This window comes from Camelus bactrianus, chromosome 9 (genome assembly GCF_048773025.1).
Source record: "Camelus bactrianus isolate YW-2024 breed Bactrian camel chromosome 9, ASM4877302v1, whole genome shotgun sequence".
Taxonomy (NCBI): domain Eukaryota; kingdom Metazoa; phylum Chordata; class Mammalia; order Artiodactyla; family Camelidae; genus Camelus; species Camelus bactrianus.
Window position 1 is genome coordinate 71,183,639 of NC_133547.1, and position 72,089 is coordinate 71,255,727.

At 43.8% G+C, this 72,089-nt stretch overlaps 1 long non-coding RNA gene across 1 annotated transcript; it reads left to right on the plus strand.

Moving 5' to 3' along the window:
• Window positions 1–5,161: 5,161 nt before the first annotated feature.
• LOC141578764 (uncharacterized) lies at window positions 5,162–42,365 on the plus strand. The gene is made up of 3 exons (XR_012509423.1): window positions 5,162–8,290; window positions 9,463–9,561; window positions 41,900–42,365. It is a non-coding gene; the product is annotated as an uncharacterized LOC141578764 (long non-coding RNA).
• Window positions 42,366–72,089: the final 29,724 nt, after the last annotated feature.

A 72,089-nucleotide genomic window follows, 5' to 3' on the forward strand; every position in this document is an offset into this window, starting at 1 on the left:
CAGGTCCTTAGAGTGGGAAGGGATGTCCAGCCTGTCCTACTTGTTTCAGAGGAGGTAACTGAGGCATGGGGAGGACACACGGGAAAACTGGGCCATGCTGCCTGAGCCCCAGTGCCCTGGCACCAGCTCTAGTGCTGGTCCAGGCTTCCAGCCTTGCCTGTATTATGCAAACTATGGTTTCTTCTTCAGTCTGTATCCTGGTGATGCAAGGAATGAGCAAGGGGGTCTAGATGTGGAACATGTCCTGCATCTCAGAATCCATGTCACCTCTTGTGCTGACACCAAAACCATGGTCATAATCACCATGCTAACCCTCTGCTGTGGGTTTTCTCAATGACCCCAAACTTCCATCGTTTGTGACTCCCTTTATAACTCTGGCCATATTTGACGGTCACTGAAACTTATCCACTTAGTGCTCCCCCCCCCCTTTAAATGGCCCTACTTTTATTAAAACTTAAATCCATTATTTGTAGTGAATTTTATATCACTACTGTAAATGGAAAACCAATAACCATACAAATTACTTCAATCAAAAAGCGTTTCTTCTACCTCGGTATTGCTGCCTAGAATAGACTTAGCACCTTAAGTCATCTCTCTGTTAGAACGCAAAGAAAACACGTGCTGGGTGCTAAAAACGCACTAGCATCAAATGGAGACTTCCTTGATGTAATTAAGGAGGGTCTAAAGGGAGTTTAAAAGGACACAATGTATTAACTGTGCAAATCAATGCTATTTAATATCTTGTCTGAGCATCGTCTAAAGTCATTTTGGGTATGATCTGTGGTCCCTGTATGTCTCCAAACACTTCATTATTTCAGTTCCTTCTCGAAAGCAGACAGGGGTGTGTCTCGTGCTTTCTTCAACAGAGACCCCGGGAAAGGGGGGACCGGGAGAAACGGAAGGAGAGGGCAAAGGACAGGACCCGTCCAAGGCGGGTGCCTCTCCCTCACCGGTGGGCTGAGGGGTCCTGGGGCTTCGCAAGTGCCTAGGAGGGGGTGGAGAGGCCGGCCAAAACCCGCTGATTGAAAGAAGGCAAAGGAAACCATCCCCGGGGTGCGTGGTGCGGGGTGCGCGCCTCCGTGTGGGTCAGTTTCCTCCGCGCCCGCCTCTTATCTCCCGCGGGCGGAAAGACGCGGCTGATGGGAAGGGCCGATTACACCCCAGACCCGGCCTGCTTCTCATCGCTGGCAAACCACTTCCTCGGGCTCCCTTGAGCTCGGCACATCTGGCGACCTGGTGGGCTTTCTCTCAGGACCGGGGAAAACACGAACACAGCCGCGCGGGTGTGAACGCTGTCTAAATACAGGCGAGGTGCGCCAAGATGGGGTGGAGGGGGAGCCTGGGATCCGATGTTCTAAGTGGCTCCGTGCGCCGGAGTAAGCGTGTCTCCTCCCCGGGGCCTCGGTTTCCTGACCTGCAAACCTGTGCAGGGGAGGCAAGGCTAGCTGAGGTCTAAGAGCACTTCTTGTCCTTTAAATTAAAACAAAAAAATGATACGGACACAGCTCTCAGATAAACATACGCGAGGAGTGGACCAAGAAATACCGGTGACTTTTATTGCCCACTGAAGCCCCATCTCTGCAGCGCCAAATTCCTAGAGAGTAAGAAAAATGCAACCCAGTGACAGAATCTCAGTTATCAGCCAGAGGGAGAGAGTCATGCAGACTTAAGGGCCGTATTTTTTTGATCCAAATTAATGAGCTTAATCTGAACCTAGACCTCAGAGTTCAGATCCGAGAGGCCTTCTTCCTTTTGTACCATGTGGTATTTTTTTTTTAAACTGAGTAAACATTTTAACAAGGAGATTTCCCATGAAAATGCCAGTATCTAACATCTCTAGAAAAATCACTGGATCTGGCGACAACCAGCAGGAGTCGAGCCTGCTTGTTGCAGCTGTGGTCTGCTCATCCTGGTCCCACTACGTGAAGTTGTTCTCTCGTGTCGCCTGCTCAGCCTAGATGTTTGAGTTTGAGACTTTACAAGGAGAGTTTCTGGATGTTCAAGGCAGAAAGGAGATGCCCCTGTTGGAAGTGTTAGAATAACACTTCCCTGGTGACTGATAAGGGCACAGCCCTGAGTGTGCTCCGCCTTAACCGGGTAGGCCTGCCCGCTCCGCCCAGCCCCTCCCCCTGGATGGCTGTGAACAAGGCCCCGGACTCCAGGCTGAGTCCTTTGGAAGACTGGCTGCCCCGCGCCTCACAAGCAAGTATAGGCCTGCCCGGGGCTGGGACCCAGATGCTTCCCAGAAATGTCCCAGCCTCCCATTTGATCTGGGTTTCCTGCTCAACCTCGTAGCACCTACTTGCCAACTCATGGCTTTCATGTCTTCTGCCCTGGGCCTTTTTCCAACGTGTGAAATTGCTTTCTCTTTTTTTCTGCGAGTGGGTCTTCATGCTTGGTGAAAGGGTTTTGAGAATTGAGGCTTTGGCAAAAATGACTTTCTGGGTTGAGGGCTTTGAAAAAATGACTCTTTTCAAAGGCTTTCCCTTCCCTGACTTTCAAGGCCCCTCCTACCTCGCCTTTCTTAACTCGCCAGCCCTGTCCCTAGCTTCCTGTGCCCCACTGGGGGTCCGAGGTGGCCAGAGGGGGACAGCAAGGGGCAGTAGGCAGAGGAGGCTCCTGGATGAGGGAATACTTGGGCTAAACCGTCACGCAAGGGAAAGAGAAGAGCCTGGGGCAGACCACCTAGGTGAGAAAGTGCCAGTGTATTCTGGGGACCGTTTGGTGGCAGGAATGTAAGGCAGCGTGGGTGTCTGTGTTAGGGGTTCTGACTCAAGGATGGTGGGGAAGAAAGAACAGGTAGGGCCCAGGGTGCCAAGGGCCGTGGGTGCTGAGCTACATGCTGTCCAGGGGCCAGTGGCACCGTTGGAGGCTTAAAGCCCCAGAGCGATGTGGTCAGATCTGGGTTTTGGAAACAGCAATGGACTGACTGGAAGAGAGACAAGGAAAGCAGAGAGAAAACAGCAAATATCCATACGGGAGACAGTGGCTGAACTGAATGGTGGCCTGATGGCGGGTGGTGGGCAAGGACACTTGCTTGATTGGAGAGACACTTCTCTGGGTCATGCATGGAGGAGGAGAAAGAGGGAAGAAACGGAGGTGATGCCAACATGCCTGACCTGGGCTCCTGGACATCGTGGCTCCGGTAAGATGAAGGAGGGGGAGCAGCCTGGGGGAAAACCTCATGAGTCTGGTTTTACACTTAGATAAGTAGTTTCTGTAGAAAACAGAGATGCAGTTTTGGATTTGTTGTACCAATTTGCACTCTCCAGACTTTTTGTGGGTGTGCATGTGTGAGTTTTGAACTCATGAATGATTCAGGCTGTAATGGCATACAGAGCACTTTAGTATCAAGGAAAAGTCATTTTCCTTCTGCCCTTGCTGCTGGAGAGCAATACTTCAGCCTTCCAGGGCTGGTGGAGATGTCATCTCTTCCAGGCAGAACTCCTCCCGTGGCCTGATTTCACAGCAACCATCCCATGGACCTAGAGTTCACTGCCCCGTCTCTCTCTCGATGATAAGCATATGGATTTAATCTTTAAATCCGCCATCTGGCACAGTGCTTAATATATAGAAATTGTCACTAAAAGTTGAAGAACGAATAAATGATATTTTTTCATATCCTTTTTACAGCTTTAGATTTAAGGCACAGAGAAACTCAGGTGCTTGTCCCAGATCACACAGTGATCTTAGACTAGGTCCCTAGGGACTTTTCTCCAGCTTTGCCTTTCCCAGGGGACTTCACATTCGTGTTTTACAGAACATGTACTGGCCCCATGTGGTTATTTAGAAGTGAGAGCCCCCATGGAAACTGGGAGGTTTCACAACTAAGTCTGAATTTGGGTTTGTTTTTTTTTTTTTTTTTTTGATGAGTCAGAAGATCTGGAGATATTGGACAGGTTGGTCTTCCCAATTTGCCATACTCCCCACTATTCCCCAAGAGTCCCCAACATTAGGGGGGGAAGAGCGTTGCTATGTAGTATGTGTTTGCACTGTTGTTTTTTCCTGCATAGAGGAACATTATTGTTACATTGTCATGGCTTTACCAAATGTGGATGCAAAATGAAGCTGGAGCCGGCCTTGTGTTTGGAGAGGATGAGAGATGACATATTTTTGGGTGGAAATAATGACTATGCCTATGTGTTATCCTTACCATGCAAATGACCCCCTGCTTCCCTCACTGTCACTGTGACTCCTGTGCCCAAGGCACAGTGGAGAGGAGCATGGCTTTCTGGGTAACCTTGGGCAAGTTCCTTAAACTCTCTCTGCCTTTGTTTCCTCATCTGCAAAATGGGGTGATGATGATAATCATACCTCCTGTAGGTGGTTGTGAGGATCGAACGAGGGAAGAAGTGTAAAGACCTCGGAAGATCACCTAATCCCTAGTAAGTGCACAGAGGAAAAGAGATATTTTTGTCACTATGGTGAGCGGCAGCATATTGATATTTACTTACTAGTTAATTTACTTGGTCAGCATTTATCAGTAGATGCCTTTGAGAAATGCCAGCCTATACGTTTTAAAAGTTTCTTGGTCTAGGTCTATAACTCAGTGGTTCTCAATCATGATGTGCATGGACTCATCTGGAGAATTCTGGCCAAATGTTGATTGCGGGGCCCCACCCAGGACCAAATAGCAGACACTCTGGAGGCAGAATCCATGCTCCCCACAAGGATGGCAACTAAGTCAAGTTATGGTCAGGAGGCAGCACTGTCCTCCAGTCAGGGCTAGATTGTATAGGACCCTGACGGTGGGGACATCCTTAAATTTTGCACCCTGCTGCCTCATTTGCTTCATCTGGCCCCTGCCCTGCCTCAAACCACTAGAACAGAAACTCCAAGGGATTTTTTTGATCTCTTTTTCCCTCCTGCTTTATTCCTAGCACCTGGGAAAGTGAACACATGGTATGCCCTCCATAAATACTGATTGAACGATTGGATGAATGAATGGGGCTGTCTTCCTGAAATTCAAGCCACCACCACCTCTTTGTTGGAGACAGTTCCATCTGCTCTACACAAACCAGGGGAGGGGGCGCATAGTTCAGATAGTCAGTGCTCTAGAGGGAACCTTGGAGGTCAGCTGGGACACTATTTCTCAAACCAAAGGCATTTGGTCTCACCATCAAGATGTTTGCCTTACCTGTATCCCTCTTGAACTATTATTTCTTTGCATCAATCCATTTGTCCGATAAAGAAGACTTAAAAAAAATCAGTTCTGTCAAGGGAAAGCTGCTATTACTTGCCATAAATAGCTAACTGTAAAATAAGAACAAAAGAAAGAAATCACATTATTACATTTAGTTGGAAGCTGTTGCCCGTGGACAGATGGGAGCCTGAGTTCCCCTCTCTTCTTATTGTGAAGGGAGGTCTAGGAACATAAGAGATGTGTTAAAGCCTTATTAGCTTTGGACTGGAGACTTTGTCTTAGAGGGAATCAGAAAGCTTGAAAAAGAGTTCAATTGTGATACCTTCCTCCCCGTGTGCATCAGTATGATTTAATGCCATATTCATGCTTATCACGTGGTCCCTTCCATATGGTACCCAAGTGTCACTGTACCCAATCCCACTGGGGAAATCCTTAGCTAGTCCAACCCTCTCATCTTACAAGACAAGCTCAAAGAAGGTAAGGGTTTACCCAATGTCACATTCACTTATTCATTTATGCATTTACTTGACATCTACCTGTGAAACAGCCCCTCTGTGCCTGGTATTGTGAACCAGACAGGCCAAGTTCCAGTCACCGTGGAGCTACCATCCTAAGGGTGAAGGAGGGACAACATTCCAGGTCCCTTGATTCCTGGTCTAGTGTTCCTCCCCTGCCCCTTCCCTTCCAGTAGAAGGTGCTTTCATCATCCCCGTCCACACCCTGCCTGCATGGATGACTTGAGCCCTCAATGTCGTATTCAACATCTTTTTATTTTAATAAAGCAGCTACATTTTCACTCCATCCCGGACTCCCCGTCCCTGCAACACACACTTCAAGGACGCTGCTAATTTCGGCGTCTGGCTTCCAGACCCAGACGTCAAAACAACTACCTTTCATCTCAGGTTTGTAACGCAGAAAACCTTCAATATTGGGAACAGATAGCTTCGAAGGTGGGTTCATATCTCTCAGCAAGATTGCTGTAACTTAACTCTCCTGCACCCGATCAAGGCTTTCCCTCTGCCTCGTAGGTATTTTAATACAAATGTTCCTTTCATTTGACTGATTGAAGGTCTCCAACCTGCAATAAATGAAACATCTGATCCCCTTGAATCCAAATCACTTTTTCTTTGATTTTCTTTTACTTCTATTTCTTCGTCCTTTGTTCTACAGCTCGAGTCAAATTTCCCTTTAGAAATTGAAAGAATGTGTGTGGGGTTTTCCTGCCCTTTTTTTTTTTCTTAAAAAAAAAAAAAACAGGCTATAGTGAAACTGCTGGCTCGTGGACTGGAATATTAAGCTGGAATTCAGTGGCTGCCTGTCTCCAGCTACATGCTTTGTGTATCATGGTCCCCCTGCCCAGTGTGGGGCAATAGCCATGCATGTGAGCCTCTGTGTACACGTCACCAACACTGACTTCCTGAGTCACCCCTAGGCTTCGGAGAAAATATGACTAAAGATATTTACCCCTGCTCAAAGAGCTAAGTTCTCCCTGCAAGGAAATCTACATGTTGGCATCTGTCTCTAGAGGGGAGCATTTACTTGCCTTTATAACGACTTAGTTCATCCACATGGTGATGGGTTCTCAGATTCAGGTAATGGGCCAGTGGAAGCCTTTCGTCTCTGGAGGGACCTGCTTGCCCACTTCAGTCATTCCCAAAGGCAAGCGGTGGCCTCCAGGAAGCTGGCAGAGCCTTCTGTGTGTTCACGTCCCTGACTGAGCGCTGGGTCCGTGCTTAGCCAGCATGTTTATCTGCTTGGTAGTCTTGGCCTTCCCTCTGAAGACGCTTGAGCCGTGTGTCCTGCAGGTAATAGTGCTGATTATTATGCTAGTAAAACTGTCTCTCTCCCCAAATTGGTAGAAAGGTTTATCCCTTAGAGGTGAATGGGTAGGTACCTATCAGGAGGCAATCACAGAACCATTCTGTTGTGCTCATTAACCTTTGACTCGCTGCTGTCCGGGGCCAGCCAGCCTTCCTGAACCTGTGTAGTCTTCCTGGCTTCAAGGAACTCTCTCTGCTGATGATCTGTGTTCAATCCCTGGCTCTTGTTTACCTACCGTAGTTGGTAGCCAGCCTTCGAGATGGCCCACGGGAGTCTCACCTCCTGGTCTTCACACCCTTGTGTGGTTCCCTCCTGAATGGTACCAGGGTTGGTCAGTGTAGCCGAAAGAAAATGGCAGAGTGATGGTATGTCTGTGCTGGGAATGGGTTATAAAGAACCATGGCTTCCATCATGGGTGCCTGCTCTCTCTCCTTCTTTCTCTCTCTCTCTGTTTCTCCCCCTTTCCACCCTCCCTTGCTTGGATCTCTTGCTCTGGATGAAACAAACTGCCCTGTTGTGAGCACCCCTGGGGAGAGTCCCACAGGACAAGGAGCTGAAGCCTCTGACCAACGGCTGAGAAACTGAGGTCTGCTGTGCCTTCCGGGGACAGCAGCCTCAGCTGACCAGTTGCCTTCAGCCTTGTGAAAGACTCAGTGCCACTCAGCTAATTTGCTTGTGGGTTCCCAACTCTCAGAAACTCTGCGAGATAATGCATTTGTTGTTTTAAGCTTGGGAGTAAGTTGCCCTGCAGTGACAGATAATAAATACACCATGTAAACTAGTCAGTCCTGAGGCCCTCTGGCATGTTCGTGGTCCATTTACTTAATCTGTGGGGCAGAGATTTCCCTTATCCTCCATTAATATGTATTGTCAGGTCTCCCTCCGTAAGAGAGAGCTGTAGTTTTTATTTATTTATTTATTTATTTATTTATTTATTTATTTATTTATTTATTTATTTATTTATTTATATTTTTAATTGAAGTACAGTCAGTTACAATGTGTCAATTTCTGGTGTACAGCATAATGTCCCAGTTATGTGTGTACATACATCTGTTCATGTTTATATTCAAGACCCGTAGCTTTTAAATGGTTATGTGGCTGCCTAGGATAATACATTGTCCAGCTTCCCTTGCAGCTAGGTGTGACCCTCTGTCTGTATTCCAGTTTGTGGGCATATGTGGAAGTGGTATGCGCAACTTCTGGAGAATGTCCTTGCTAGAGGCGCTTTCTTACATCTTTCTTTCATTATATTTTCCTCCTTTCTGCAGGCCGGGACTGTACATAAAGGCTGCTGCTCTGGAAGCCATCCTGAATGATGCAGTAAAGGTGCAGAGCAACAAGGGAGGAGGCACAAGGGTCTCTGACACTGAAGAGGGCCAAACCAAACCCTCGCCATTCTGTAGATTTTATATGGAAAAGAAATAACCTCCCACCCCCTTGTCATTGTGAGAATTAAACAAGTGGATAGATATACAGTAATTAGAACACTAGGCAGCGCCAGGCACATAGAAAGTGCTCTGCACGGGTTAGACTTCAGAACTCCCACCAAGGCCTTGCATTGACTCTGTAGGCCCCAGAAGAAGATTTCTTCTCTCCTGCTAGTTTAGATGCCTTTTCCGAGGCATTCTCTCCTCTTAGAGACCTACATGCTCTCCTATGGAGTCTCCTCTCTGTGTAATAGGTCTCAGGAGGCCCACCCCATCCACCCATCCTTTCCAACTGCTCCCTTGGCACCCATGGGTTCAGATCCCTGGGCCCCTTGGGGCAGGGTCTGGGGTTAAATTTCTGGATTTGTCAGGTAGGTACCTCCACAGCATTTGATTGGATCAACTAGAGGAGTGGAGGTGCCATTATTGGGATAGAGAAGACCTGGGGGTGGATGGGGAGAAAGTTTGAAGGGGAAATGGCAAGACTTAGTTGTGGCCATGTCAAGTTTGAGGTTGCTGTTGCCCATTTAAGCCAAACAGGTGGGACTCTAAGCCTAGGGGGTTGAAGGTAGAGGTCGAGGATGGGGACATACATCTGAGAACAGAGCTTGTACTTACGTACATCAAAGCTGGAGACCTTCACCTGCCAACTTGGCTGGAAGTGTGGACAGCACTGACAAGTCCGAGTCCAGCCAGGTGCCAAGTCCAGGTCACTCTGGTACCATTTTCAAGGAACATGTAGGATCAACACGACTCTGTTTTCACAGACGCATAGTGAGGGGGCCCTGTGGCCATTTTCAGATGAGTATGTGCAGACATTATCTGAAAGGGCTCAGGCTTTAAAATCAGACAGCCCTGGGCTGGAGTCTGACTTCTCTGAGTCTTAGTTCCACCAACTGTAAAATGAAAATAGAGCTGTTGGGATATTCAGATTTTTAAAAAATCATACCATAAAGGATTCAACTAAGAAGAGGATCTTACTTAATTCCCCTCTCTCTGGAAGGAAAAACAACTGATAGTTCTTGTCTGTATTTATTTCTTGTCTGTATCTATTTCTTCCATGGTTCCTAGATAACTTTTGGTGGCCAGCGTGGTGAGTGAAAGCAGGAAGGTGCTTCAGTGATCTTCAGTTGGTACCTTGGAATGTCCCAGAATTATTCGTGCTACAGGGTAAGTCCAAGGTGATTTAGGCAGAAAAATCAGGGCATCACGCATGAACTACCCACCTCATTGTAATAAAATTTGAGAGATGAGAAAGAAGAGAGAGAAAGAAAGATGGTTCCTTCCTATGGGGCCACCATGACTCTGTCACATGTCACAGGTTGAACCACAGACACCTGAGATGGGCACAAGAGTCCCAAAGGATATTTACAGACCTGATACCCTGGCGGGTGGAAGTGACTCAGTGGGCTGGAGTCTAAACTCTGGCTGGTGCCAGCGTCTTGGCCCAGGCTTTCAGAAATCCCAGCTCAGGCTTGTCAAGGAGGCCTGGGCATCCCCATCGTAAACGGGCTGAGCTGAGCTGCTGCAAGGCTGGCGCTCAGGCTCATTCCCCTGCTGAAACACCCCCAGGAGCCCAGCCCAGGGCTGCGTTGGGGGAGTGTTTGTAAGCTCGTGTCGCATAGTTAGTTTTAAAGGGCCTCCTTGTCCTTAAAGCTCCCTAAACAACCATCGTCTCTCTCTTCCTTCCTCACTCCCTTTCTTCGTTTTTCATCTCTGGATCTGTTTCAAGCCTGATTGGAAACCTGCTGTGGTGAGTTTGCGTGGAGGTGAAGGCGCTTCCTGTCCTTCTGCTTGTTAGTTGCAGGAAGGCGAGCATCAAAAGGCCCCACGCCGGCTCCCCACGTGGCCCAGACCTTCCTGTATGATGTGGAGAGGAAATTGGGGCCTTTGTGCTTCCCATGCTCAGATCATATCAGTTCAGTTTTCCCCTTCACTTAATTTGTAGTTGGCGTGGTCCTCGCAGGCACGGCAGTGATGGGTGAGGAGGAAGGCCGGGGTGGGGGAGAGGAAACAGGCCGGAGGCCGGGGCTGGTAAAGACTCCTAGAGAGTTTGGAAATGAGAGGGGAGCGGAGGGAAGGGCCAGCGTAGTCAAGGTAAACCTCCTGCCCAGGCATCAGAGAGGGGCTGTGGCCTTATCTCTGACTGTACCTGGCCTCCCGGGGACTTAGCCACTTCTGTTTCGAATCCATAAAACAAGTTGCTGGGATGAGATAAGGGGAGGCCTCTCCAGCCATGGTTTTGTGATTCTCCACGCAGTTCTGCCTTTTAAAATACAGCCTTGGCCACATCACTTAATATTGAGGCCTCCTTTTAATCATCTCTATGCTGGAGGTTGTGAGGTGATGTTCAATAAGATAATCTCCACGAAGGTACATAGCTGGTGCCTGGAGCAGAAGAGGAGCCCAGTGAAGGCTACTTAAATATACATCTCTTCTCTGCGCCTCCTGTGTACACATGCAGAGCGCCCAGTGAATTCTTTTTTTTTTTTTATGTATGTATGTATATAATTTTTATTAAATTGGAAGGACTGTGGATTGAACCTAGGACCTTGTGCATGCTAAGCATGTGCTCTACCACTTGAGATATACCCTCCCCCAGGGAATTCTTATTTTGATCTATTTGTTCTTTTAAACATTGTAGGCTTTGTGGGCCATATATGGTTGTTGGTGCGACAAAAGTTGCACATCCCTCCCCACCAACTATTTAAAAACGTAAAAGCCTGTCCAAGCTCACAGGCTCTACCAGAACATGTAGTGGACTGGAGTGGTCTGTGAGCCAGTTAGCCAACCCTGCCCTAGAGAGATACTGGTTAGGTTCAGATGCCAGCTTAGTCACTTACTAGCTGTGTGACATTGGGCAAGTGATTTAACCTCTCTGATCACCATTATCTTTATCTATCAAATAGGGCTTGCAACTACCCTTCTCTGTACTGTACTGTAAGAATGATGTATACAGGTCCAACACTTAGCAGAATATGTGGCATACGGTTAGCATTTAATAGTGTTTTATTATTCACGATATGAATTTGTAGCTGGGAGGACCTGGTTAACACTGGGTGCTAAGTCAGTGTGACACTGACGGTCCTTTCCAGTCAGTCTTCCCCGAGAGGATCAGGACAGAACCTGACAACACACAGAGCTGGCCGAAGTGGAGGGCCAGCCAAAATCAGTTTGGAAGTGATAAGAATAGGACGTCACACGTCTGTGGGTTTTCTACAATCAGCAGTGAAAAAGTGGCCCACAATTTGGCCCATCAATTTCTCAATGTGACTTTTGATGGACTTCCCTTCCTCCTGTCACTCCTTCCCTCCAGCCTCTTTCTTCCGTGACCCTCCCTTTAAAAGCCAATTTCCAGAATTCACTTTGGAAGGGACCCACCAAGCTCCTTCCTCCCTCGAGGCTCCTGCGCATCCTGCCGCTTTTGTTGTGAGGACCTGTCCTCTCTGCCCCACCCCACCTCGAGAACCCCTTTTCCTCCTTCCATGTTCTTTGGCACCTGCTCAGCTAGCCTTCCCAGAGCCCCTGGCCGAAGTCTTTCATTCCCACAGCATCCTGTACTCCCCCTGGGTGGCCCTTCTCACTGCTGTCATTCATCCCTTGTTCTTGCCCTTTTCTCTCCCCCTCAGTAGTTTAGGAGCCCCATTTCCTGGCACTGTGCAGTGACCAGGTCCTGAGTGAATAAATGGGCTGAGATTATGCAATGAACTCATATTATCCAATAGTGTTTTTAGAAAGAAGAGGTTTTGCTTGACATCCCCGAGGCATATCTGCATTTTATGAGATGAAATAAACCTTAGGCTAAAGGAATGCACCTCTTGTAATGGAGAAAATATTTTAGAAATAGTAAATGCCTGTGGTTTTCATCCGACTCCTCTATAAATAATGTGGTCTAGAGCCAGTCCCCAGTGACTACTCTAATGAAGGGTGAATGCCACCTTGGGCAGGAATATGATATGAGGTAGGAATAAGAAGTGCTGGATAAGAAGAAGAAGTAGAAAGGCCCTTCCTGGCAGGGGAGAGGTGAGAGGAACTTGAACATGGTCATATAGGGGAGGCCAGCTGTGTGTCACCGGAGTTCTGACTGCCCTCCTCGGGGGGAAATGCTGAGATCACAGCCTCCACGTAAGCACCAGCTTGAATGTCCAGATGGGACAGATCACTCCCAGGATCAGAGCAGACACCAGTGGCTGCTCTGCAGAAGGCACCAGTGAGTACTCAGAGGGCACCGTGTGGATAAGAGGTCCCCTCCCTTCAATGTCATAAACATGAAGACTGGACAGGACTGTGTTTACTGAGAAGAGATGCTACCAACTGAGGGAATGGAGTCATCTTTAATTAGCAAGCTTAAAATATCCTTTCTGGAACCCACCACCCAACACACATCATAGTGGCAAGAGGCTTGGGGAGATGAGATCAGTTAGACAAAATAAAGCAGCTACATTTTCTTTGTACATGTAAGTAAGTAGTGGTATGATTGAAATTGCAACCCCCTGCTCCCACACTGTAATGGTAGAACCTTAGGACCGGGCTTCTTCGTATTAGACCTAAAGATGTTTGCCTGTTGGCACCATCCCAGCCTCCCAACTATCCCAGTCACCCTCTCTTCCTCTTCTCCATGCCATCCTTTGCCTCCTCATCCTCTTCCATCCTTTTCGTAATGAAGATGACCAGCGCTGAATGACTGCAGTAGTCCAACAGCAAACATGAAGGGGGCGGGGGCTCATGGGGCTGAGCTGGACGGTTTCCCCAAGACTCTTTTATCTGAGGCGTTGATGCATAGGGAACACCAGGGACTATGGGGTTGTATGTCTGCATCCATCTGTCCTTCCTTATGTCCCAGGTGGGCTCTCTCAGCCTCACCTGTCCATACACAGATGCCGCAGACTTGGCTCCATTCAAGCAGTCCCCCCGCAGGTTCTATAATTTTAGACTCTTTAAATGAGTACAGTGACTCCATCATACAGCAGTGGACACTCTTGCTCACGAATTCCACTGCTAAACTAACACCCGGTCCTTTAGTTCCTGGCTCAGCCTCTGGTTTACTTCAGTTACTCTCTGCTCCTCCTAGGAGTTAAATATTCCTGCTGTGTCTTGACCCTTTTGAAAATGTCTGATGGTCGTATCACTAAACAATGACAAGGCAGTTTAATTGAGTCTTTTTTTTTTTTAAGTGCATACTCACATCAGATGCAGAATAATAATGCTTAGCACTCACAAGAGAACTTGTCATCTTCAAAGTGCTCTGCTACCACTGAAGGCCACGTTTGCTGGAGACAGATTCACTTTCCTTTGTGTCACGCTGAACCGCATCAGATTGAAATTGGAGGGGACAAGGAGCAGGAGACTCCCTTGGAGCACTGAGTTGTGCTTGAAAACTGCCTGAAAATAAGTACTGGAGAGATCTCAGGGTAATTGTCTTTTCCATCTCAATTCCTCCCAATGGTGTCCCACTCGTGCCTTCTGCTTACTTCTTTTTGAGGGGCAGGATAGGGTAAGTTATGCTGCAGTAACAAGCAGTCCCCCGATCTCAGAGGCTTAAGATGTCAGAAGTCGATTTTTGACTCATGCTACATAGCCAGTGGGTCCCTTGGGGCTCTGCTCCATGTTTCTTCTGGACAAGGGACCCAGGTTGTATAAGTGGCCACCATTTGAAGTAATGAGAAGTGTCATTCAAAGGGAAAGAGAGAGTGGGCAATCACATATTACCTGGCTCTTAAAGCGTCCACCTGGAATTATCAGCTTGACATATGTCATGATTCATTGGCAAGCAGATCATATGACCACATCAATCATAAGCCTGAGACCTAAGACAACATTGTAAATTTCTCTCTTGAACCCAATCACTTTCCTTCCCCTCTGTTTCTACCATCACCACCACCACCAGCTTCTCCCCTAGCCTAGACTTGCAGGAGCCCCGATCTGATTTCCCTAATGTAGCTCTAGTTTCTGTCCCCCAGTCTGTTCTCCATCCTCCAAAATCAGAGTGAATTTTTCAGTATGCAATCCTATTTCATTGCCCTCACCTCCAGTTTCCATTGCTCTTAAGACACAGACCCAAGTCTTCATGTGAGTCTCAGCGTTCACCATGGCTGGACCCTGGCACCCTCCATGCCAGCCTCATCTCAGGCCAAGCTTCCTATCATTCTCCTTCCAACTCCTTGAACCACAGGATCTTTGCCTTTCTGTCCACCTGGACATCTCCTTACTGCCATCCCTCTTCCCTCTGGTAACACCTAATCCTCCTTCTGCTCCTGGTCAGACTTGTCTTCTCCAGGAAATCTCTCTGGTAACCTTTGTCAAGCCCACCACGAGCCCCTCTTGTATGATACTCCCTGTGGTCACAACTCTATGTGTGTGTGCAACTCACGGACTCTAAGATGTTTAAGAGCACGAGCTTCATTTTGTTTTTGTCAGCTGTGTATTCCCACGGACCGCTAGCATAGTGCTTGGCATGCCATAAACACTGATTGATTGAATGAAGAGATGAATGCATGAGTTTCTCTCAAGTTGTTCTCCCATTTCTACCTGCCCAAATGTCCAGTTCAGGTCAAAGACAAAGCCCTTTGTGTCCCATCTTATCTAATGCTTCCTTACTCTATAGTCGTCATGAATTTGTCTTTCCTTCTCCCATGGTGCCTAGTACCTTCAGAGCCTTGTCCATCATAGACACTTAGAATATGGTTGTCAGACTGACCCCAAAGAGCTAAACTCACCCTTTCTGGTTCTGATGCAGAATGAAGTCTATGTGGCGTCCCTGTGGTACCCCATGAGGTCTGGCTCTGCCCATCTCCCTGACCTCATCCTCATCTCCTCCTCTTCACCCCATTCATCCCTCTCTAAAGGATACTCTAGCCCCAGGTCTTGACCCAATGTTCTCCCTCAGTTAATTCACATAACTACCCAAATGCTCAAATCTCTCCAGAAAGGTCTTCCCAATTAAAAATGACACATCCTTTTTTTTTTTTCTCCTTATTTTTAAATCATTCCCTGCTTTCAAAATTTTTCATTTTATAAGGGCATGTTTGTATTTATTCATTTTCTGACCCTTCACTGGAAGTCCATGAGGATAAGAGCCTTTGCTTATTAGAACATCTTTAGCCTCTAGAATGGTGCTTGGCCCAGAGGATATCAATGAACACCTGTGAACGAATGAATGATTATTTATCATGATGTCAACTAACTACGGCTAGTCTTGTCACTGGGGGGAAATAATGAAGAGACATACCTGGGTTGTCTGATGGTTTGGTTGTAGCATAAGATATTTTCTGGCTGCTCCCTAAAGGATAGGAGGGACTGTCTTCCAAATTTCAGCTGATTTCTCTTCCCATTTCTGTCTCTCTTTCTGACTCCATCTCTCCCTTTCTCAGCCAAAGTCATATATATTTATACACATACATTTAGTTTATTAGTACAACTTTATTAGATCATTAGTCGAGGTGATGGAAAGTTGGTGCTCTTTGATTTCGTTCTTCATGCATTGTAGATTTCAAATAAATTAAATTAGTCCCCCAAAAAACCAAATATTGAATTTTTCAGTTTTCTGAGAATTATTGGAACCAGGTCTTCAACACGAGATACAAGTCTGTAAATATTTTCAATGCTTAAAGCAGTAATTACATTTTGGTGTTGATTCACACGTAAATGTTTTCATATTTCCACCACATGCCTGCTGGAGTGTACATATTTTTCTTTCTTCTTTTTCTTTTCTTTTTTTTTTTTTTTTTTAAGAAAAGCATATAAATACAAATCTTTCTACTTCAAAGTGGCAGCAGAGGAGTTAGAGTTCTAAATATTCTCTGATTTGGAATGGTGTTCCACTAGCATGAAACCAACATTTCATCAAAGTGGTTTGCTTCAATCAGGGTTGTACCGGTGAGATATAAATTATAAATCATATCTTCTGTTTTACATGGGAAACGGGAGCTCTGAGGTGCTTCGTGCTCGAACAGATGGACTCGAGGTGGTTTCATGTCTTCTGCTGCTTATGTTTTGCTTCTAATGTCATTTTCAAAGATTCCATCATTAACTTCAGAGGCGTCCAGGCAAGGAACTTTCAACAACTAAATATGGGTTTTGGCAAAGGTTCCAGCAGCCAAACAAGGCAGGGTGGCCTGGGGGAGGGGGCGCCTAGGAAGCACAGATAGACCAGAGGGGTGGGCACGGGGGATGGGGACCGAGCGGGACATGGAGAAGGGACATCCCCCCAATGCGTTCTCAGGTTCCCTTAGACAGAAAGTGTCAGGGAAGGAATACAGGGCTGACTTTTAGGTTGAAACGGATCCGCACTTCGTGGTTGACCCTGAGCTTCGGTTCCCCAGCTATTCAGTGTTCAGTTTCAGGACTAGGAGGAGATCGGACCAGATCGGGGCTGATATGCTGTGATTCTGCTGTACAGGGTGTTAGATACTGGAATTCTCTATGGTTTCTTAGAGCTGCAATAACAAATAGCCCCAGCCTGGGTGGCTTAGCACAACAGAAGTATAGTCTCTCACTGTTCTGGAGGCTAGAAGTCCAAATTCAAGGTGTCAGCAGGGTCACGCTCTTTCTGAAGGCTTTAGGGGAGAGTTCTTCCTTGTCTCTCCTGATTTCTTGTGGCCCCAGAGATGCCTTGGCTTGTGGCAGCGTCTCTGTAGTCCCTGCCTCCGTCTTCACATGGCCTTTTCCATGGGTCTGTTTACCTCTCTGCCTCCTCCATGAGATGGTGAACTTAGAGAGAGCAGAACTTGTGTTTCACTGGCTTTTGGTCCCTCTCCCCTGTCAGAGCCTTCCTCTCCCTGCCACCCCCGCCCTTTCCAGGGCTTTTCACAGAGTAGGTTTCCACTAAATGTCTATTGGTTGAAAGAAGAAATGGGAGACAAAATCAGCTTTCCAGGAACTTGTAAACTGGCAGGTGGAGATTATCTTCCATTTCCTTGACACAACTTACAGGAATCTATTCTTTGCCTACACAGCACTTGTCATGATGTAGAATCATATAGCTGTTTGCATGTTTCTTTGATTAAGGTTTATCTCTTCTCTTTATCTCCAAGGAGCAAAGCACGGAGCAGTTCCCTGAGCTCACTGCATAAGGACACTAGCATAGTGCCTAGCATATAGTAAGTGCTCATGAAATCTTTGTTAAATGAGCAATGGATAGCCCAGGTAGACTTTCTGAATTTCTAATTGTTTTGCTCTTAAAAGACAAAACTTAGCTTTGCTCACAATGGAATAAAAGGGAAAATATATAGGCAAATAAAGTTGAGAGACAGGGAAAGCATTTACAAATTTCGCTTGCACTGCCAAAATAATGTTGCCTTTCACTCTCACTGACTATTATAGATTTCATCCCAGCTGACTTTTGAGGTCTCTGTTAAACAGAGAAAGATAAAGGTTATTTTCTCTTCTGCAGCCGCAGGGACATGGGCCGGGCCCCTCGTCCCCATTGTCCCCTGGCTCCCCGCGAGGCCCCCAGCAGGCCCCAGCACTTACCAGGCTCTGGTAGTGATGGGTTACACGCCTGAGTCTCTCACAAGCAGGAGGGCAGGAACTGTGTCGGATCATTAGTGCTGATCACTAACATTCCAGTTATTTCTTCCTTCCAGTACAGGATAGGATTGCATTTCCAGGCCACCTTAAAAGTTGGCAAGGGCAATGACATGAGAGCAGAACTGACATGTGTCACTTAGAGAAGGAAGCTTAAAGAGCGAGTACATGATTCACTACCGCCCTTTCCCACTGCTGTAGAAATGCAGAAGCTCCTGTCCCGCCTGGGTCTCTGAGGGAATCGGAAGAGCAGAGCCCCCCTGCTGACCAGTGATGGACGTGTCCCTCAGATAAGAAGACCACTTAATATTTTATGGTTCCGAGACGGCCAGCTTGCTTGTTTCTGCAGCATGATCCAGCCTCTCCTGACTGATATTCATGCCTTCTTCACTCTTCTAGCTCTTGGATCCAGGATAGTACCTGATATATTATGGACTCTCAATAAATATCCTTCAGATGAATAAATGAAGGAAGACAGAGTCCTCCCCTTTCAAAGGAGCAGTTATCATGTGAGTGGACCGAGTAATAAGCGGGTGAGGGTGGGAATACAAATACTGCTAAGGGTGGGCTGGGTGTGGAAGCAGAGGGTCTGGTTCCCAAACTGGAATGCTGGCGCCTGTCCAATTCTGTCTCCTTGGCAGGCTTAGAGTTTAAAATACCACTTTTAGGATATTGACTTTAGCAGTGCCTTGGTAGTTTAAAAAATTTTAAAAGGTAGAAAAAAGAATTAATACTTGACTGCTGAGATAAAATGAGACGGAGGAAGCAGTTGGTGGTGTGTATATGGTATTCCACTCCCCTCCAGTCCATTTCTTCCTTCTCGTGGCTTAATTAATTGCTTTTTTGAATTGAAGTTGATTTACAATATTATATTAGTTTCAGATATACAGCATCATGATTTAGTGTTTTTATAGATCATATTCCTTTAAAATTTATTACAAGATAATGGCTAGAATTCCCTGTGCTGTACCTTGTAGTTGATCTGTTTTATACATAGTAGTTTGTGTCTCTTAAACCCCTACCTCTATCTTTCCCCTCCCCGCTTCTGTCTCCCCACTGGTAACCACTAATTTGTTTTCTCTGTGAATCTGTTTCTGTTTTGCTATATACATCTGTTTGTTTTATTGTTCAAACTCCACATAGAAGTGACATCATACAGGATTTAATTTTCTCTGACTTATTTCACTGAGCATAATAGCCTCTAGGTCCATCCACCTCGTGGCTTCATTTAAATTGGCTAATTTATCTGCTGCCCATTGATCTTACCTTTTCACACATTCCTCTTGCCATTTGGTCCCCAGATATGGTGAGTAGTTACTAGGTGTCAGCTCCTGGGTCAGGTAACGGGCAGAGACAGTGGGATCTATTCTCTTAAGAAACTCACAGGTGTACAGGGAGAAAGCCCCAAGGGAAGAGCTGTTACGTCCATGCCCAAGATGCTTGGAGGGACCCCACTCAGCACCTGCATGAAGTAACTATGAATTTTTGTCTAAAGTCCTTGGAACTTTGAATCCTTACTCCTCCAAAGTCTTCGAGTTGCTGCCCCAACCTTCACCAGCTCTGCAGCTCTTTGAGGGGGAAAAGAGGCAAGCTGTATTCTCCCGACTTGTAAACTGAGGTAGCAGAAGCACTAAGGGAGTAAGATATTCAACCAAACTCACTGTCAGGGCTGGGGTGGGGATTTCGTGGTCAGACTTTCAAGAGTCAGAGGAGATCAACGCTCTCATTTATAGGCAAAGAAACCAATTCGGTGCAGACCAATGACTTTCTCAAGGCCACCTGGTGAATCGGTGTCAAAATCAAGACGAGAATCTAATTCTCTGGGTCTGCCAGCTTCCGGGATGTGTCTACACAGGCTTTTTTTTTTTTTTTAAACCCTAAGTTTCTGTTGATTGGTTTTGCTTCAAATCAGAATCAATTAGATACAAGAGTCAGAAACACGAGGCAGACAACTACCTTCTCAAGACCCCCTCAAGACCCTCCCAGCCCTGACATGTGTGGATGAAACAGACCTGATTCTGGCCCGTGTGCCGAGCGCACATCCTAACAGTCCGGCAGGCTGGTCGCACGTAGTTGGTGTTGTCAGTGTTTGTGCAAGCATCTCTTAACGCCAGAAGCCGAGGAGGCAGGTGGGTAACTTTGCAGTAGGGCGGGGAAGGCAAGCCTACCAGGTATCTGTTACTCGAGAGAGATGAAACAGCAATCAGCAGGCCCTTTTCAAAGCTGGAAAACAGCCTGCGTCACGTGGATGGCCAGCCGGCCGGGCGACAGGAATTTCTTCCACTGCGGTTGACCGGACCAGGAAAACTTCTCTGGGCTGCTTGTGTTAATAGGTTGTTAATGATTGATGCGGGGGCTTTTTATGTCACCGAATGAAAGGCAGAAACAGGGGCCCGACTTTGGAGTTGATGACTAGACTGGCACTTGTTCCGTGCAAAGGCGGAATTCTAAAACATTTATGTTGGCTGAGCTTGAGCCGGGCTACACAACAGCTCGTTGGGGGAATGAAACGATCTTGTCTGGGGTTCGCCCTCCTTTGTTCTTTCACTCAGACATTAAAAATACAGCAGGCTAAAAGGAGAAAATAAATTTCAAAGATCCTGCTGGATGTCAGGCGCAAAGGAGGAGGCAAGATGTGGGGTGAGTTTGCTAAACAGATAAAGTAAGCGGGTAGGAGATGTGTTCTTTGGAGACAGAGACTGAACTCTGTCCTGGCTCCTGAGAGCCTCCTGGGGGTACCCTTGTACATGAGCCTGGTGCACCTGCTGTCCTGTTTCCCAGTTAGGGTTTTTTTAACAGAACATTCTAGAGTGCTCTAGTGAAGTAGCTATTTTCTGTGCTCTTGGCTCTGAAAGCGGTATGGCTTAGAGACTCAAAAACAATAAGCTTATTTATTGATATATAAGATAAACACAGAAAAGCACTTTCTGTAAATCACAGATGTGCAGCCTTCTATATATACGTGTTCACCGACTGTGTACACCCATGGAACCCCCACTTGCATTGGTGAACAGAACATTAGTTTGGACACATTGTATCCAAAGGACCACAGTTATTTCTTTTCACTGCAGGTCAGATTCTCACATACTTTGATTGTGGCTAGTAACTAGGATGATCATACAATTTCTCTTCCCTACTGGGAAACCTTTAGGAGTGAAAATATACCACTGGCATAAATTGGAATTGCCCCAGGAAGCTAGGTTGTATGTTCCCCGTACCAAAACCAACAGTACCCACTTACCAAGCACTGTGCCTTCTCTCCCTGCTCTGTGATCCAGGAAGTGGAATCTTGCTCACTCCATCTCTGGGTTTTATTGCCCTTTGGCTTCAGCCAGTGGGAAGCCCAGCAGGAGGTCATAGGACGAGAGGAGAGACAAGTGGGGGTATTTCTTCCCTGTTCCCTCGCTACACTGGTGCAGCATCTCTGGCTGCATCTTCCTCCTTCCACGGCTTCAGCTTCTGCCAGGGTGGCCCTCCTCCAAGCCCTAGCCCTCTCCGGCCTCTTGTAGCACAATTTCCTCTCCTTGCCTTTCAGTGTTAGGGGATGGAAGAGTTTTTCTCTGTTACAAGTCTCTGGGTGCCTCAACATTCCACCTTGGTTCCTTCATTGCAGCTTTCTCATTGGAACCCTCCCAGAAAAGTTCTGCTTCCTGCCAGGCTCCCGACTGATACAACTGCTTGCTTGAGCCACTACCTTATATCCACAGCAGCTCGCGAAGTCCTTACAACATCCCAGGAAGGAGTGACTATTGTCTTCCCTGTTTTGTACATGAGGAAATGGAGGACAGAGGTTTTAAATCATTTACCAAGATGCACAGGTAGAAAGTAGGGAAACTGAGCCTTTCAAGAGTGACAGTGAGATGGGTCTTGTTCAGAACAACACTCACACTGATGACTCAGGGCCCTCTGACCACATCCCATATAATGAGCAGGCAGCTCCGGCAGGTCACGGCAAACCCTGCTGTTCAGAGAAGAGACTCAGATAAGAATAAGACTCAGGCTGGCTTTCATTAGCCAGATGAAGCATCAGTTGTCTACCTTTTCCCCTTTTTGAGCCATTGTGTTAATATTGCAGAGCAGTCAGGTCACCAGATTTGCAGCATCCGCACCACCTGGGAATTTGTTAAAAATGCAAAATCCGCCCCCCCCTTACCCACCGCAGAATCAGATTATCTGCAGAGGGGCCCAGCCACTTGTGTTTTAAGAAGCGCCCCCACCCAGGAGATGCTCATGCGGCCCAACGGCTCCTGTGGCTTCCTGCCTGCAGCCTGGCACTACCCGGTTATCAGTCCTCCTTGAGGTTTTCCAAATTCCTTCTTTGTCTGATGGGATTGAGAGTAAGTGAGAACAGGACATGAAAACCCCAGGTCCCCTGCCTTCCCTCGTCCCCTGTGGGCGCATCTCTATTTGCACAACTGTTAAACTCACTGAAGCAGTTGTTCGTGACTATTTCAGGGCCTCTGACAAGTTCTGCGTCTGATTAGCAGAGCACAGAGACAGGAACCCCGGAACTGGCTGTCCTTACAGCCTGTTGCTGATAGGACTTTATTACTTGTTCACTGGATCCTTGTGGGGGCCCCAGATCTGGACGGAAGAGGCTTTGGTCCACACAGAGCCTGTGTCTGATGAGGGGTGGAGGTTATGACTGACCTTCTCCAAGCTGAGAAGTTTCCAGAGGAAGGGTGATGGGAACATTCTTAACACTGTAGTTTAAGTGGGGTTCCACTTCTTGGTGCTTGGTGATAAGTAACAGAAACTAAATGAAATGAGAAACAAAAGAAGTCTATTAGAAGGTCTATCCGTCAGAGTTCAAATAAAGAAACTGAACCAGTAGAAGATATATATACATATGCATATATTGCAAGGAACTGGCTGGCTAGGCAAATCCTAAACCTGCAGGCTGGGCGGTCAGGAAGGGCAGGGTGGAAGTCTTGGGCATGGGCTGAGTCTGTTGTCCACAGGCAGAATTTCTCTTTTAGAAAGCCTCCCCGATTGAATCCGTTCACCTGATTGAATCAGGCCTGCCCAGATTACCTCGTCTAATCTCCCTACCTAAAGTCAACTGATTAGAGACTTTAATCACATCCACAAAACTCCTTCACAGTAGCAGTGAGATTAGTATTTGTTTAAATAATTGGAGACAATAGCCTAATCACATGGACACATAAAACTGACCATCAGAAGAAGAGTGTGAACTAACTCCAAGAATAAAGGAAAAGCCACACTAAAAGAATAGAGGGCTCTTCTAAAGTCCAAGTAGCAGGAATGCATGGAATGCTTCTTCTGGGAACCATATTTAGGAAGAAGAGTTTTAAACAATTTTGACCTCATGTGATTTCTCTCCAAGTTGCAGCTCTTGGATTAATGTGATACCTTTGCAGATACTAACTACTGTATATAAAATTGAGGTCTTACTGTAGAGCACAGGGAACTATATACAGTATCTTACAATAGCCTACAATGAAAAAGAATATGAAAATGAGTGTTTGTGTGTGTATGTATATATATATATATATACACATATACACACATACAACTGACTCACTGTACTGTACACCAGAAACTAACACAACATTGTAAATTGACTCTACTTCAGTTAAGAAGAAAAATGTGATACCTTCAATCCAGTTCCCCAAATCACAGGGCTCTTCTTCCCTCCCTCATTCCATACATACATAAGCCCCTTCTCACAGTGAAAACACTGGGTCCCAACAATATTGATACATTTACTCATCTGCCCTATTCTACGATACACGCAAAATTGTTTCAGATTTACCACATTGATACTCCTGTGGACAAAAGGTGCTTTAAGTAAAATTCAAGATTTCTTTACACTTTTTTATGTTCTTAGACTATATCCCATCATACGTGAACCATCAGACTATTATGTTAAAGTGTTGCTGGAATTACTTTTTGTGTGGGTGTGTCGTTATATTATCATCGTGATGTATAGTTCAGTTCATTCATTTCTCTTTGATTTCAGTGTTGGGGTTAGCTTTCTAGACCCTTTTAAATTTAATTTTGTTCCTTTAAAATATTCACCAGGCTCAAATGTCAGAACTTTATTTAAGAGGATCTATTCAGTGAAGTCTCTTTCCCACCTTCCTCTTTTTTGCCCTTTTCCAGCCCATCACAATAGGAAACCATTTAAATTCATTTCTGGTTTAACTTTGCCGAGTTTCTTTTTAGAAAAATAAGCAAATGCTGTATCTTTTCTTATTGCCCCATATTTCTTACACAAAAGGTAGCATACTCTATACATTAAAAAATTTTTAGGGAGGAGGATTTAGCTCAAGATTTAGAGCACAAGCTTAGCATGCACAGGGTCCTGGGATCAATCCCCAGTACCTCCTCTAAAAATAAATAAATAAAATGAATAAAAAAAATTTTTTTAATTGTGATAAAAAATTACATAGTATAAGACTTAACCATCTTAACCGTGTTAAGCGTGTAATTCAGTACCATTAAATATAGTCACAGTGCTGTGCAACAGAGCTCTAGAACTTTCTCATCTTGCCAAACAGAAACTCTATCTCCATGAAACAACAACCCTTCACTTCCCTCTCCCTCCAGCCCTTGACAACCACCATACTTACTGTGTCCGTGAATTGGACTACTTTAGACACCTCATCTGAGGGGACTCATGTGGTCCGTCTCTTTTTATGACTGGTTTATTTCACTTAGCATAATATCCTCAAGGTTATCTATACACGTGTTTGTACCTTGCTTTGTTACTTAACAATATTTGCTGGAAGTTACTCCATATCCGTTAAGAGAGCTCGCTCTCATTCTTTTTTTGTGGTTACATAGTATTCTGTGGTATGGAGATACAATAATTTACTCAACCAGTCTTCTGTGGAGGGGCATTTAGATTGTTTTCAATATTTCACTGTAACCAAAATGTCATAGTGAATAACCTCAGACATATATTATTTATAACTGTATAGATGTATTTTCTAGGTAAATTTCTGTAAGTGGGATGGCTGTGGGTATAAGTGGGTAGAGGGTTATATATGTTTTGTTAGATATTGCCAAATCCCTGCCCTAGGAGTCATGCCTTCTTGTAGTACCTCCAGCAACCCATGAGAGTACCTGTTTTCCTGCAACATCTCCAGCAGAGTGTGTTGATAAGTTTTTGTATTTTTTGCTGAAATGAGAGGGGAGAAACAGTGTCTTGGCTTAGTTCTAATGGGAATTTCTATTATTATGAGTTCAATCGAGCATCTTTTCATGTGTCTTGAGACCATTTATACACTTTCTGTTGCAAACGGCAAAATAGATTTACCCATTTGGGGCTTTTCATCTTTTTCTCAATTTTTAGAGCAGAAACCACACCCTTGACACCTGTACTTGCTATAAATAAATCATAACATACAAAGGTAGATATTTATTGTTATTTATTTTTTCTGTCTGGTATCCAACTTCCCCCATCCTAAAAGCAACATGACCTCCCTTTTAGGGAATGTCCCATGTGTGGAGGCTGAACCGGGCCAAATCCACCTTCTCCCACTCTGGCCAGGGGCGCAGTGAACACAAATTGACGTGGGCAGTCAGGCATAGCTTCCCAGACTCTGAAACTTGAGCAGGTGACAGTATAACTCAGGGAGGTCATCTGTCACAAGTTGCAGTGGTGGTGAGCTGTGCTCTCAGTTCTGCCAGAAAGCTCTGCTTTGGCTTTGCAGCCGAGCTCTCCTGAGGTGGCGGGGTTCTTGCTGATTCTAAGCCCATTCTTTAAGGCTCTGGTTGATTTCTGAATCCCAACAAACTTCTCCGTCACTAAAACTTCTGTTAACTCTCTGCAGCGTCAGTTTCTGTTGCTAACACTCAATAATCCAGATTCATCCTTTCATTTGCCGATAACTGCTGAGCTCCTACAAAGGTATCGTTCCAGGCCTGAGGAATGCAGTTGTGAACAAAACCGAAAAAGTCCTGCCTTCCTGGAGCTTCCCTTCTAAGTAAGGGAGACAGAGCAGGAGAGAAATAAGGAAGATAGTGGGACACCAAGAGTTGCCAAGTGCTTTGGAGCAAAATGGAGCAGAGAAAAGGGACAGGAAGTATAGAGGGGTGGGTAGCAATTTCATATAAGGTGGTCGGTGAAGATTGCTCTGAGAAGTGAACAGTTGAGTGAAGACTTGAACGAAGCTGAGGTTATAAGCCACTCTGAGAACTGGAAAGAAAAGATTCCAGGCTTTGGGCTCAGAAAATGTAATGGTGCGGAAGCTTTGTGTGTCTGGTATATTTGAGAGCATCAGTGTACCTAGAGAATATTTGGTGAGGTCCCAGAAGGAAGGGGTTGGGTAGGGGGCTGACTGTGAAGGGTCTTGTAGATCATTGGAAAGACTTGGAATTTTTCTCTGAGGGAGAGGGGTCCATGGGAGGGTTCTGAGCAAAGAAGGCGTGATCAGATTTCTTCTTTTTTTCTGCATTTTTAAAATAATTGAAGTATAGTCAGTTTACAATGTTGTGTTAATATCTGGTGTACAGCATAGTGATTCATTTATACATATATATATATATATTCCTTTTCACATTCTTTTTCATTATAGGCTGTTACAAAAGGTTGAATGTAGTTTCCTGTGCTCTACAGTAGGACCTTGTTGTTTATTTATTTTGTATATAGTAGTTAGTAATGGTCAGACTTCTTTAACAAGATTCTTCCGGGCCCCTGAGTATAGAATAGACTGTAAGAAGAAAGGGTAGTTAGGCAGGGTACCAGTGAGGAGACAGAAATGATGCAAAAATCTTGGAAATTAAGGTACTTTAGGCCAGGATGAAAGTAAGAGGTAACTATAATAAAAAAATATTTTAAAAATTTCTCCATGGCTCACATAACAGTATCTTTAATGCTCTGGTGGTCCATGCACTATACTTAGGGAATTGCTATATTAAGTATGAAGATTTGAATTTTGTGCCACAGACCAGCAGTCCTACTGAGGCACAGGAGGGGAGATCAGTGAGGGTGGTTGGCTTTCAGGGTCTCAGTTGTTTTCCTAGCAACAGGCAGAGTGGAAACATTATCATAGTACAGATGAAGAAACAGAGACTTTGGGGTGGGGGTGGGGTGGGGAAGCAGACCAAAAAAAGTAAATAAATGTAAAAACAGCTAGTCATAAAAACCATGAGAAAAGATAAAATGAGACTGAGATGGGAATTGGGGGAGAATCTAAGGAGGTCTCTATTCAAAAGAAAGAAGAGAACGGAAGGGGAGGGGATCCTATCAGGCGGTGAGAACAGCATGTATAAAGGCCCTGAGGCAGGAATGTGTGCGCTCTGTTGGAGAAACTGAGGGACAGAGTTTGGATTTTACTCTAAGAGCTCCCTCTGTTCATCTCTCATTTCACATGTATATGCATGTTCTGTGTTAGCTCCAGTTCAGCTGTTTTGTTCTTCAGGGTAGACTGTGGAGCCATTTCTTAATTGCTCTATATTTAGCTTTGTTTAAAAATCTGTAATTTAAAAACCACCAAGGGCTGGGCTGGTAATTTAGCTTCCATGGTCCATTTACTCTTTGGCCTTTGCTGCCAAGCCAGCCCACCAAGGTGACAGCGTGTGCCAGTCATGATGGAAGTATTTGTTAGCAGAACATCTGCTCCTCCAGAGCTGGCCTGGGTCTAGTTTGCCAAACCCCAGACCTAATCCAAGAGCCCCTTAGTTTAGTTTCCTACAAAGTAGGGCTGGATCGGGACAGCAGAACAGCTGGGGCCTCATGGAGAGGGGAGGCAGACAGCATCACACATCCAGGATCAATTCAAGTCTGGGCTGTGCTGTTTACAAACCACATGACGTCCTCCCTCTGGGCCTCAGTTTCCTTATCTGTTGAATGGACTAGGTGAGATCAGGAGCCCTAGATCTAGAAGGGATTCTTACTGACTCTTAGTGGGACTGTCAGTTGGTATGTCTTCTTGTTGGGTCTTTGGACAATATTATAATTTTAAAAGCACACTCTCTTCAACCCAGCAGTTCTACCTCTAAGCATCTTTCTTCCAGATGTACTCACATATGTGTACAGCTAAACATGCACAGAGATATTCAGAATAGCCCTGTTTGTGATAGCAAAGTATCAGGAACAATCTAAATGTCCATCATTAGGGAACTGGTTATATAAATTACAGCGCATCCACACAAAGGAATACTATGCAGCCTTGGAAAAGAAGGAGACAGCTCTCTTACTGTGGATAAAGTATAGTGCCTAAAATATATTGACACATAAAACAACAAAATCTTAGTGAGTTGATGTTTTTTTAAAAAGGTGATATATTATGCTTGCCTGGTATATTGTATCCCTAGAAAGAGATGGGACCGGTAACAGTGGTTGTCCAAGGAGATGGCAGGACAGAATGGGAGAGAGGGTTCCCTTTTCACTATATATTCCCTTGGTACCATCTAAAGTATTTTCCACATGCATGATTAAATAAATCAATTAAATAAAATTCAAATATGTTTTAAATGTCTACAGAACCAGATAGGTAACATAAGTGACTGAAATGGGCTGGGTGTGAAATATCAGGGAGCAGTGAGGATGTTGGAGATCTGGAGCCCTCAATTCCACCCAAAGGGACAGCTGTCACTCAGCTCCACTCAACTGTGGCCACGGGGCAGGGGACCAGGGTAGCCAGACCTGACTTCCGGAGAGAAACAGAAATTTACATTTTAACGCAGTGAACTTTTTTGATGCTTAAGTGTTGGCAATTGCTTAAAACTGTTACAAACATCCAGTTGGTGGCTGCTGTATTAGGTAATTTTAAAATTTCCTCTCAGTTTTGATGATCTTCTGCTTGGGACACCTGCAACCACTGCATAAATGTTTGCATGCACACAATGGGGTCTTTTCAGGTTGGTACAGGTAACTCCGCAAATGGCAGCCCTGGCCAGTGGGCACAGAGATGGCACCACAGCAGTCGCCGTGGTAAGTGAAAAAAAGCTCCGGGCTTTAGTAAGCATGGGCTGCTTGGCAGGAGGTCAGCCTCAGTTTTCTCATCTATGAAATGGGGACAGTCACCATCTTGCCTTGCCTGTGGTTGTAAGGATCACATGAATCGATATTTGAAATCCATAGGGCATGGGTGTGACATTGCTCCAAGGACACAAAACCTGGGCAGCTAGCATTGGGCTCCTGGTCACTTCCCTTCTTCCTCTCATCTTCACGGGGCCTTGGAGAGGGTCCAGTCCCATAGAGGAAGTTTGGAGAAGCCAATGTCACACCCACCCAGACCTCAATCCTCCACCAGCAAATTCACCAACCCTCAACGGATAGACGCACACCTGTGTTCAAACTCATCCTCCGAACATACAGGAATGGAAATGCTGTTTAGTAAGAGCTGTGTTTGAGCCCAGAAGGAGGTTATTTTCCACTACTTGTGAAATGACTTGACCCAGAAACAAAAAATACTCCAATTAGAGCAGTACAGAAAACTACAGCAGAGCAAAAATTATCTTAAGTCTTCCCTGTTTTTGCCCGAATATCTATACACTTTTATTGTCTACATTTATAGAACTATGAGTAAATAAGCCCCTCCTTTAGTGCGGCTGAAGTTCTGAGCTGCACAAGAAAGGTGTGAGCATTGAGCAGGTGATAAATAATGTATTAAAAAGCAATTATTTATTTCCTTCCCTCTAATGGCTAGTAGCTGCCTGCTTCCCCTTGAATGGATCTGTTTCCTAGACTATAGCTCTCAAAAAACAGCAATAATAATAAAGCCGGCCTTTCTGCATAAGGAAACTGGCTATGGAGGGTGCTTTGCCAGGTTCACAGGGGCTGCAGGGCTCGTGGAAGGGTGATGCCGGGCAGCGCTGTGCAGGGAAGGTGATTACCTATTTGCTCAAGACTCCCCCGAAACAATCTCGAAAGAAAAGCCTCAAAGACACACTTGAAAGGTGATGGGAAGAGTGGAATGCATCAGCCAGCTTGTGAGGGACACCATCGCCGTGTTTCCCCAATTACGGGCCTGGTGCGAGTCTGAAGAGAGAGCTTTTTGTAGAAAACACTCGAACGCAAATCAACACTGGAGCCTGGAAGCTCCCGGTGCCGCCTGATCCAGATGCGTCTGTACTGCAGCAGAACCTGGAGGCGGGAAATGACACGACACTTCACATCACTAATGAATCCACAGTCGGGCGTCTCAGCCTCTCATCTCCTCTGCCTGTCTGTCCTCCCTCTGGTCCAGCCAGCCTAGGGACGATTGGAGAGGTCGCTGTTGTGGCGAGTGTCAGGCTCTGGGAGCTCTCAGTCTCCAATCAGCCATACCAATGAAGAGATCAAGATTTGGAAACAGAAAGAGGCAGCTTCAGGATTTGAACCCAGGACTCGCTACCTCCAACGCCCAAGTTCTTTCCACTAAGAAAGGCTTCTAATTGTTTAGGAAAAAAAAACAAAAGTCTGTAGCCTGGCATTCAAGGTTTCAACTCCCCTGTCCCTTCTTATATCTGCCAGCATCTCCAATCCAGCGCAGACAGCTTTCGTACTTGCTGTTTCTGAAATGCTCCTTGAACTGTGTACCAGATGCCCTTTATCTGGAATCTTCTCCCTTCCTCTCTCCTCTCTTACGCTGCTCATGACTTGCCACAAGCTCTGGGAAGCCTGCCCTCTCCTCTTTCTTTTTCTTTTTTTTCTGTTTTCTTTTTTTTTTTTTTTCCTTTTAATTGAAGTATAGTTGATTTACAATGTTAGTTTCAGGAGTACAGCAAATCGATTCAGTTAAACATATACATACATATGTATATATTTTTCAGATTATTTTCTATTATATGTCTTGGTATTATATTATCAAGAAATTGAATATAGTTCTCTGTGCTAGACAGTAAGTGGGTCCTTGTTGTTTATTTTTTAAACAGCAATGTGTATCTGTTAATCCCAAATTCCTAATTTTATTCCTGCCCCACCCTTTCCCCTTTGGTAACCACAGTTTTCTATGTCTGTAAGTCTGTTTTTGGTTTGTAAATAAGATTTGTATCATTTTTTTTAGATTCCACATGTAAGTGCTATCATATGATATTTGTCTTTCTCTGTCTGACTTACTTCACTTAACATGATAATCTCTAGGTCCATCCATGTTGCTGCAAATCTGCCCTTTCCCCTTTATTGTGGGGAGTACAGCCTCCTCCTGTGTTTGATGGTCTGCGTGTCTGAATCAGCCCTTCCCCACCCCCACACATCACAGAGCACATCCATAGCAAGCTCCCATTTTCCCTGTAGGTCTTTTTCAGCGATTACACTTGGCCTAGAAGAAGTGGGTTGGTTCTGGTCCAAGCTTTATTATTTGTAAACTTTGTAATGTTTGGCAAGTGATAATTGCTTCCCAGCCTCCCTTTTCTCATTTTGATGGAGCTAACCATCCTTGGTCCGCTAACAGAGTTCTTGGGTGTGGGGGTGGAGACAATAGGATAATGAATTAAAAACCAGGCTTTAAACTTGTAAAATAAGTTGTGTTATTATAAATATTACATGTTTTGAATTTGCCTCCTTCACATGTCACCTTTCCAGTGTTCCTGGGGAGAGGATGTCAGAGAAAGCGTTTCTCCAGTTTTTCTAGCTTGAAAAACAGGAACCTATAAAGGCTAAGTTAACTGACTTAAAGAGGAAACAGAAATAGAAACAGAGTCCTGAGAGGGTATTTAACTTCCTAACTTCTTGCTTTTTCCTTAGATTACAGGTCTCTTTAACAGCCCTCCTGTTCTCCTTCTTGGAGAAATAATGCTTTTAATAGCTCAAATTCAGAAAGCTTTTAGTATGTACTTGGCACCAGAAAGAGATTCAAAGCCTCAAACTGGCTCAGGGAGCCTTCGTTTCTTAGTTTTGGCCCAAAAAATGGAGGAAGAGGTTGGGGAGGAGTCAGGCTAGACCAGTGGGTGGGTACAGGGGCTGCCTGCCCTTCCGTCCCTCTGTACCACTGCCCAGCCGGGCAACCTTGGGCACCTTGGTTAACTGCCCTTTGTCTCCATCTCTTCATCTGCTAAAGAGCATCTCTGAAGTCTTAATACTTGTCCAAGTGCTCAGGGCAATGTCTCAGTCACTATGACTGTTCATTTAGCCCAACAAATATTTGGTAAACTGGGCATTGCTTTAGGCACTGGGCATACAGCAGTGACCAAACCTAAGTCCCTTCCCTCATGAGGCTTATAGTCACACAGGGGGGCAGACAATAGATACATCAATGAATACAAACATTTTAAAGTCACTCGGTTAGATTTCCTTTATAGCTGTCATTTTACAGATTATTAAATTTTTCATTTTATTTTATTGACAGAGAATGTGAACATTTATTGGGTCATTGATTCTAGACTTCTTCTAAAGACTCATCTCCTAAAGACCCAGATTTTATACCAGCGTTTCATTGCCTATCTCTCACTGGAAAACAGCCACCTGGGAGACGATTCCACTGTAGAGTGGAACCAAAACCAGTTTGGGTTTTTGATACTAAACGGTATAAACTCAGGGTTTGCTTAAAGTAGGGCTTGCAAGCTTAAATGCTTGCTAAGGTCGGGCGAGTCACATAAAAAGGGGCAGCAGGCTGGAACTGGGACTGAGAGATCACTACCACACAGAGATGTGGACCCGGTACAGCCTGATCTTCTGATATGCTTCGAAGTGGGGCAATCCAGATAGTTTTCTATGAAATTTCCTGATTTTTACTTAGTGGCAACACATTCACCTTTCAGATGAAACTGTTGAACTGGGCCACGTGTGGCTCAAACAAAACTCTTCTGTAGGCCCAGTTCAGCCTGAGAACCACTAGTTTGCAAAGATCCTTGGTTTGTATCAACATACGTGATTTTCAGTTTTGTCCCAATCCACCCTGCCTTTTGGAGACACTGCAGTTTCCTTCCTTTTCTCTGTCTCTTTCTCCAGCATCTTCTGTGGCAGTGAATAGGTTTCTAAATAGGTTTTCTGTGCCGGGCCGTTGCACTGCTGGAGAGTCTGGCAAGCTGGGGTGGTCAAATCCTCTCCATGGCAGCTTGCTTTTTGGTGGGACTTGGAGTCCACCTGAGCACGGGGAAAAGACCCTGTCCCTGCTTTCCCAGCTTTAATCATCACGGACTCTTTGTACTTTCCGTCTTCCTGGTGAAGTTTGTTTTCTTTGTATATTAATGTGTTCCTCAGAAGAATGATTAAACCCAAGGGGTTTAAGGAGCAAGTATGGGGAGAAGGAACATACAGACACATTCATGGTCTGTCTGGCACAATGCAGATGAAATTGGAACCCCTCTGTTTACCCCAGACATCCAGGAGACTTTGGCTCTTTGTTTTCCAAAGATTATAGGATTAGAGTCACTGGTCGCCCTGTCCTGGAGCATAATCACCCGCATGGCTGAGCTGGGCTCAATGCTGCACCAATGGTGAGTGACTGGCAGAGGATTTGGGGCCAGGCCTCTGTGTGAGTGTGAGTGTGTCTTTATTCCTGTGTTCTCAGAGCCAAGGAAGCCAGCTTTGAATCATAACAAGCTTTTCAAGGCTTTCAACTCTAGCCTTCACTAAATGGAATTCAAAGGTGATGAGTTGGAATTTTTGACCCATATTTTGAAGCAGCCCTTCCAGCCAAGTCACAAAACACCACCAATTTCTGAAAGTTGAGTGTGCATCAGAGTCACCCGGAGGGCTTGGAAGCACAGGTTCCTGGCTCCTCTTCCAGATTTTGATTCAAAAGGGCTTGCGGGTCTGAATGGAAGCTGAGGTGGAAAGGACTGAGTTGAAAAAATGAAATGGTGGTATGTTCTAATCAGAAGAATGTTTATAGATCATCGGATCCAACTTCCTTATTTTACAGACGGGGAGGCTGAGGTCCACAGATAGGAAAGGACATGTCCAAGTCAATTGAGTTTTAGTAAAAGAATTCTAGAACTAGAACTCAATGCTGGAAGGGCTTTACAGTCGTCCAGATAATCTACTGATCCAGCGGGCCCCCATCAGGAGACAGAATTCCTCTCTGTTGCTGGGACACCTCCTATGACAGGGCTCTCACTGCTTTCTGGTGTGGCTCATTACTTTGTCCGATAGCTGGGAGCATTTAGAAAATCACTGTTTTATTTCTGTCTTCCCATGACTTCTAGTTCTATCCTTGGGGACATGTGGATTGAATCCTAATGTTTCATTTAATTACGAGTCTTGTGGCTATCTGAGGTCATCTCTCATGTTTTCTATAAATCTGTTTTTTGGTTTTTTTCTTTTTTGCCAAAGACAGCATCCCTTATGCCTCCTGTGATTCACTGTCCAGGTCTCTCACCACCCAAACACTCTGACCACATTTATCCGTATCCCTCTTGAAGGTAAGATGCCTCAGACTGAGTGCAACCTTCCTGTGGTCTAATATACATGATTATGTCCTTTTTCCTAAAGACTTCATGTCTATTAATTCATCCTAAGATCACACTGACTGCTTTCAGAATAAACCACCTAGGGTTCCTTTGGTTATAAGTGGTGAAAATTCAATTCTAACTAGCTTAAGTAAAAATGGGAATTTAATAACTCACATACCCACACAATCAGGGGCAGAACTTCAGGTATGGATGGATCCAGGGGCTCAGGCACCATCTGCTTGAAGTAGGTATCTCTGTAAGTATTTACTCAGCATTCTGATTGTTGGCTACATTGCTGGGTAAGATAAATACCAGCCATTAGTCCATTTGGGCTGTTCTAACAAAATACCACAGATTAGGTTGGTTATAAACAGCAGAAATTTATTTCTCAGAGTTCTGGAGGCTGTAAATCAGAGATCAGAGTGCCAGTGTGGTTGAGTGAGGAATCTCTTCCAGGTCGCAGACTTCACGTTGTGTCCTCACATAGTGGAAGGGCGAGGGAGCTCTCAGGAGCCTCTTTTATAGGATGCTAATCCTACTCATAGGGGCTCCACCTTCATGGCTTAAGCTGCTCCCAAAGGCCCCACCTCCTACGACCACCATCTGTCAGGGTTAGGGTCCAACATAGGAATTGTGGGAGACCACATTTAGTCCACAGCACAGGCCAAGCTTAAATGCTCAAAAAGTCCCCAGTACATGGGAATAAAAGAGAGAGGGCTTCTGTACTAGTTTGCTAGGGCTGCTGTAACAAAGCACCGCAAATTAAGTGGCTTAAGCAACAGAAATTGATTGTCTCATGGTTCTGGAGACTAGAAGTCTGAGATCAAAATGTCACCAGGGTTGATTTTTTTCTGAGGGCTGTGAGGAAGAATCAGGTCCATGCCTCTCCCCTGGTTTCTGGTGGTTTGCTGGAAATCTCGGTGCTCTTTGGCTTGTAAAAGCATCACCCCAACCTTTTCATCTTCACGTGGCATTTCCCTATGTGCGTATCTGTTTGGGTCCAAATTTCCTTTTTGTGTAAGGATGCTAGTCACATTGTATTAGGGGTCCTACTTACTCCAGTATGAACTCATCTTAACTAATTACCTCTTTGGTGATCCTATGCCACAATAAGGTCATAGTCTCAAGTTTTTGGAGCTAGGACTTCGACATACGTATTTTGGGCAGGACATAGTTCAACCCATAACAGCTTCTTTCATACGAGTACTGGCGAGAACCTCCAAGGCTGCATTTCATGGGCTCTGATGAATCACGCACCCATTCCTGAACTAATTAATCACAGTGATGGCAGGATAGAGACACATCTTACCCTAGTGAAGCCAACACCACCTGCACCACGGGGACTGAGAAGGGGAGAGGGGAGGGTCTCAAAGGAAAAAGAGATGCCCTTAGAAGAGGCAGGAAGGGATGCCGGGCACACAAAGCCAGAAGGTATTTACTACACAAGGAAAACTGAGCAAGTCAGAACCCGTAGCCCAGGACCCGGGCCACAGCTGAGGCTTCAGAAATCGGCGGCTTAAAGGACAGGCTTGACTCTTTCCCATTAAAAAGAAGTAGGGTGTGTATTGTCGTGAATCAAGACTGGAAGTTGAGCTGCCAAACCGTTTGTAGTTCTTATGAGGCATCATGGAAGCCGCTCCGGCTCTTGGTAGCGCTGTGTTTTGCATTCATTTCTTTTCATATTGGGAGATTAAAACAATAGCTTCTGGTTATCATCTCACATATTATTGATTAAAATCCTTGCCCGAAGACCTTCCATCTTACTTTTCAACGTGGCGTGATTTACTTTGCTTTTTACTCCCTGTAACACATGATTAATGCTGATCTCCTGAGTCCCGGTGAGATGAAGCTGGGTGTCAGGTACGATTTGTCAGCTTGGAAGTATAGATTATTTTATGTTTCTCGAACTTTGTGGCCAAGGGAACACAGCTCTTGATGGTTAAATCCATCCACACTTTCCCCTGGGCTATGAAATGCCAGAAACATTAAATAGCCCACTTAATACATAACCTCATTCTGTATGCTTGACTATTTTGTTTTTAATTTTTCTTCCCTTTCCAGGCTGCTCACATGAAATGGGATCAAAGAAAAAAATTATCCTCACTGGATTTTGTTAAAATATTAATAGGTTAGGGTTGACTGGCTAAATTGAATATCTTTGCTGATCTCGCTTGCATGTTTAACTTGTGCTTAGGAAAATATGTTTCCTAGGTGATAACCTTTTATGTACCAGCCTGACTTCATTGAAATGCATAGAGATAAAAATATGTCACGCTCAGCGGCTACGCTATTCTTGTGTGGCACTGTGATTATTCAGATGGTAATTGACCCCCACCTGTAGACAGCTCTGATTCTGTAGTCAATCATTTCATTTGATGTTAAAATATGTGAAAGTACAATTATATAATTTACATTACAAATCATGCTGAATGCCAGGGGTCTCTGAACCGCTGACAAATGCAAAGGAATCGGGGTTGGGGGAGAGAACTCTGGTCAATAAATGAAGTGAATTACACCAGGCGGAGGGTTCACTTTTCTTATTTGTGTCCACAACAAGGGCTTTTGTGCCTGTCTTATTGAAAGAGTAGCTATGGCCTTCTCTCTGCATGGTAAATGGCAACGTCTTAGACGCCTTGTGAAGGACGTCTCTCGCTTTTCTGGCAAAGAATCACTCCTCCCATTAGGTAAAGAAATGAGGGCTTGTCCAGGCCAGAAGGGAAAGCAGAGGATCTAATAAAGGGAAGACGGCGTCAGGTCTGGGAGGTTGCGGTGGCTACTTGGTGCCAAACCAAACACAGGCCTGAGCGGTAGACTTGTAAATTACACTTGCATTTTTCCAAACTCCGGATCTGTACCATCGAACTTGTAACTTGTGTTAATATTATTCGGAGTCATTGCTCTTCTTTATCTAGTATTTAATATGTGCTGGGATTACATTTTAGATACATTATCTAGGTAACCCTCCCAACAGAGCCTTATGACTTGGATCTGCTATCATTTCCCCTTTTCACATGAAGAGAATGGGGACACAGAGTGGGTACTGGGTTGGCCCAGGGCCATTTAGTTGGAAGGTGGGAAGCGAATGTTGGCAGAGCCTAGGCATGTGAACACCATCCTGTTCTGCATCAAATGCTTATGGTGGCCACACAGGACTGGAGAGGGACACAGGACATGGTTTCTGCCTCAGTGGGGTTTTTGGGAAAGCAGGTGGGTTGGGGTGGCAGTAGGCATCCTTGGTGAGGGTGGTCCAAGTAGGGAACTCACCAGCCATAGGGTTCCGATGGAGACGAAATAGTCACTGATGTGAAGTGGAGGGCCGTCTCCAGTCCACATAAACTAGCCTCCAAGAGCTCTTGTAGGTCAGGGGACGAGGCATGCTTATGTCTTCTCTGGATGCATAATACTTCCTGCATCAGAGTCATGCAAAGCCAGACTCTTGCTCTTTCTTCTACCACATTCCAAAGCAGCTGGGCTGGGTGGTCCCCAGGGCCTCTGGCTTCCAGAGCCTCTGGCTTCCAGAGTGGGTGCAGTACTGTCCAGGCATCTGGACCAAAAGAGCTCCACTCCTCGCAGTGACTTTGGGCACCTAGAGCTGGGTTAGTTTCTGATGTGGACACCTGATCCTTGAAATTTGCTGGGAATCCTGCCCTGTTGGCTAAGAAGGGCGAGTACGCTGCCAGCGCCTCTCACAGGAGCTGGAGCCAGCTTGTACGAACATCCCCTGGCGGTGCTCAGGAAGGCTACATCCCAGACTGCGCCACCTGCACCTCCATGATGTTTCTATCCCACCCTCCTATACTCTTCTTTTTGAAATTTATGTATTTATTTAATGGAGTACTGGGAATTGAACCCAGGATCTCATGCATGCTAGGCATGTGCTCTACCACTACCCACCCCACCATCCTCCTATACCCTTAATCACTCGGCATAATTGTTAAGAGCACAGAGTCTGGAGATAAACACTCAGGTTCAAATTCCTGCTCTGTTGTCGCTAGCTGCGAGATCTGAGTTTTACTTAACTCTGTTTGCCTCAGTTTCCTTGTTTGTAAGTGAAGTGAATAATGGTGCCCATCTTATGAAGTTGTTCAAAGAATTAAAAGAGCACTTAGAACCATGCCTGATACATAGTAAGAATATGTAAAGTGGTAAGTCAAATTTCCTTCATCCTTGAATAAGGATTATCTTTTTTACCCGATTACATACATCAGCTATATGTTTCTAATGAACTTAAAACATATACATCACTACTAGATAGTGTTTTAAAATCTGGTTTTGGACTACCAGTGGTCTGGGCACTGCACTCTGTGAACCCCCAAAGAGTCAAGTTCAAACCCCTGAGCCTGGCATTCTCAGTCCTCCCAGATTGTCCCCGACTCACCTTCGCAGCACTGTCTCCCGTAACAACTCACTATATACCCTGTGCTCTGTTGGTTTTTGTGCTTAAACAGCACAAAGTCGTTTCATTATGTTATCAAGAGGCAGTGCATCTTAGCAGGTAAGCACACAGCTCTCAAATAAACGACCCAGATTTGAATTCCAGCTCTGTGCCATCTTGGCTGAATAATATCAGTTAGTTATCCCGTGTCCCAGCTTTCACGTCTGTAAAATGGGAATACTGATAGAATCCACCTCCTTAGAGAGATCAGGAGAATTAAACAAGTGAATTCATGATAGTACTTAGTTCAGGGCTTGGCTAAAGGGAGTGCTCCGTAAATGTGACCTAAGCCAGTCATTGGTATGTCGGTCACATTTTTATGTCACATACAAGTCCTTAAGCCGGCATGATGGCCCAAAGAATGAAGCAGCAACTTCCCTGCCCAGGCTCCTGGACGAGTATTTGAGCAGCTTGCTCCCAGACTGAAGGCTGCTCAGCTGGGGATGAGGGAAGCTGACCTGGGAACAAGCCGGCCATTCCTCCATTCAATCAGAAATCCCGGCAACAGAAATCGCCCACTGGGTGAACGAGCCAGACATTTTGGCCAGGGAAAATTTCCCAGGCACTTTCCAGAGGCTCATTTTGAAAGTGAATTGAGACATTATTTTTAATTAAAGTGGCAATCTGCCCCCATGAGTTTCTTGTCCCTAGATGCTCAAATGATGGCCTCTGTTGTGTCCCCTCCCTACCTTCTTTTCTTCCTTTTAATTTCAAGCCCATCCCAAGGCCAGTTTACTAAATTGGTTTTAATGGAAATTTAGCCAACACGAATAATAATGAAATGTAAAATTATTCCTTAGCTAATGAACAGCCAGTGGCTTTGGGGTTAATCGTTAGCTTCTGGGTGTCAGCTTATTTATATTGAAATAGAATTGTAATAGGATTCCAAGCTAAAACTGTTTCATCTCCTTGATCATCACTTACCTTAGGGTTTATTCTTTATCGTTAGTCATTGTTTAGTAATCGTTCCCACTTTGGACCTACTTGTGAATTAATTAATTACCTAGTTAAACTTGCATGATTTTTTTCCCCTGCTTTGAAAGATAGAAAATGTGCTTAATTTTACCTTAGCATTGAGCTTTTATTCCATACACGCAGAAATATCTTCACTGATTTTTACACCCACTGGTCACCTTGACCAGCCAGGAGTCAAGGTGCTCTTCCTTCAATGACCACGGCTGATGACGGCCTCTGGTCTTCCCCGCAGACCCCCTGAGCGGGCTCCAGACAGAGCACAGAGCACGAAGCGGCAAGCAACAGAGAGGCTCTCCACTTCTAGAAACTCATTTTCCTTCCCTAGAACTTAGGGTCCCCATTAAAAAAGGTGTGGGGTTAGATCACCAGATCAATGCTTTTTAAACCTTGGGAGGGTCTTCTGAAGTGATTGCTGGTGAATAGTGGTGGCCTGGGGACCAGTTACTCGCTTGAAGGAGAACCATTTGTCCAAGTATCTCTTTCTTTCACAGATTGGTTTTCTGAGTGAGTTTTTGTTTGGAAAAACAAGTGGAAGGCCAAACTAAGGCACTTTACCTAGGCCCTCACTGCAAAGCAGAATTAGGTTAGACTATCCAAGCTGAAGTCAGGGCCAGCCCAGCAGAGCTCCCAAGCATTATGAGCTGTAATGTCAGAACTCTGAAGGGGCCTTTGGTGTCTAGTTCAACCATTGCATTCTCTAGCCGGGCACTCTGGGACCCAGAAAAGGAAAGGCCCCTGCATCACTCGGTTCTTAGGGCACAGAAAGGGGTGCACATGTGACATTCTAATTGTTCGTCTGTCTTTGTACCGTCCTCTACAGAACACCTAACCCCGTGGGGCCTCTGCCTCCCCAATCCTCAGCCCACCTGCCACCCAATCCTTGTTAAAACTTGCTTTCCCTTAGTCCTGCTCCTTATAACTGTTGAACATATTTAAAGAAGACTGTTTAGGTGCTGCAAACAAACTTTAACACTCTCAGAAGAGGGCAGTCTCTGTTCCCAAGGGTTCTGAGAACTGCAAAATGGGGCAGAAGGCAGGAAGCTTTTACAGGGTAGAGAATAAGGAATAAGGAAGAGACAAGTAGAAAATGGATAAGGAACAAGCAAGGAAGTATACAGAGCCCGGAGCTGGCTTTGGTCAGCATCTAGGGACTGGCCGACTGGGTGGCCTGTGTCTCTGATCAGGTGGAGTATTTACAGGAACACGGAAGTTGTTCCCAAGCAGGAGTGGCTCCATCTTCGACCTAGAAAGTTATTTCAACAAAACCCTTGCTCATTCTGTATCACACTGCAGGGTAAACTGTGACCTTGATGGGGATATTGGCAGCACGGTGGTAGACTGGTTGGAAGAGCTTTCTTAGGCTGAGGACCTGTGATTTCTCAAGTGGCCCCACGCAGGGAGCCCCTGCCTTCTCCCACAACACTTCACCGCAAGGCTGGCCCTGAGTCTGTCAGCAGCTGCGGAACTGGAAGGTCCCAATGTCCCAGAGTAGGCGTTTACCAAACTTACCAGGGACAGGTTTCCCTGCTGTCCAAAAGTACATTTTCGTGAAACCTTTCATAAGCTGAAAGAGCTTAAAGTGAAGAAGCAGCTACCTTGTGACACATCTTGCTAACAGATGCACAAAACAAATCGAGATAAAGCACAGATGCTCACAGACGCAGTTCAGAGCTATGGTGGCTGATGCCGAGATTCGGAGTGTGGTTCCTGGGAGGGAGCTTGGCTGGGCTACTCTTACTGCTGGGGGTGCGCGCTGCCTCTGTAAATCCTCCTTCCTGCAAAACAAATGCTGAACGCTAATTTTTCTTTTTCCTATTTTCATAAAAGCAAAAACCCTCTTGGATTTCTTTCCGCTAGTGAAAACAGGTGCTAATGTATATCTTTCCTAAAAGCAAGGGGGTGTTAAGCGAACTTTTGAATAGTGGAAGATACCTGTACTCGGGAACCCCCCCTCCCCCGCATGCTTTCACGAAGGGTGGAATTCCTAAGCCCTTCCCTTGGAAATTCCAGTTCAGTAGATCCCAAGTGGGAACTAGGAATCTGAATGTTTAATAGCATCCCAGGGATGTTAGCTATTAATCCAGGGCTGTCAATATTTCCTGCCTTTCCTTCCTCCGTGGAACTTGCAGATAAGAAGATCGAGTCTCAGAGATAAGAAATAATATTTTGAAGAGTGGAAAAATAGTTCGAGAGCCCACCCATCTTTTTAAAAATAATTTATCCCTGTCCTCAAGAGCTTGGAGGAAGACCATAAAAGGATAACTATCTCTCTGTCGTTCACAGCCTTGACCGTGGAGGCGCTTTCTCATCTCACCTTCAGGATAAGATTGTCAGTTTCCTTTGGCAACAACTTCAGAGTCACCCCACCCACAAGTCCTCTATAAAAACACCCACGTGTCAATTCGCAGAGAAGAGGAACAATGTGCCCGGGAACAAACCTCTCCTAAAATTATAAAAGGAAAACACCAGCCTCTAAATATATCAGCTGTGATGAGCCGTCTATATTTGCTCCATTGTTGTATGGCTTGACATCCCAAGCTGTTAGCTATTAGCGTGCTAAGCTTTGCCGAAATTAGACTGCAGATATTAAAAGCAATTAATGTTCTTCCCTTTCATTTTATTTATTTACTTGCAAGTTTTACAATGCAATTACTTAAGAGGCTTTCAGGAGAAATCCTGAGAATCATTTTCAATCAGCAGAATGAAAATGTCGCCTTTTGTGATTTGGCAAATAAACGACGGGGAGAAATGGTTCCCTCCTACATCGCTGGCTGGGTCCTATTCATTAAGGGCTAATTGCTGTGGCTTCTAAATGAAATATGGCAAACTGTTCCACCTCTGTGCCAGTTTGTTTAAAATCTGCAAAAGCTTTATTATTAACACTATTTAATTATGAGAATGTCTGCCGTGGAGAATTCCAAACCCACACTTTCCCTTCATCATTAGTAACAGGGCAAAAATGAAACACTTTCAACAATGAAGGGTTCATATTTCAAGCTTATACAGTAACTGCTAAAAGGCTATACTCAGAAAATCAATTTTATTAAAGTCCTTCCAGCACTAAAGGGACTTGCATGCAACTAAGCAATTTTAAAAACATGTCCAGGAGTCGCGACTTTTTGATTCATGTTTTTAGTGGGGTTGTTTTGGACTATTCTCAATATTGTCTCCTTACAGTGGGGTCAGAAGTGATTTCGGGAAGGGCTAAGCAAGGTGAAGGAAACACGTCCTCACAATTTCTCCCCGTCTCAATTTCCATCAGACACGGGAGTGGGGGTCAATGGAACAGGCAATCCAGGAGAAAGAGGGGTGACTACTTGCAAGACTGGGAATGGGGGAGGCAGGGCAGTGAGGGAAGGAGACATCTTTCCTCTTTTACTTCTTTTTTTTTAAATTTTAAACTCAAGAGAATAAGATTATTTATGGATCTGAGTCACCGATTTACCAGCTTAGGCCCTGAAGCTGGCATGAAATCTCCCCAGCCTCCCAACTTCTGCTAGCCCTCCCAGAACCATTTTTAGGTTCAGATTCCTTACTTGGCAATTCATTTATTCCCTCCTACAATCATCCACACTATTTACTTCTCTTTGAGCATGTGTCTTCGTGATTTGTTTGTCTTGCCTCCTCCAAAAAGTCTTACATGTTTCGGAAGCAGAGACCACGATCCATTTCTTGGAACCATGATGCCAATCCGCTCTTTCCCTCAACTAGTTCTCTGGCCTTTCCTGACTGCTTATCTAGTTGTCTGACTATGTCTCTGCTTCCCAACATTTTTGCAAACCCTTTGGTGATGTGGTTCTCTCACCAGCCTGTCTAAAGCCTGCTTGGCCCATGGCGAGTGGATCCACTAGTGAATTGATCATCAATGGACTCATCTCTGTGCTTCCCACGTGGCCTGGCCTGGTGCTTTAGTTTCTAGGTATGTACACAAGGACGTCTTTCAGTATTACTACTTTATTATTTTAAGGTCATTTAGTATCTCGGTAGTATTGTTTCTGGACTAATTGGCAGGATAACATGGGAACGAAAGTCTAGGCCCCGGACTCAGACAGCATGGGTCCATCCTGCGGGATGCCTGTTCCCAGCCGCGTCATCTTCCCAGGGTGGATGCCTGACCACTTTAAGGGAAGAGCTGGGCCCTTCTCCTCCCAGTTGCTGTCCTGGTTGAGAGGAACGGCCAAGAACCTGGGCTTTGCCACCACACAGGCCTCCGTGTGAGTGGGGATTTTGTTCTGTTCCTGTATGACCTTGGGCTTGTCATCTAACTCTTGGTTTCCTTAGGTATAAAATGTGCACAGTAACGTCTACTCCACAGGGCGGTTCTAATGACAAAATGAGATTACGTGTGTGCAACACTAGAGCTGGATTAGGTCCATGGTAAGCTCCATAAAGGGAGGCTTTTGATGACAAGAACAAACACCACAGCTATTGTTTGTTTGGTTGGGGGTCAGGGCAGGGTTAAGGTTTCAATGTAAAAGTATATAAGAGGGTGGAGGGTAGAGCTCAGTGGTAGAGCACAAGTTTAGCATGCATGAGGTCCTGGGTTCAATCCCCAGTGTCTCTGCTAAAATAAATAAATAAATAAATAAATAAATAAATAAATAAATAAATAAATAAATAAATAAATAAATAAACAAACCTAGTTACCTTTCCCCTCAAAAATTTTTAACAAGTCTAAAAAAGAAAGAAAAAGAAATCACGTGTTAAAAATCATTGTTTAAGTATAGCAGAGAAGCAGGATATCTGAGTTTAATTCCAGGTCTCTGTGGCTGGAGGCCAGCCCTCTCACATCTCAGTTTTATCATCTTTGAAATGGGTACAACCATCTTTGCCCTGTTTGCATCCCACTGTTGTTGTGAGGCTAAAATAAAAGAATAGACACAACACTGTAAACTGACTATGCTTCAACTAGAAAAGAAAAAAAAAGAAAAAGAAATAAAATGCATTTATCTTAATGGTTATAAAAAAAGAACAGATCTAAAAGGAAGGGCATGATACACAATTACTCAGCTTCTATCTAAATAAGTATTTCTGAAGGGCTTGATGCTGGCCCTGCGCCAACTGCTGTGCTGAAGACAGGGATGCTCTGAACTGTGTCTTCCAGGATAAGGTAAGGCTAACCCTAGCCTCGTAATAAACTTACCATGTATTGAGTACTTGCTCTAGAGCTGGCATGATTCCCAGCACTTTGCAGGTTTATAACTCATTTTATCCTCATAACAAACCACTAGGACAGCGTTATTTCCCTCTTCATTTATAGCTGGGGACCCTGAGACTCAGAGAGGGGAGGCGATTTGCCCAAAGTCACACAGCTCATCAGGGGCAGAGCTGAGATTAAAACCCAGGCACTCTAATACTTCTCTACCAGCTATTTGTTCTTAGATGAGCTGCATGCCTTCTCTGGATCTTTGGCTTCCCCTTCTCATGATGAGCAAGTCATTCTCCCCTGATGCTCCTTGGATCCCGGAGGGCCTCAAGGCTGGAGGGAAGGAGTGAAGAAGAGATTTTAGCAGAGGTAGGGTGGGGGGAAGCCCTCAGGATCAGGGCTCTATTTTAATAAAAACAGAAAAATATTTTGTCAAACCATTAATATTTTCATATACAGCTCCATTCCTAGTGTGGATATTTACAATGATCCTCCCCAATTCAAGGTCAGATAAAAAGCTCTCAATTGTCTGGTCTATTTCTTGTATTATTTTAGTTTTCCATTTATGTCTTTAATTGGACTGAATTCATCTGGGCATAGAGAGTGAGGTGAGGCTTTAACCTTGTATGTTCTAAATAGTTCATCAATTTCCTTGGCACAACTTCATTAAATCATTATTAATTTCCTCACTTATTGGAAATACCTCCTTTATCAAACAAATGGATATGTAGCTTTGAATTTGTTTCTGAACTTTCTCTTAACATGGACATCTGTCTACTCATGTTGCAATACCACAAAGGCTGTTGCTGGTGGATTAAAATAAATCCATACCCAATGACTGCACAATCATATTTCAAACTGAGAACTTTGAATGTGAGGTCAAAGCCAACATGACTTTACCTGCCTGGGCAGCCTTCCATCAGAAAAGTGCAGTGGTATATCAAGGCTCTGATTGGAAACATTGTGTTTGCCAATTAGTCATTTAACATATTGTCCACATGGTTGGTGGGAAGTCTTGGGAACCATTATCGAATATTTGTAAAAGATAAGGACAAACAAGTTGGTCAGTTGAAGTATGAAGACTATAGTGAGCTTTCCTGGTTTCCTAGAGCCTACAGAGGCTCTTAGAGACGGCTTTTTTCCATGCTCACTCAGTGTCAGCCCATGATATAGATTTAGGCAGAGGAAGCCACGTCAGTATGTGGAGAAGTCCACTTGGTGAAGAAGAAGCGTCCAGTGAGAAATTCTCTGGCTCCCACTCAGTGCTGTGTCCATCCATCCCATGGTTGTAGGCGTTGGGAAGCCTTGGAATCCCCTCAGAGTTTGGAGTGAGAAGAAGCAGTGCCATGTGAAGGGTCGCCCTTCACTTTCTAAATAACTTTGGATGAGTCCCTAATCTCTCTGCCCCTCCATTTCTTGTTCTGTAAAGTGGAGGTAACTGTTCCTGTCATCGTACAGAGCTGTGAAGGTCAAATGAGATGCTACAGGTGAAAACATGATACTTTGCGACTTCTAAACAATTAAACGATGATAGGACTACCACACTTGGATCATGATTTTCTTTTTCTAGATAAATTGTTGAAGACCAGATATTTTCCCTTCCTTGTTGATTTGGAGAAAAAGTCAAATAGTCTCTAAAAGATTAAGTGAGAGTTACAGAATCCTCCAGACCCCAATAATGAGGAATGTGTACAGCAAAAGCTGTTCACTGGACAGCTCTCTGGTTAGTTTCATTTGTGTTATGTGATTTTTTTTTCCTACTGAAAAAAGAGTGTTACAAGATTTTTTTCCCTCTGGAAAGAGGGTGCTAGAGATGCCGTACTTTATAGAAATGCTCATCCTATTTAAAAAAAAAATACTTGGGACACTTGGTAAATTCTCAAGTGTTAGGCATGCAGAAACGCAATGCCTGATGAGCAGCTGGTTTCTTGCACTTCTATGGAAATCCATGTAGGCGTTGGGTGCCTTTTTATCACTCCAAGACTTGCAGTTATGAAATGTCACAAAATTATGACTTCTTCTTATTATCTTCTTCTACTTCTTCCATTCTCTTTTGAGCCTAGTCCCAACAGGTTCCTCTCCACTGGGAGAGCTGTTGTCAAGATCACGTTGCTAAATCTCATGGTCAAGTCTCAGACTTCATCATTATTCGACTCCTTAGCAGTGTTGGCTGTAGTTGATCGCTCTCTCCTTCAGGAAGCACTTTTTCCCTTGGCTTCCAGGATACCACACCACACTCCCTTGGATGGCCCCCTACCTCAGTGGAAATTCTTAATTGGAGACCTTCCATATCTCCCCAATCTTTAAATGTTGAAGTGTCCCTGGGCTCAGTTCTCAGACTCCTTTCCTTCCTCTCCTACCCCTTCTTTCCCTCCCCTCTCTCTCTCCTCTTCTTTGTTTCTATGCATGCCTTTGGCCATTTTTTTCCCCTCTGGCTACTCATTTAGTCTCATGGTTTTAAATACCATCATAAAACGTATCTCTAGATAAGATCTCCGTCTTGAACTTCAGACTCTTTATCCACTTGGGTGTCTAAAAGTCATCTCAAAATTAGCATGTCTGCGACCAATTTCCCAAGTCCCCTGCAAATCCTTGCAACATGGTCTTTTTGCAATTGCAATTTATAGAATTAAGTCTGAATGAGTCTGTCAAAATCTGAATCCAGTTATGTCATTCTTCTTCTCAAAGCCCTCCAATAGCTTCTCTTACTTGAAGGAAAACTCAGATCCTTACAGATGCCATAAATAATCTTCCCCAATAATGTCCCATCTTCTCCCTCACTTATCCTGCTCCAGCCAGACATGGATTTTTGTTGCTCTTGCCTCAGGACTTTCACACTTTCTGTTCCCACTGCCTGGACAGTTCCTCCACCAGAACATGGTCTACACCCTTACTTCCTTCTGGTCTCTGCTCACACGTCACCCAATCAGTGAGGTTATCCCTGACCACCACTTAAAAAATAGCAAATCCGCTCCCTGGCCTTTGCTATCTTCTCTGCCTTGTTTTATTTTTCTTTCTTGAGCTTCTCAGTACCTGATGTATATCAGTGTGAGTGCATCGTTGGTGCTTATGAATACTGTCAAAATAATGAATGAGTGAGTGAGGCCTGGCACACACGAATTCCTATGAAAATAGTCTGTCCAGTGGGCTTCTTTCTTCCGGGCTGGAGGGATACCCACTGGCCCCTAGTCCTCGGTGCCTCATCTAGGAGGCGTTTGCTCAAACAGCCTCCAAACGGCCTGGAGGTAGGACACAGATTTGCCCTAGCCCCTGAGGTCTAGATCCTGGTGATGGGCCCCGCTGAGTGGGAAGCGGTGAGTGTGTTGTGAGCTTGGCAGATGTTTGGAAATGAGTCTTGAAAAGGAGACAGAGCTACTTCACAAGGGAGACCAAAAGCCAAACAGGCTCCCATCATAAATGGTCACGTTTGCTGTCCTGGGTTTGCAGAGGCTTTGTCTGGACTGATTTCCTCTGGGGAAAGAGTAATGTGTGTCAGCAATTACTCTTTCAAGTCAAAACACTGTCTTTATCACAGGGCACTCTGAGGGCTGTAGGGAAGGGAGGGGACCATAACGGAGCCGAATGGCTTGGGTAGGGGGGCCTTCTTAGGCCTGGGGCAGGGATGGGTGTGGGAGGGGGCACCAGGTTCCCCACCCTAGCCATCTGGAGGGCCCCCAGCTCAGGGAACTCACTTGAGACTCCAGAACACCCCTGAGCTGGAGCTGGGGAAAGCGAGCCGAGCCGCACAGGGCCGGTTTTACGCTTTTAGTTCTGAGATAGCGATCGTAGGGGAAAATTCCCTGCGTTTGTGGAATCATAAATTTTTTAAAGTCTCTTGGCTCCACTTTTAAATTTAGTGCCTGAATAAAATGTTGGCTCGAGCTCCATATTCGATTATTAAAAATCATACTCAGGCCTGGGAGACAAGTATTTACACATCTTCCTGCTTATCTGAAGACCCACATATCAAAATGTGGCTCCCATCAAAGTGCTGTTTCCTGGGACAAGAGGCTCTCGAGAGCTGACTGCTGCATTTGTTAAATGAGGGAGCGGAAAACTCAAAAGTCCTTAAAACTCTTCCTTATTCTAACATTTGTAAGTGTTCTTGGTTATCCTTTCACCAAATGCATTGTTTGTTTCTTCTCCTGATTTTTAAAAATAAACATGAATGCATACTGAAGTGTGTCTGTAAATTAATTAAATTAATAAAAGAAAGATCTGGAAGGATACAGACTAACTTGATAACAGCGGGAACCAGGTTGAGAAGGGGTAAAGGTCAAAGGTGACTTAAACCTGATATGTAATGTTTCCTTTTCTCGAGGAATGTGGATTCACAAATTACTCAATTATTTTTCAACTAGCACAGGATCCCTGTAGATAATCCAGAAGCCACAGAAAAGTATAAAAATGAAAATAAACATTCATCATGTTTTTCACATCCCAGATAAAATAGTGTTGGCATTTTGGCATTTTCATTTTAGGAAAAGTTTCCTAATTAACAGATCCACTCACAGGAGGTGTTCCCGTCAGGGTTACAAGGACATAGCTTTTAAAGACAGGCCATAGCTTTGGTTTCACTGCCAAGAGGGACGAGGCATCCTTTCCCCTAAATAAAAGTCAATAATAAAATACCATGAGGAGTGAGATATGGAACATGTCCATTTTGGCCCGTTAAAAAAAAAAAACATCTGTACATTTTATTTTTGGTGGATTATGGATCATGAGTCCCAGGCATGGTAAGTATTTACACAAATGAGAGAGAGGGGAGAAGTCACTAACAGCAACAGGAGAGATGGAAGATGCTGAGAAAAGGGGAAATCTTCTCATTTCTCTTTTAAAGGAAGTTTAGGAAAAAAGATAGCTTCCTCCCAATGGCTCTATTAGACCTACAGAAATGCCTTAAGAACACCTGTAGGAAACCTGTGTTGTGGGCATGGCAAAAAGACAAAATAAATAGATTCCCTAAAAAAAGAAGGAGCCTATAAACAGCTCATCTGTATTTTGGCAATTTTTTTGCATGAACTTTTTTTACTGGATTTGAACAATAGCAACAAAGTATACGTGTGCACATATGTGGGGGGACACACACACACACACACACTTTAAACACATCAAAATGGAAAAACAAATGCCAGTCACTGAAAAATTTTTCAAAATATTAAATGAGTCTCAAAATCATGCCCCAAATATGAATGCACAGTACAATAAATCTATAATATTAAAAAAGATAAAAACCCCCAAAGAGACATAGCAATGCCACTTCTGTTAAGAACATGGGAGACGGAGTGATTCAGCTTCTGTTTTAAAAAGGAACAGGTGGTTCTGGGTTGAGATGAGGAGAGAGAAGAGCAGCAGCGTGAAGAAAACCCACATTCGCATGAGGTCCTAGGTTCAATCCCTGGTACCTCCGCTAAAAATACGTAAACCTAATTACCTCCTCCCAATAAAATAATTAAATAATGCAATAAGAAATAAATGAAATTTTAAAAATCCCATTTTTAGTAGGATAACTGACCAAGACAAGAGCCCTCAGCCATCCGGGGCCTCCTGATACTCACGTAGGGCCAACCTGGGGGCAGTGTCCAGGTATCAGCCTTGGCCCCTGATCTACCCAGCCTGCAACTCTGGGCCTCTGGGGGCCAAGTTCCTTTTAGGGGAGCCCCTAATATGGTATGTAAAAGTGTTGGGTAACAGGAGAAGTGGGTAGGGTTTTGGGGTCGGGTGGAGGGGCCATATTCTTAAAAGCAATGTCTCGCTTTCTTTGCTTTATGCATGGAATCTCTCATTTTAATCATCTCCATAGCAACTCTACCCTCATCAACATAATTTCCCTGCTAGAAAAGCTGGGTCACAGATGAGAAAGACCTGATTCGAACACTAACCTCTGCATCCTGAAAACAGTCTCACCACGGCTCGGGGCTGGGGGCGACGTCAAGGGTGTCTAGTTGAACCTGCACCTGATGCTTGAATTTCTCCAGTGACATCCTGTTAGGCGCTCTGCTCTTACACGCCCGCAGGGGAGAGGAACTCATTACCTCCTCACATCTGAGAGTCAGGAACTTTTCCTCTTATTGAGTTAAAACCCAGCTCTAAAAATCTTTCATTCAATGGTCTATGCAGTGGAGTATCCATGACAACAGGCTGTCACATCTCCCTGGAGTCTTCCTCTGGTTTCTTTAACTATTCGTCACACGTGTTTCCAGGTCCTTCTCCCAGGAGCTCATTGGGCTACCAATGCCCACCCCCTCAACCCACATGCACTTAACTGGGAAGCTTAGAACCTCATCTGGTTTGGGTTCATGGGTGTCCATAATTCTGTCGTTCAAGGCAGACAGCCGATGGATGGAAGAGGTCATATTATTCAGGACTCCTTCCACAGTAAGAGGTAGACCCAACTCAAAAGGGCTTCTGTTAAAAAAGGGAGTTGATTGGCTCCCATCACTGACAATCCCTGCATGGCTTTATCTGCGGGCTCGCTAATCTCCCATCTCTCCCCTCGGCTTCTCCCTCTGGGCTCCCAGGGTGGGAAGGTGGCCGCCAGCAGCACCAGGCTGCCTTTCACAGCCCCGAGCCTGGGGGTGGAGAGGGCTGAGAGTTCTGGGCCTGACTCACATTGGCCTTTATTGAACCCTGTGCCCATCCACACACGGGTAGCTGAGGCCACAAATATTGTGTGGCTCTGACTGGCCAAGCCCGAGTCCAACCCCCACACCTGGAGCTGGTATTGGAGTCAGTTTCTCCTCAAACACATGAACGGAGAGTGGGATTTTCTGGAGGAAAACGCGAATCCTGTCACCTGAAGGAGGGAGAGTGGAAAATGGGGGGAGTGAATGGTGAATGTCCATCAGATCAACTAAAGAGCTGTCATGGCTCCTGTCTAGGGCTCACTGATGGGGACAGTGGAGAAGTTTTTGAAGAGTTCAGGAGGAGCTGTGGGTGGGTTACCGTGCAGGTCAGGAACGTCCTTTGTCAGCACAGAAGCAGTCAGCCTCCCCCTGGGCTTTAGATAAAAGCCTTTCCTCACAGGTTCCTGAGCTTTAGCACCATCTTTCACAGCTTTCAGGTTGTTGCCACATTGTTCAGAAGGAAAGGTGATTTTCACACTTAAATTAGGTTGCTTTAAAAAAAACCCACCAGCTACCCTTTCTTTCCTCCCTCTCTTCCCTCCACTTTATTCAAAGACAATATCCCTTATCCGGGACCCAGCAGAGCCTTTGGGCGCTGGATGCATATCCCAGGCAAAGGGATGGAGGAGTCCAGGTCGAGACACTGCCAGGCCCTAAAGAGGGTGGTCACAGGAAGGTGGGTATTGCTGGGGCTCCAGGTGGTGCTCTGATATGAAGTAAAGAGAGTTCAAATAGTCACAAAAGGGGAACCCTACTGGAGCGACTCCCCCACCCCTGCCACACACTACAGTTTGGGGGACAGGAATGAACGAGAATGAGACTGCCTACCCACCAATGACTGCGTGTCAGAGCCAGACACATGCCATGCCAAACTCGTGTCCTTCCAACGTTTTGATTAAAATACTAAAAGATTAGTTAAAAAAAAAACAAACCCTAAAAAACAAAAACAAAAAACCTAAAAGGCCACAAGCAAAATAAGGGAGAAGTATTTCTGTTAGTACCGGGACAAAACATTAGCATCCCAATTATACAGCACCCTCTTACCAATTCGTTCAACTAAGGTATATTAGTTCGACCAAGACAAATAACCCCAGCAGACAAACAGGTAAAAGATGTCACCAGGCGGTTCCTAAATGAATAAATACAGATGAAAGTTCAACCTGCACAACTTCATAGCAATCAAGGAATGAGAAATACCAAAATGCAGTATTTGGGGCCTATGGAAAAGGTACAGGTATTTAAAATGATGCCACACAGGGTTGGTGGAGGTGCGGGCATGCCCTCCTGGACCCTGCTCGGGAGCGTGTGAAGTGGTCCAATGTTTCTGGAGGGCACTTTGGCAATTTCTATCAAAAGCTTGAAAAATATGCATGCCCTGTGACCCAGCAAGTCAATATTTAGGAATTCTCCTGAAGAAAGTGTCATGAATATTTATAAAGATTTATGTGTAAGAATAATTACTGAAGCCTTATTTGCAATAGGAAAAATTTGACAAACTGAAATTTCCAATAAGAGGAGATTGGTTAAAAGAGCCATGAAAATCATACTTTGGAAGAATGTGATGACATGGGAAATGTTTATAATGTACCCCAAATTAATGTGCAAGGTATGAAATAGTGTATATATTATGTGTATGAAACAGTGTAAATATGATGTGTATGAAATAGTGTATATATGATGTGTATGAAATAGTGTATATATTATATGTCATATATATTACATAGGCTTAAAAGAAAGACTGGAAAGATAATCTCTGGAATGTTAACTCTACTTATCTCAAGGTTTGGGATAATGAGTGATCTTTTTATGTGTATTTTTCTACATTTTCTATCATTAAAAAACCCCACAATGTTGACAATGGCTACTATTTACTGAGGATTTAATCACACACCAAGCATTGTGATAAACTCTTTTCATAAATTAATTTATCACACAACAACCTTGTAAGATAGGTCTTATGATTATACCCATTTTACAGATGAGGAATCTAAGGGGATGTGACCACCCAAAGCCCATGTCCCTCTTCTAGTCCTTGCCCTTGAAATCCGGAGCCTAGAGTTCCCTGCTGATAGGGCTCCTCTACAGCTAGGCCTACAGAGCAGGGCCAGTGGGGAAAGTGGGAGAGATTCACCAGCTGCCCAAGTCCTCTTTCATTAGTTAATGCTCACTGATGTCAGTGTGTGTTCTGAACCAACTTCCGCTGTCCCTCATTATCCTAAAAGGGGGAAGCAGAGCATACTGGAAGGAGCACTGTGTAAAATTCCAGTCCTGGTTTGGCTGTGTGACCTTGGGCAAGTCACTTCCCCTCTCTGGGCCTTAGAGTTTCCAGCTAGGTTTAGACTTGCTGTTCTGATGCTTCATGACTCTACTCACTAAAGAGGGTCTCTAAATAGCTCAGGGGACTTACTGGGAGCTGGAACAAGCGAATCCTCTTTGCTCAGGCCCTGAAGCAGGCTATCTAGGCTCACAACTCTAGGAGCCCTCTGAGGCACAGTTGAAGAGATTCACTCATTCACTTGCTCATTTATGTAATGAATTCCTGGGTCCTACTATCATGTGCGTGTTCTTATTCAGTCCTCCACAGGGGATATACCGGGGTGGGTATTAAATGACTCATGATTGACCTTTGATTTCTGGAAAGAAATACATTTTTACGTAGATTCATCAGCCATGGGATGAGAGTAATCAAAGACAATTAAAGTGTCCTTGTGTCCTCTTTGAACCCTCCTGGAGAGTTTAGTTGCAGAATCAGCTGTCGTTTTATTTGTCGTCATCCACCAACCCGTTGAGCCTGAGTGAGGTGTGTGGGTAGCACCCAGAGTAAGTGGGTCTTCACATCCTAGGTATTCAAGCCAGTCCTGACCCATTTTCAGTTCTGTGCACCTCAATGAGGTGGCTGCTATGGGTACACATTGTATGTAAGTACTGGGAGGGAGGTGAGAAGCCTGTGAATACACCCAATTCTATGCCTTAAAAGCCTCCAACAGAGACCGCAATTCAAACTCCTCCCCTGGGGCCCACAGATTCCATATGATGAGGCCCTGCGCACCTCTCTGATCTCACCCCCTACTCTACACTCCAGCATCCTTAGCTCCAGTGCCCTGGCCTTCTTTAGACTTCAGGGATACACCAGTCTTATGCCCGTTCTGGGAACTTTGCCATTACTGTCCCTTCTGTCTGCAAAGCTCTTCTCCTAGGTGCTCACTGGTGTGTGAGCTCAGCCTGGATGTGCACAACTGGCTGGCTCTTTCTGGAGTTGACTTTCAGTTGTCTCCTAAAATGCAGGGACCTGCTTTGTCTCATTCACCACTGAGAATCTCTGGCCCCTAAAACAATGCCTGGAACATAGCAAGCCCTCAATAAAAAACTTGATACAGGAATAATTCTTCCAGGAGACATCCCCAAGGCCTGCCTGGAAGAGGGGGCATGCAGGCTGGGCACAGAACACCAAACAGCTCACAGGGCCTCCCTTCTTCTGGCCCGTTTCACATATTTCCATCCTGACACACACTCTTTCCCAGGATGACCTCATCCACGAGTGTACTTGCTTTCAGCTACTATCTTTGCTCAGGCCTCTCACCGCGACGCCGTTCCACTGTCCCTCCCTTCCCCTCTCTTTGTCCATTCTCAGCTGTCCTATTTCTGGTGCTTAATTACAGTCCTGCTATGCAGACAATGACGATGCCATCATTCTCAAAAGATGATTGTGTCTGCTCGCTCTTTTGTCCTGAGCAGAAAGACGGCAAGACTGTCCAGGTCATAAAAATGAGTGCAGGGTTAGTTAGAAACCATTTCAGAAAGCCCTTGCAGAGACGCTGTCTGTCACCACGCTCACGGGGCTCACCCAAATGGCACACAGAGCTTCTGAGCTGCTCTGGGCAGGACGTCTTATTAAATTAATTACAATTTTTAGACCTGAATCCTTTTTTTAGAAGCTTTTAAAACAGGTTTTGTCTTGTTTTGTTTTTTGTTTTTGTTGCCTTTTTTTTTTCCCCCCTCTTTGGTTTAAACTACAGGAACTGGAGTTCTTCCAGCCAGGAGCAAATTTAGACACTAAATAGTTTGGGTGGGAAACACGCTCGTGGGTTCAACTCCAGTTTAGGTCTTGGCAAATAGAGCTATTGCCTTCACTGAACACAACAGGCAAAGGGCCAGAGGCTCAAACTTTTCAAGGGCCTCCTACCTGGAGGGGAAAAAAATCACTGGCTGCAAAAGGAACAAAGAACACCACTCACTGAAAATGAATAAATCATGTTACAAACGAAACTAGATACTTCTTTCTTATTCTGTATAGTAAAAAGAAAAAATTACGTCTAATGTCGGATATTATGTATTTTATAATTTTAATCATATAGTCTATAAATTATATAATTTTAACGTAGTTTAGTATGTTTGAATCAGCATAGGAAGGAGCAATGGGAAGGAGGCAGATCCAGCCTGTGGGAACTTTCGCAGAACTTGCTGCTAACCAGGGTACCGTTCTCTTGTCTCCCCACCTCCCTAGAAGCCACTTGAATGCTCAGCGGAGAAAGCTTTTGTGGGAGAGGCTTTCTTTTCCTCTATCGCACATCGGAGAGTTTAAACTTCACTGGCAGGAGGAAGATTGAAGAATTAAAATGATGAAAACTTATAAAAATCTTTCCAACAGGACGGTAATTGCAGTAATAATCCCCTTTGTTATAGAAGCTACTGTATTATGGGTGACCTTGACTTCTATTATGTACTGTTACCTTTAACTCAGAATCTATAACTCAGGGGACTATTAATTATCTTGCCATAAGTGCCGGCCCGAGTGGGGGACTTTCTGGAGAAGTAAATGCCACATCGATATGAAGTGGAGCCCCTCGGTCGCTTGACGGCTGTTATCAGCGATTAGGGCTCAGCAGCCCACGGTCAAAGCCAGGAGATTATTCCTGCTTAGACTCCCACGCCATCTCAAACTTTTCTCATCGCTTTGACCTCTATCTGTGATTCATCCCAGCTTGCAAAACAAAAACAGTTTACATATACAATTTAAACGCTCTGGCTTTTTCATCAACCACATCCCTGGGGGGTGTTTTGCTGCTAAAAGTTGCATAAAAATAAAACACTGTTTTTCAATATTTTCTTCCTTGGGGCATTTTTCCCCCCAACTTATTGTTTGTCCAGTGGAATTTTGTCTTCCCGTCTTCCACCGCTCATTATCATCAGGATAGAGAACGTTAATTAAGCCTCTATCTAGCTCAATAAATGTTAAATATGCTATGTTGAGGGGAGACACAAAGAAGATAGGTTTTAAAATGAGCTGGAAATCAGGTAAAAAAACGGGGGGGGCATTACATTTGCCATTTTTTCCTCCAAAGGGCAAGCCCGAGCCAATATTCTGACTACCCCGCATCCGCTGGAAATTTTATCCTTCGATTTCAATCTTCAGTTACAGCCTAGGAACTATTCCGAGAAGTTCTCAGCAGTCTTGACTAACCCCAGAGCAAAATTTCCATTTTCCCCCCTAATGCCCTAATTGAATTTAGGAGGTTGGCTATGTTTTGCATAGGCATCTACCCCACATCAATGGCATACATTCAAAAAGAGCCTTATGGAGTGGATCAGCTAAATATGGGCTGCAAATGTGCTGATTTACCCCAGCTTGTAAAACAAAACAATTTACATATACAATTTAAACATTCTTTCTAGTTTTTCATAAACCACATCCCTTGGGTGTATAATTGAGATTTCCTTGCCACCCAGAAGATAGCAAGATAGTCCACTGGGCTTTGTTCCTCTTCTTCAGGAGGGCGGCTGGAACTGTGAGCTGCTTCTTAGAAAGGAGCTGCCGGCAGCTTCAGATGGGAGGCTGTCAGATGCTGGACCCGGCTGGCGACGCTAGGGAGCAGACTGACACAAGGATTATGGATGCGCTGCAGACGCCCCGTCTGAAGAGGCAGAAGCCGCTGCAAATAAATGAAAGCGTTGTCTGTTTCCTCCTTTATTTCGGTTCTGGATATTGCCACAGAGTGGGGAAGAAAAGAAGGAAGGAGGGCATGTTTCATGCTCAAAGGCTCCTGCAAGTTTGAGTCAAACGGATTGGGGCCCTGGTATAAAAAAGGCAAGAGCAACAGCCAAGGAGGAGGAGAGGATATTTTTGTACCTTGGTTCTCCGGTGACTGAGCCCTGGAGGAGAGGATGTAGATCTTCCCATAGGTGAGGCTGTGGCCTGTCCTAGGACCTGAATGAAATCTACATCTATAGTCAAGGGACGTGGACACTATTTTCCTAACTGATGTCCGAATAACCTTAGTAAGCTGGCTCCTTCCAATCGCTCGTCAGTAGGGGAACGAATGAGTGAAAAATAAATTTAAAAAATTTAAAAATCACAAAGTGGAATACTAACAGAGATGACTTAAGTTGTGGAGTGGGAAAAGCTGGTTGTAGAATTTCATAAACACTTCTGGTGACACTGTGTTGACTTAGGGAGCCCCATACATTTAGTAATAGTACAGAACTGAGGGCGAGAAGAAAACATACAACCTCCAGCCCAGTCTCTGGGGAAGGAGAAGGGAAGGAAAAGGGGTTAAGACAGAGAGAGGGGACAGAAAGGACTTATTTTATGTGCATTGATTTATGTCTATTAAAATGATCTGATGCAAATATGACATTAAAATTTTTTTTCTTTCTGGGTTGTAGGAGTTTTTTTTTTTAATTCTCTGATTTTTTTTTTGTTTTTCAGGCAATACTTTTATAAAGAAAAATAATTGGAAATATGAATGTGTAACCCACAGACAGAAGTGCACTTTCAACATAGCTCAGGCCTTGGGCCCATAAGCCCCTAAGTCAGAATATAGCTCAAAAGTTGCAGAAGTCAGTCACCTTTATAGTTTTAAATTGCACCATTTGGGTGTAATTGAGTCACTTTTCTCCCCCGCCCCTCTCCTTTTAGTCAAATTAAACTTATTGATTAGAACCCATTAGTATGTAATGGATTGTTAATTTGACTCTTTTTACAAATCATATTTATCTGCACCAATAAAATATTTGGATTTAATATTCAGATGTCACATTAATGGTGATGTTGATTGAGGGCCAAGCAATTTGAAGTGAAAGCAGGCAACTTGTCCTTTATTCACACAAGGGAAAATGCCCAATTAGCTGCTTGGACTCTTCCAAAGGTGGGAAGCTTGAATATAAAGAAAATTAGAGCAAAGGAGAGAGAGGGCCCCTGCCCCCGGCTTTTTCTGTAAGCTTGAAACTCCATATGATGTTTGCATCATCCTTAGCCATGGACCAGAACTGGGGTACCCCAGCGCGGTGTTCGATTTATCGGTAATGTGGTTGCAAAGTCTCTGTTAGGAAGAAGAGTCCGATTTTTGGTAACCATCAGCTGAGCTGTGGCTTCTTGTCCTCATTTTACCTATTGAGGAAAACAGAACCTAAAGAAATATCCACTCGCCTTCTATGGCTGGCAGAAAGCAATTAGTAGGCAGTGGCTCGAAGGGAAACCACGAACATATTTTCTGTATATTGTGAATGTGTGTTTACTGAATACTGCAGGTGATAATGGCTCCTAGGAATGCAGGACACCAAATTGAAAACTGCTACCATTTATCGAATGCCTCTTCCCTGCCTGGCTCCCAGGGTGATGATAAAAATATCTAACAACCAGTCCAGCATAAGCACCCACCAACTGGAGCGGAAGCCAGCCAAAAACAAAACAGCTGGTTAGGTCTGGTAAGTTGTCCTGGTGTCCCAGCTGAGTTTCTGTCCTGCTTGTTTCCTGAACAGGAAATGTAACACCTAAGTTCATTTAATGCTCCATTATAGGAGCTGTATTTGCCTAGGCTAATAATGTGTTCGATGATTTTCTTTCTTTCCTTTTTTTTTTTTTTTGCCTTTAAAACATTTTGTTTTTATATTTGTACCAGTCTTAATGCATATAGTATTCTGTTTGGTTTTGGTTTTGGTTTTTGCCACTTCTTCCAAACCTTCTGAGGAACCGGAAGGCTCTATGTTTTAAATAAATAAAAAATAAATACATGCTTTTCCTGATCCTGGCCAAATCCCATTATAAAGAGAACCAAGGTACCATCAAAATTCCTTTGTTGCCCAGGGGCTACCCTATCAATATTGTATAAAGCAAGCAGGTCATTGGCTAGGTCTCAGAATTCTTTCTGTTATTTCAAGGATTTGGGGTGATGTTTGTTGTAATGAGAGCCAATCTGTAAAAACAAAATCTCTTTTTGCAAAGTGGAAACAAAAAAGCCTTGCACAGCCAGTGCTGGGCTGTGACAATATTTTGTCAATGGTCTTTGCAGACAAAGAGCTAGGCTGGCCATCATTAATGATGGACCATGATCACTACAACTTTTTTGACAGCCGGCTTCAGTAGAAACTCTACGCAGTCTCGTGTCAAGTCATTTTACTGAGCTCAGGAAATTTCCATTTGTCACTGAGCAGCCATGTGTCAGAAGCCAGATGCTTTGAACACAACTTGTGATTTTCTTTTTCAGTATCTCTTAAAAATGTATGTTCTTTCACCACTATGAAATGACCTAGTTTTTGAAACAGTAACCTTTATAAAAACAAAACAAAACTATTAACATTCAAGTTTTCATATTGAATAGCATCATAATTTTGTTTTCTCTAAGAAACTCAATCCCCTTCATAAGCCGGCATTATTTTAGATAAGGGGGGGGGGGGTGAGCCAGGACACAGAGAGGAAGCAGGAGGTTTCCCTGGACTCGGCAGAAATTGGGTGTCAGAAGCAGAAATTGCTCCTTTTAATACGAGGCTAATAGTTACATTAGTTCCTTTACAGCCTAGGTTCTAGGGGATAGATTTTTTTTTACCCAGATACGTTATGGCTCTGGACTGAATTGTAAAATCCTAGAGAACAAGGAATAGATTCCATTTGTTTATTTCTCTCTGCGGGACCTAACAAAATAAGGATTTGTTGATTCCACGGTAGACTTGGGGGTGAGAAATATCCCTAAAATCTTGACCAAGTTACTTCAAACTCTGGCAATGCTGTTTTATCATCTCTGGACTGAGATGGTAATATTTTGAGGATTATTGAAACATTGGGCAATTCTTGTGCTATTCGGCTATCGTAGGAACTGAATAACACGGTGAAAACATTTATAAAATACATAATCATGATTTATACAGTAAGTTATACTCCCTTAGGCAAAGATGTTCTATAAACCACAAAGTATTTGGCCACTGCAACATTTCAGACATCTTAAGAATCTTACATATCATGAGATTTCTAAATAGTTTAATAGTTAAATGAATTTAACTTTTAAAGTTACCTAATATTCTGTGAGGTTTGAGGTCAGAACTTGTTTTTCTTTTTTTGTGTTTGAATGTGCTTCATTCCGGTTGATGCAAGCAAGTTAGGATGGGTACTTAATGGCATATCATAAAGGATTTAACTTAATTCCACCATAATGAATTAATTCTCCCAGTGACACTGTTTTCATTATAGATTTAATGACATCACCTTGGCCAAGATTCAGGAATCCAGAGCTCTAAGTTCCCTGAATTATCTAAAAACGAACATGGAAAGATGATTCTGCTTTGTGTTTCTGTGTACTCCAACGGCGGATAAGAGTACATGGGGAACATCTCTTATTTTGAGTAGTTGAGTTAAAAATAAAACTCCTGACACCAGTGAGGAAATTGGATCCCACATTCTCTTAAATTGTCTTTAGGGACCTTCATTTTACAAAACATGAAACCAAGAAGAAGAAAGCTCTAGTGTTTTCACTTGCTTATGTCATGGTTATTTGCTGTAAACATAAAAGGATAAATATGCAATCTCAAATCATAAGCCAGGAACAAGTTTTTACCAGCAAAGGAAAGGGGGAGTGGGTGCAAAAAATATGGATGCTGTGTTTTTAAGGACTGTGTTTGATTTCCTTTTGGATTTGTTTATTTTGTGGAATTAGAGGGATGGTGCATCCTATTTTTATAGGCTTGTATTGTTACCCCAGGAATGTTTTGGCAGATGCAAAATTAGAAACAAATTTTGCGTGTTCTCCAGTGCCCTTCAGGCCTTAAAGGACAGGAACAAAGTGTGGTGGTTTGTCATCAGGACTCCAGGAAGCCACAAGGAAACAGAGCTTAAGAACCAAATTGTTCAGAATTGGGAAGAAATGAAAAATGCGCAGCAGATGCTCTCAGCCCCGAAGTGTAAGCTTCAGGAAGAAGGGACCACCAGTAATGCTAATTGGTCTTGAACAATGGCTGCTTGCACGGAGACACGAGAGAGAGTCTGGTTTCCCTCTGATTCTGTTCTATAGACATCTTTCCAGGATTTGAAATTGATAATTGTAGACACAAAGATACACTTGGCCTAATTTGCCAGCCTATTGGAGTCATGGGTGTCACCCCGCATGTCTGCATGTGTGCAGATGGTTCCTGCCGGCTTCAATAAAATTCGAAAACACAAAATCTGTATTTTTTTTTTTTCTTTCAGACTATTGAAAGGGGTTGGTTGTCAGTGCCCTGGGTGTTGAAATGAGAAATATTTTGCTGATTTTTTTTTAGAAGTGTTCTTTATGCTTTAGACCATCAGCCCCATCCCATGTAGTTATTTGGGCTAAATTCAGGGATAGGAAAATAGAGCCAATCAGTAGATCACTATATAGAAAGTAGAACCAATCACGAAACAAATCTGAATTAGCGAAAGCTTTAGCAGAGCAGACATCATTTCCGAATTCCATTTGTAAGCAGCACTTCTGCTTTAATCAGTTAAGTGTTTATTAATTAACTCAGTGATTTGCAAACATTGTTCCTTTAAGTACCAACTTTCTGATTTTTTTGTCTGATCCAAGTACAACTTATACTAGTATTCATCTATTTTTTTCTGTTCAAATAGACTTCATTGTTTAAGTAAATAAATTTATTTTTAAGAGAAAATTTATATCACTTCCATAAATGGGGGGAAAACCCACCAATGACACCACTTACCACCCATACAAAGTAACCATCAAAATAATTGTTGCTTGCCTAAGGCTTTCTGAGTCCCAGGCCTTCTCTTTCTTCATTAAAAAGGGAGATTATTGGTGTCCTGTGTCAGAAAGTTGCTAAAAATGTGTAAGTACCAGTGGAGAATATCTCTTGAATAATCAGAAGAATGTAATGAACAGTGAAAAAAAAAGACTATGATTTGACTTCACTCAAAGTGCTCACTGTGGTCCCATTCTTCTGGGCTGGAACCAGAAATCAGTTTTGCTTTTAAAATGCTTGCCTTCTGGGTAAGAGAATATTTGCCCATTAAAATGAATTATCTATCTATCTATCTATCTATCTATCTATCTATCTATCTATCTATCATTTTTCTAGAGATGTGCTGAATTTTGTCATATGCACTGTAAGTTTCATAGGAATTTAGAAAATGGTCAGCTAATTAGCAGCTGCCTTTGATCAAGTGCTTGTTTTATGTGGGCACTGTACTCTCAGATTTAATCTTCACAGTAGATCTAATTACACAGGCATCCCACTTTACAGATGTGGAAATTGAGGCCAAGAGAAGTTAATGGGCCCAAAATCACACAGGTGACAACACAATTTAGGCTGCCTACAGTGTAGGAAGTCTTAGTGTCTACGTTTTACAACAAATAAAGCTTATTTCCTCTTGGTATTTTGTTTATAGACAAATATAAACTCCCTTCTAGAAAACCTCTCTTTTGTATTGGTTAGCTGTTACCACAACAGTGCTGCGTAACAAGCCATGCCAAAACTCAGTGAGTTGAAACAATAATTGTTTATTATCACTTATACGTCTGTGAGTTGATTGGATAGATTCTGCTTCAGAACAGAGCAGCTGAGACAGCTCTGCTCCACATGTCTCATTCTCCTCCTTTGGGATCATTCAGGCTAGCCAGGATATGATCTTAGAATGATGGCAAAGAAGCAAAAGGGCAAGCCTGTCTTTGCAAGCACAACTGCACAAGCACATTTCAAACCTCTGGTCACATCATCTCTGTGAACATCTTGTTAGCCAAAACAAGTCACAGGGCTGAGCTCAAAGTCAAAGGGCAGGGAAATATAAAACAAATATGTGACAAATGGCATTGACACAGGGAGAGGTAATGAATCAGGGCCAATAACATAGACTCCACTCCCTCTTTTTAAGCACAGGAATATATTCCCTCCTGTGACTTTATTGGGTACTCTTGGTCTGATAACATTATTTACAGAAATATCATTCTCTTTTCCATTGGGAGGGCTTCTTGGGGGCTGAATTTCTGCTGATTTTATCTCTGTCATCCCTATGAACTTATTAGTGTCTTTAGGTCAGACACAAGGATTCCCCACTGTTCCATGAGTTTGTCCTGGGACACTAAGGGCAGTCCTGTGCCTGCTGTGGGAAGAACTTGATTAAACGTGAATTGTAACCAGTCCTTATGTTTGCACTACATTTTGTGGTTTTAAGAAGCATTTTACAAATTGGAATTGTGTGCCATTGACTCAGTAAGTCCATATTCCCTGGGACTGATTTTAAAAGAAAAGAAATAGTAAAAATATATTGAAAATATTAAAACACAAAGATGTTCATGACAGTGATTTTTATAATAGCAGAAGTTTTGTAGCAAAGCCAAGATCCAACAGTAGGGAACTGTTTAAGTAAATAGTGCTCTTGTGTAGCCATTTCAATGATGTAAAAATACATATGGAATAATATTAAACAGAAAATAAAATGCCAAACTGCATATAACCTATGACCAGAACATGAAAGTGCAATTTTTTCCCCAAAAGCCCAATCCCAACCCCAAATCATGAGTGGTAACAAACTAGAAAAAAAATCCACACCATTAGTTGCTTTGGGTTGTGTAGATTTTAGGTAATGGGTTTTAAAACCTGTATCTGGGAATTTCTCTATTTTGTTGAACAAGTACTTATTATAGAGCCAGCCTCTTATTTCTTCTTAATTGTTGTTATTTCTAATTATTGTTACTTCTTGAACATTGTTACTGCTGATCTTGAGATAATTTATATCTGTGTGATGGAAGTGCTATGTGACCTGTGCTATTCCAGCTGTGTCTCTTTACCCAACTTCATGGTCTGTGATGTTATACTGGTAGCTCGAAATTGGCATGAGTATTTACCCTCTGGGAATCAGCCAATGTCAGGACAGGGTTTCCCTTTTCTCCATTCTACAGAGCCAGCCAGTTGTTAGACCAATGCTCCAACACCTGGAGCTGCCCTTCAGAGCCACTCACTCTAGTGGCCATTAAGTCATGTGGTTGAATCAGGCAACCCATTGCTGTGGGAGACCAGAGGGTGGAGCTACCTCTGGGTCCATGAGAAGCCACCATCTCATGAGGTTGCATGAGGAAAGCAGAGTTGAACCTGGGTGAGGAAGAGCCCAGGACTGAGATCAGTGTTGTGCTCTCAGGGCATTTGAGACTCGGCTATCCGACTCGGTTGCTGCTTTGCAAGTGGCCCTGCGACAGATGTGAATGAATGAATCAACTTTTCTTCTGTGCTGGTGGAGGCCATCAGATGAGAGACAAAGAGTAAGGAGGTGGGCAGTTGCTAGGGAGGGAGAAGAAAAGAAGAGATCTGTGGCAATTTCCTCCCAGGGAATTTTAATAACTACTATTTGAAAAAATAGTAATTTATTCTCATGGTTTAAAAAATTCTGAACCAGGATATATGAAGCGTTAAAAGCAGAGTCATCTTCTCCATTCCCTCCCCAGCTGTGGATTCCTAGGCAGCCTTCCAGACATTTCTATGCAGATGCAGAGTTTCCCATTCTCTCCCCACCCCAACCCTCTCTGTGTTTTTCAGTAACTTGCTTTTTTTCCTTGTTGTTCACTTAATGACATAGCTCTGCAGAGAGGCAGTGCAACCCAGCGTGGAGAGCATCACTTAGGAGCCAGACAGCCTTGGCTCATCAACTACCAGCAGGATAACCTTAGACAAGTTGCTCCCCTTTCTGATTCAGTTTCTCAATCTATAAAATGAAAACAGAGTAAAAGCTCCTGTCTCATAGGACTGTGTGAGCCTTCTGTTCATGAATATATGTCAGGCGTTAGAGAGGAAGTTGTATGTGTTATCTTTCTACATCAAACCATTTCTCTCACCTACCATTCCATTATATGAACGTACTAAATTATATTTAAGCAGATTCCTTTATATTTAGATTATTTCCAGTTATTTTTTTTTTCTACTACAAACAGTGCTGTAATGTACTTAGACAAATATATTTGCACAATTGTGTGAGTTTACACATGAGAAAAACATTCCTGAGAGTGAAACCACTGAGTCAAAATTTCATGGCTACTACCAGTCTTCCCAAATCAGGTTGCAACAAGTATATGCTTTCCAAACAGGGCATCAGAATGCCTGTTGCATTTCAAAGGCAACAATGGTGGGCATTATCCAACCGTCTCATATCTGCCAGTGCAGTGAGTGAAGTGTTATCTTATATTTACTAATATGTTTAACCATCAGTCATATTTTTTATTATCCATTAAAATTTCTTTAAAAAACATGAATGTTTATGTATTTTGCCCTTTTCTTTGTATTTTTGTAGTTTGTCTTCTTTGGACACACAAAATATTGTTACGCAATCAAATGTATCAGTCTTTAACGTAACAGTTTCTGGCTGGTATGTCATATATAGAATAGCGTTCTTCTGCCATTTTATTAAAATGCATTATGTAGATTCATTGTCAGTTCTTTTATGGTTTTACATTTTCTATCTAAATACTTGAGACAGCTGTAATAGTTGTAAAAAGTGCATTACTAATTAATCTCATTTATTTCCAAATATTTAGCCAGTTTTCCTAGCACCGTTTATTGAGTAAGCCAGTTTCTTCAAATTAAGGTAATACTTTTATTACGTGTAAGATCCCCATATGTATTTAGCTTGAATTCTTCTAATTCATTAATCTGCCTCCTTAGTTCTGCTCCAGGGCCAGACTGTTTTAATTTCTGCAGCTTCAAAATATGTTTTAATATCCAATAGTGCTAGTTTTCTTCAATATTTTTCATTTTCAGAATTTTCCTAGCTATCTTCTAAGATTGTTTTTCCATATGAATTTTGGTATCCTTATGTCAGGTTGCTCCAAAAAAACTGTAAATGTTTAATTAATAATCTCCTCCTTGATGCATGTATTAATTAACCCAATGGGGGAAGTCCTTTCACAATGTGTACAAATATCAAATCATTACATTGTACACTTTAAATATCACAATTTTAATAAAACTCAATTAAACTGGGAAAGATTATCGCCTCCTTCTTTGAAAAGATTTTTCTGAGCCATTTTTCTTTTATTCCTCATAATAATGCTGGGAATTCCTCTTTATAGGTAGAAAACCTGAGGCTCAGAGAAGTGATGACATTTGCCCATAGTCACTCAGCTGACTCTGGAGCAGTTAGCACCACAAAGTGCTCCAGAACTTCTTGCTAATATTATGTATTAAGTACAAGCATGCTGCTGCTTTGGGCTGCTGACTTAAGAAGGGAGGGAAAAAAAATGATAAGACTTTGATCTCATGTTTTAAATCTGGCTGTTAAAAATAGATAGAATTTCAGCTTAACTATACTAATGATTTTTTTCCCTATGCAAATTATATTGGTTTCTTAGCAACAGAACAAATAACTGTTTCTCCTCCAATTCTGTGTATGTTAGTTTAGAGAAGGCACACAATAAGTTAATTAGAGAGTGGTTGGGGGTGATTTGTAAATGTCATATTAACATGTTACTAGCTTTGTAGCGACTGAAGACTTTAAAATAAATGGATGCCATTTGCTGGCATGGTTGATTTTTTATTTTTTTGTCTTTAGAAGCTTTCCCCAGCTAAAATTTGGAATAAAGATTTGGAAGTGACATGTGATGCCTTTGGTTGCAACTTCTAATTACGTACATATGTGCTTGGTTTTGAGGAAAACAGATATATAAAAATCTAACCTGCAATTGAGGAGAAAACAGAATATTGTTAGAATCCCAGTTTATCAGAGGTAGTCCTTATAACCCTTTTGTTTTACCAGGGGGGCAACTTGGGCTTAGATGGGGCAAATGACCTACACAAGTCCCCGGTGTCTGTGCTTGGCTGTGAGATTATAGAAAATATCTATGGTCTTTGCCCCTGGTTCCTGGCACAGAGGAAACCCTTGTAATTTTCTAAGTGGTAAGAACACTAGGAGCATCTCTTGTTCTAATATTGGTCTTTGACCTCTCTTCCTGACCCAGAGGTCCTGAAACCCTTGTAATTTCCTGGGTGATGGAGTGTCTTTTGTTCTAATGAAGTGACTCTGGGTGGGCTCCTGGATGAGGGCTGCTCACCAAAATGACCACCTCATGAGTAAAAGTTTAGAATTTTCTGCCCCACCACCCTCCACCCCCATTCTCTAGAAAAGAGAGAGGGATGGAAACAGAGTCCATGATTGATTATGCTTATGTGATGAAGCCTCTATAAAACCCCCAAAATACAGGGTTTGAGAGCTTCAGGGTTGGTGAACATGTGGAGGTGCTGGGAGAGTGGTGCCCCTGGACAGGGCATGGAAGCACCATAACCTTTCCCACATTCCTTGCCCTACATATCTCTTCCATCTGGATGTCCATCTGTCCATCCTTTATCGTATCCCTTCATAAACTGGTAAACATAAGTGTTTCCCCGAATTCTGTGAGCCACTCTAGCAAAATCATCAGACCCAAGGAGGAGGTCACTGGAACCTCCAATCCATAGCCAGTTGGTCAGAGCACAGGTGACAACCTGGCTTGCAACTGGCATTTGAAGTGTGTGCATTGGAGGCAGTCCGGTGGAACTGCATACTTACCCTTTGGGATCTGACACTATCTGCAGGTAGATAGTGTCAGAAGTGAGTTAAATTGTGGGATACCAGCAGGTGTCACAGAGAATCGCTTGTTGTTGGGGGGAAAAACTTGGTCCTTGGGTGTTAGTGCTGGCCTCTCTCATGGGTACCATTGTTCATCACTTTGCAATAAAAAATAAAATAAATAACCTGTGGGTGAGGAGTTTCTAAGAACAAAAGTCTTGAGATATTGTCCATTTTGAAAGTTTTCATTCATTAAAGAAGGATGAACCACTCTTGAAATTTGTTTCAAAATCATTTGATGACCAGAAGTGTCAGAAGTGAAGCACTTTTTGTGAGTGTGGCAGTCGTGTGAGAGTAAAGGAGACACAGAGGGAAGAAATATACAGTAGAAAAGAGCTGGATTTTTCCCTATATAGGGGGGAAATTGAGTTTTCCCTTTATGCTGGCGAAGCTTCTACTCAAACCCAGGGCTCCCTATTCTGTCTGCCATCCTTCCCTCTCATGCCAGGGCCTGCCTCTATATTCCTTAAATTACCAGTTCTTTACTGTATGTTGGTAAGACTTTGTTTATACTTCTGTCTCTTCTGGACTTGATTTCTGCCAAAAGTTACCCTTCTATTCCTTGCTCCCACCATGGGTGAGCTGCATGACATCTGATTCAAGAACTGATTTCAGGGAAGAGGGAAGGTGTATTGAGGGGAAGAATTCTATCATATCCAGGATAAATTCCGAGGTCTAAAAGCTGAAAAAAAGCTTTGAGAAAAAAATTCATTCATTCATTAAAATAATAACTTATCTCCTATTTTGATTGTTTCAGTTGCATGCTGTATTAAGTTTCAGCCTATATTTATCTCTGTTTAAACCACCACCCTTATTTTGATTATTAAAAAATCTAAGACAAAGACTGTCTCTATATTTTACATCACCTAGCAAAAGGAGGAAGAACAGTTAAACAAACAATGATACAAACTGTGTATTCAGAGATAAAAACAAAGTTTGTGTCTGTTAGGAATGCACTTAGCTGCAAGTAACAGAAAATTCGACCAATAGTGGCTTAAAGCAAAGGACATTGTTTACATTATATTAAGTCTGAATACATGCAGTTCCAGTATTGGTTCTGAAGGTAAATGAAGTTGGGGTTGAAGTTGTGCTCCCAGCTGGTGCCGCTGTCCCAGACCTCATGACCTCATGTTGAGCTGTCCAAAGGCAGGAAACACATGGAGGCCAGGAAGTGAGCGTTCTCCTTATGAATCACCTTCCTTGTAACAGGAAAGAAAAATCTTTGCCAGAAGCCCCCGGCGGTGTTCTGTTACATATCATCGGCCACAGCAAAGCTGACCATAGCTGCAGTTGAAACAAGGAAAACTTGTTTGCTGGGAGGCAGGCAAGGATGCAGCGGTTGTGCGTGCTGCTGACTGGCAGGCTGCAATGCCTACCACGTTCTGGTCCTGCTAGCAGAATGCCCAGCCCCTCTCCCCTAGGCACTCACTTTTTTGTACACCGTCCATGCTAATTGTATTGTACTGTGAGGGGCCAAGGACTTTCTCTTGCCTGCAAATTGGCAGTCCCTTGTGCTGGGGAGTTATGCCTCTGGGAGTAAATTGGACATGGAAGACAAATTAGGGATGGAGGATTCATACCCCGGCTTCCTTGCCCTTGAGTGGGACCTAACTAAGACATATTTCTTATCAATTCCCAGTGGTTTCCAACGGAACTGAGCCCCAGTTGCCCACAGATGTAACTTATGTGTCCATGCACTCCAAACTGGCCTCTTTGTTTCTCTACCCTCCCACTGGTACTTCCTGAGGTCATCTTCCAAAGAAACCATCTGTATTTAAGTCTTGCTTTCAAGTTAACCTCCAGGGGAAATCCAGCCTAGGATATTAGCTATGTGACCCTCCCTACTTCTTCTGATTGTGGAAGGGAGATAATAATCCCCATTCAGGTGGCCACTTGTAAGGGGCAATGACAAAACATATATGGAAATGCATTGCAAACTGTAAAGCATAAAATGGACACAGGGATAATGTGGGTTGGAAAACACAATGTGTTTTTCACTCAAGCCATCGGTTTAGATGACATTTCTGTAATTTTACACATCCCTGCCAAGGACTGAGTCTTTGGGCGGAGATCCTTTCCTTTGACACGTAAAGGAAGTGTAATTGCTAAAGTGGTCCTTCCCCTCAATCTCAGCGAAGAGCCTTGTTTGTACGGCTGGTACCGCACTAGGTTTGCAACTAGCTCTTACTTTACAGAGATGGGGGTTGGTGATAAAATGGTCTGCACGGTTGCATTATAGTTTTCAATATTTAGTATATTGACAAAGATAAACAGTTAATTCTCCTTCACAGTTACTCAACTAGAAATCTCTTAGGACTGCTTCAAAAAATTTCACCCCTGTTTTCATTTCTCCACGGGGGAAAAAAAGGGCACCTCGATGTATTGGAGACAATCACCTTAATGAAGGCAGGCTTTTAAAAATTAGAAGCAAAGCCATCTATTTCCATGTAGTTGAAACTCTCATCTTTTTAAAAAAAATTGTATTATTAGTTTATTGATGTATAGTTGATTTACAGTATTGTGTTAGTTTCAGGTGTAGAGCAAAGTGATTCAGTTATACAGATACTGTATTTTCAGATTCTTTTCCGTTACAGGTTATTACAAGATACTGAATATAGTTCCCTGTGCTATACAGTAGGACCTCGTTGTTTATTTTATACATAGTGGTGTGTATCTGTTAATCCCAAACTCCTAATTTATCACTCCCCACCTTCCCCTTTGGTAACCATAACTTTGCTTTCTACGTCTGTGAGTCTGTTTCTGTTTTGTAAATAAGTTTATTAGTTTTAGTTTTTAGATTACACGTATAAATGATATTATATAATTTTTGTCTTTCTCTGCCTGGCTTACTTCACACAGTATGATAATCTCTAGGTCCACCCATGTTGCTGCAAATGGAATTATTTCTTTTTTTTTTTTTTGAAATTATAACACTTTGTGCAATGTTTTGGTCCATTTCTAGCTTCTTTTTATTTTTATTTTTGTTTATTTTTATTTCATCCTTTTTTTACGAAACCCTCGTCTTAATATAGCTTGAGGTTTCTTCTCTGTGGTCTTTGTTCTTATATTCTTGACCTCCAGCTAGGAAAACTCCAGGCTCTATTCTTTTAACTCCCATCACTTCCTCGGTGCTTTGCTTCTGGCTTCACCTGACCACCCCCCCACCCCCCCCCGCTGTGGATCTGTGCCCTCTCCGGGCTGGCTGCCTTCCATTCCACCTCCTTCTGATATGAGCACCTGTGCTGGGGATTTTCCAGCTGCCCCTCCAGATCCGTGCTCCCACTCTTCACCCTGCTCTGGATCCCTGGAAGTTGACATCTACAGACTGCTGCCCCAGGCTCCCTCGCTCTCTGGTTTTCTATTGGAGAGTTCCAGCGGGAGCTGGGAGGGCATCAGGAGAGAGGCGTGAGTGTTTAGGCCCCTGGTACTCTTGCTGCTGAATTGGTGTAGGGGTGAGAAAGGTAACCTCTCCAAAGGAAATTGGGGTGCCGTCTCAGCCATGAGGAAGCAGAGGGCGCCCTTGAGGAGGTGACTACAGAGCTTTTGCCAAAGCATTATTGACAGTGGTGTGGACTGAGGGAGCCGCAGAGGGCTGGTGCTTCACCCAGAGACCAGCAGCCGTGGAAAGCCGTTGCTGCCGCTACACCAGAGGGAGCCAGGAGCCGGCATCATTGGTAGCACCAGAGACAGCTTTACTGACGTGCAACTGACATACAAAAATGGCGCATCTTTAATAAACACAATTTGATGAGGTGGGACAGATGCACTCACTGGTGAAAACACGACCACTTTCAAGGTAACAGATAAGTCTGTCATCTCCCAGAGGTTCCTTGTGTCCCTTTCTGTGTGCATTGGTTTTTGTTTTGGGTT